Source organism: Canis aureus, chromosome 26 (genome assembly GCF_053574225.1).
Source record: "Canis aureus isolate CA01 chromosome 26, VMU_Caureus_v.1.0, whole genome shotgun sequence".
NCBI classification, from domain to species: Eukaryota; Metazoa; Chordata; class Mammalia; order Carnivora; family Canidae; genus Canis; species Canis aureus.
The window spans coordinates 36,552,913-36,625,001 of NC_135636.1; positions in this window are offsets into that span (position 1 = coordinate 36,552,913).

Genomic DNA, 72,089 nt, shown 5'->3' on the forward strand with positions numbered 1-72,089 from the left:
TGCAACTGTGATAAGTGACTAAGGTGGTTTTAAAAATAATGTCTACAAGAGCCCCTGGGTAGCTCAGTCAGTTAAGTGTCCAACTCTTAATTTCAGCTCAGATCATGATCTGAGGGTGGTGAGATCAAGCCCCACATCGGGCTCCATACTGGGCATGCAGCCTGCTTAAGATTCTCTCTCCCTCTCCCTCTTGCCCCTCCTCACTGCCCCCCACCACCATGCTAGCATCTGTGCACTCTCACTCACTCTCTCTCTCTCTTTCTCTTATCACTTGCTCTGGGGAAGCCAGCTGATGGAGGGAGTACCCATTTGGGGAGGTATTAAAGCCTTCCAAGCAATCATGTGACTGATCTTGGAAGTAGATTCCCCATCTCCATTTGAGCCTTCAGATGATTATTTAGTCCTGGCTAAAAACTTGACTATAAACTCAGGAGACCCCTGAGCCCAAACCACCAACTAAGTTACTCCCAAATGACTAACTCATAGAAACTGTGAGATATAAATGTTTGGGTTTTTTTTTTTTTGAACTGCTAAATTTGGAGCAATTTATTACATAGTAATAGGTAACTAACATGAAAGAAGTATAAGATGTATATAGTATGAAGTAGAGGGTATCGATCTATCTGGGAAGTCAGGAAGAGCTGCTTTTAAAAAATGATTAGGTAATAGAGGAGCAAGACATGTGCAAAGGCCCGGAAAGGACAAAGTCAGAAGGACTGGGAGAGACCAGAGTAACTACAGCATGGAGATCAATTGGGAGAGTGATTAGTGATAAAACTGACATGGTGAAGGGACCCATCCATGGAGAGCCTTGAGACACTTGTCAAGGACTTTGGTCTTTATCAGGACAGCAGTGGGAAGCCTTTGAATGGTTTTAAACAGGGAGATGACTTGATCAGACTTGTGTTTCTTTGATGTCCTCTCAACTATTATTTCTTATCATGACATTCAGCTGACAACTTCCTCTCCCTGGATATGTTTTGATTTCCACATAGACTTTCTGCAAATAAATGGAAATTATATAGGCTTTAAAAAAACCTGCTTATAGTTTTCAGTGCTAACTTCATGCTAACCCTCATCCTATGCCAGTGGCTGCCAGTCACACTGGCAGTCAGCTTCGAGAGGGTGAGATAGAGGTCTGGGACTCACAGGAACTGGGGAGCTCCCTTCAAGGTCATTTCCAAAAATCATGTGGCACTGTTAGTATGTAGGTGCATCTGTGCTTTTTTTGAGAAGATCTAGAGTTTTTGTCATGTTTTCCAGGGGATCAGGTTTCCCTAGAAAAAAGCCTGAAACAAGGATTTAGAATGGGTGAGTTACTGAGCAGTGGTTCTTGGGCGACTTCTAAGGAGAGAAAGGGACAAGAGCCCAGCAAGAATGTGACCTCAGGCCATGCTGAACCCTGGCCTGATCTACAGGGGGCTCTGGACCATAAACTGGACCACAGAGCTGTCATCATCCAATGGCAAAGAGCAAGATGTTTGGACCCCCATATCAGTCATTGGCTATAGGTTGCTCCCATCAATCAAGGACAATTGTCTGGAGAAGAGGTACAGTTGCCAGATAAAATGAAATATTCTTATTTGCTAAATATGGCAACCTTGAATAGGGGGCAGCTGTGAGCGATTAGCAGCCAACACTCCCCACATCTGGGAGATGGGTAAGTAAAGGGCTCTTGGCAAGGTGCCAAAACAGTGTCTAACATAATCTGTGACCCTGAAAAGATTCAAAACTCTCTATCTGTAGGATGTCAATGGCTGGGTGGTCAGTAACGCCTTGAGAAGCCATGATAAATCCTCACACTTAGAAGCCAGGATGGGGCCCCCAGAAACCAGGATAGAGCTGCCTCCAGGTGGGCTTGCACATCTAACTGATTCAGCCCAAACCCAGAACTTGCAACTTACCAAAGCTCAGGAAAGAGTCACGGGGCCAAAATTAACCAAAGCATCATTAACTAAAGTTGCACAAAACCCCCAGAGGAACCTCTGGAAGTTCAGATGACCAGCTCCTCCATGTTCCTGTGATTATGTGACTCTGGGCAAACTCTGTGACCTCTCTGGAACTCAGTTCCTTCTTTACAAAACAAGGTCACAATAATAGTCCATACTTACAGGAACCATACCAGGATATGATCAACTGCATTAATGCATATAAAGTGCTCAAGACGGTGCCGGCCTCATCAACAAATGTTCATGATTACTATGACTATTTAGCTATCAAAGAAGAAGGCAGAGAGCTAAAGACTTCCAAATCAGCTTCTTCCTCAGGTCCAAAAACATCCTTCACGTAGCACACATTCTATACGCACCAGCACCATCATTTGGTTCACAGCCCGATGCTTGGCTGTGAGCTTCCTGGGGCCAGATGTGTGTCATTTTCATCTTGGCACAGTGCTATGGGCACACTGTCGGGTCTGATAAATATTTGATCAGTGAATGCTGTCACTGCCAGAAACTCGACAAGGAGCCTGGCTGTCATTTGGGTCCTACTCAGACCCTTCCACTCCACCCACCCTACAGCCCATGACAGGTGGGACTGCATGTTTAAAAGTCCTGATAAGTCATTCTCTGAGCCTCAGTTTTCCAGACCTTGTGGTGAGAGCTGGGTCTAGAGAAAAATCTCTGGCCACCATTTTTGGGTCCTCCCTCCATGCCAGGCATTGTAAAGAGCACTTCATAGGCACTTCCTCCTTTAATCACCTCAACAACTGCTAATGAACTGAGTGTTTGCATCTCCCCAGAATTCATAGGTTGAAATCCTAACCTGCCATGTGACAGGGTTAGGAAGTGGGGCCTTTAAGAGGTGCCTGGATCACAGGGGTAGAGCCTTCCTGAATGAGATCAGTGCCCTTATAAAAGAGGTCCCAGAGAGCTCTCTTGCCCCTTCCACCATGTGAGGACAAGTGAGAAGTCTGAAGTCTGCACCTGAAGTGGGTCCTCACTAGAACCTGACCATGCCCTCCTCATGCTGATCTTGGGTGTCCAACCTCCAGAACTGTGAGAAATAAGTGTCTGTTGTTTATAAGCCATCCAGCCCAAGCCAATTAAGACAACAACCCTAGGCTCCTAAGTAGCCCCACTGTACAGAGGAAGAAACAAGTTTAGCCTTAAGCCACTGGTAGATTCTCTTAGCCCTGGGACTGAGCTATGTCCAGCAGAAATCCACACACTCTTGCCAATGCCGACTGAGCTCCCTGAGATGTGATGGGTGGGGGCTGAAGCTGAACTCAGGAAGGGAGTGATGCTCTTGGCCAGCGACCCTCTAACTCACAGCCAGAGCTCATGCTCTCCGAAGCTGGGCCCAGACTGCAGAGGGGACAGGGCATCCCCTAGAGGTCACAGGGATGCCGTCCCGGGTGGTAGTAGGAATAATAACAGTCCAATAGTAAGTACTGCTTGCAGAGTACTTACAAAGTGCCAGGCTTGGCACCAAGCCTGTCTTTGTTGGGTTTGCCCCGCAGCAGGCCCTGAGTCAAGAATTTGGGTGCAGGTAGTTTATTTGGGAGGTGATTCCAGGAAACACAGTGAGAGAGTAAGGAAAGAGGCAGGGAAGGGAGGAAAGCCAATAAAACATACAGTAATAAATAGGTCACTATCTCTGAAGGCCACTGGGATTTGGTCCACACTGGGGGACACTCTGGGAAACTATGTTACACACCTGGGAATCATCCACTGGATAGTGAGGTTTATCCACCAACTTGAATCCCTCACTGGCTATGAGTCCCTCCTAAGGCATTAACTCCTTGGCACTTCCAAATGCCCGATGTTAGGGGTTAAGCACCTTTGTGTAGCTAGAGAAGCCGTTGCGCAGAGAATCACAGGGTGCTTGAGGAAGGAGGCTGTGGGCATGCTCAAACTGCCAGGAAAACCTAAGCGAATAATAGGGTCAAGAGAATCGCAGAAGGGCCTCAGTGCAACTGCTACAGCACCATCCACAGATCATATCACAGCAGTGAGGTAGGCACCATTATTGTGCCCATTTTACAGTTGAGACTCAACAAAATTAAAGAATTTACTCAAGGTCACAGAGCTGATAAGCTGGGGCTGAATCCGGGCTGCCAGTTCTAGAGACCATGGTCTAGGGCATGATGCAACCCTGTCTCCTTGCCTGTGAACTCCTCAGCCGCTCTTCTGACTCTACCTAGGAGGAAGTAGCCATCTCTGAATCCATGGCATTTCAGCCTCCTTTAGCTCCAAGTCCTGTATATTTTTCCACATAGCACTCAGGCCACCAGCCTATTGTTTGGAGTGATGAATGGGGCTGGGCCTTTGGTCAGCCTGGAGAGGAAAGATAATCAGAGGTGGGGAGCGACATTTGCACTAACCAATGCCAACTCCATTCTGCTTTCTAGAAGGCCTCTTGAAGTTGTTAGGGGAGGAAAAGTCTCCTCCAGGTCACAAGATGCCCTCCTGTGTCGTATTTCAGACAACCAAATGGGGTTACTCCAGTTGCTCTCCAGTGGGGTAGGGAAAACAGCTCCCCAGAAGAGCAGAGCCACCTTAAATCCAACAATCTCCTGTATATGCTCAACCATGCCTTCTCCCAATGTCACCTTGCTTTGGAAAGTGTCAGCCACAATATGTGGACTTTTTTTTTTTTTTTTTTGAGGAGATAGTCAGGGAGGGGGTCATATCCACATTTTTCAGGTAGAGAAACTGAGGCTTCACTAGCTTTCTTCCTTTCTCAAGATCACCAAGCTAGTGAGCAAAGAACTGGCTTGAGTATAATTCTTCTGGTTCTAAGTCCAGTGCCATTTGCACAGCACTCACTGTATATGCCCAGATCAGGACTGGCCGTTAATAGCAGATACACACAACCAAGCATGGCATGAGGTGCCCTAAAACCAGATTGGAATCTCCATTTTTTCATCTGTTCCCAGAACCCACAATCTAACCAAATATACCTTCACATATCGTAGAATCTTCAAGATGACCAGCAGAGTTAGCGTCCCTACCTCCAGAAACTCCTTCCTCGATTTGATCACATTTCCCTGTTTCCTTCTCAGCACTCAACACAACTGTATTTATCCTCCCTCTCAGAGTGCCTTCCCCAGTACACACTTCACACAGTAATGGGGACGTACTGGACAGGGGTGCCCTGAGATGATGTTTATGGTGACCGATCCAACTAGGCAATAATAGAGGGTGACCTGTGATGTGTGTGCTTGGGTGTGTGGTTACATGCTACACTCAAACCCATCCCCACCCCTGCCCCATAGGCTCCTAACAAGGATTAAAAGGGATGCTGAAGAATCCAAAGAAACATGTTATAAGCCTTGATTACAAAGAAAAAGTGATTTTCTTAAAGTGTATCTTCCATCCACTGGAAGAAGTCAGACCCCAAGGACAAGGGAGATAAGCAGTGCTGCAGAGAAGCGCCCAGAACCCTGCAAACTGGAGTCTTCAGGACAAAGCACACTCCTTCCCCCAGCAAGCCTGACTGACAGGCCCAACGAAACCTGCCAGCAAAATCCATCCATGGAATCAAACCACACCCAGACCTAGCTCCAGTCGCAGCAGCCTGCAGCCCGTCCTTGGAAATGGACGGTAAATGGCACCTTTTTGTTTACGAGCACTTTCCATTATGGGCATAACACTCTCATTCTTTCCCTGGTTCATATATAAACATCTCAAAATAGGATTATTTTTAAAAGACCTTGGGACACAATACTTCTGTTTGAGAGAGCGGCAGGCGCGGGCTCGCGCTGGGGCGGGCTGTGCTCCTGCTTGCTCATCTCCCCTCCGAGCACTCAGCAGTCATTCCAGGCAGAGAAGAGGACTTGCTCACAAGTCCATGGGCCCAGACGCCCAGTGACTCAGCTTCAAAGTCACGTGCCATTCAAGGGTCACACAGGCAGTCACGTGATCAGTGATTGGGGAACCCATGGCCACTTTGCCCATAATGATGACTCACATTTGCAGGAAGACACATGTTTCCGAAGTCACCGGCTTTAAGCTCATTTAACCCCCATCCACTTGAGTTGGTTGTTGGAGCTCTTCAGCTGAGAAAAGTTAGCCCCTGAGCATTAAATACCTTAACTGCCATTCCAGAACTGAGAGAGTGAAAGCTCAAAGACGGGTTCTCTGTCCTTGAACCCAGCACTCACTCTGGTGCTTCCCCCAAAACTCCCCCAGTGGGAAGTGGTGCTTTCAGCACTAGACTCAGAATCCAGTGTTGCCAGCCCAGAGCAGGACTTCCAGACATTCCTTCCTCTCACCCTCTCTCCAAGCCTCCTCCATTTCTTTGTGTGTTGTCTTAGTTTGGTCAGCCCCCAGAAACAGACCTGAGCAAGCAGTGTATTTGGGGAAAGGAGAAAATACTCCTTTAGGAAAGTAGGGAAGAGAAACAGTATGTTAGTCATCTACTTTGGTGTGCCAAATTGCCCCCAAACTTAGCAGCTTAAAAATAATACACATTTATTGTCTTACAGTTTCTGGGGATCAGAAATCCAGGCACAGTGTCGTTGGGTGCCTCTGGCTTGAGGTGTCTCGTGAGGCTACAGTCAAGCTGTCAGCCAGGGCTGTGGTCTCCTTGAAAGACTCAGCTGGGGAAGCATCCACCCTTGAGGTCTCTTGCATGGTTGTTGGTAGGATTCAGCTCCTCCCTGGGTTTGGCCAGAGGTTTCCCTCAGTTCCTTGCCATGTGGACCCCTCCACAGGACAGCTCACAACATGACATCTGGCTTCCCTCACAATGAGGGCGAAAGCAAGCCGGAAACCACAGCCTTGGTATAGCCTCATCGTAGACATGATGTCCATCGCTTCTTCATTACTTCATTACTTCATTACTTCATATGTAAGTTGAGACCCACTTGAGAACTCAAGGAAGGGATTACACAAGGCTGTGAGCGTCAAGAGGTGAAGATCAGCAGGAGCCTCCCAGTCAATGAGTAATGTTCACTCTCCACGGCTTTGTCCTACCTGTGAGCACAGGCTTCTCTGACTTCAGAGGACACACTCAGGAGAAGAGATGCCAACACTCGAGTGTGAGGTTGGGGTTCTCCTATCATCGTGCCCCCAGCTCCCTCCCTCTTCAGGCACTGTGAATTGGATGCATTTTTTTAAGATTTATTTTTATTTTATTTCAGAGAGAGAGAGCAAGTGGGGGCAGGGAGCAGAGGGAGAGGGACAAGCAGACTCTGAGCTGAGCACAGAGCCAGACGTGAGGCCTGATTCCAGGACCCTGAGATCATGTCCTGACCCGAAATCAAGTCAGATGCTTAATTGAGCTACCCAGGTGCCCCTTGGCTGCATCTTTTTGTGTGTGTAAAATGTTACTTATTTATTTATGAGAGACACAGAAAGAGAGGCAGAGACATAGGCAGGGGGAGAAGCAGGCTCTCTGCGGGGAGCCCAATGTGGGACTTGATCCCAGGACCCCGGGATCACACCCTGAGCCAAAGGCAGATGCTCAACCATTGAGCCACCCAGGGTTCTGTGGGCTGCATCTTTTAACTGAAGGCCACAACTCCTGCCTGGTGGCCTTGTCCACAGTGCTCCCCGCTCCAGGGATTTAACCCTTGCTTTCCCTTTTTGTGACAGACAACCAATAAAGGGATTGTTATCAAATCACCTGCCATATGGGTTTAAGTTCCACTGAAAACCAGTATAGAATATGTTTCAGCCATCCCATGTGAGGGGAAGGGGAGCTGGGGTACTTACCAATTACCATGATTTCCCAGTTATCATTGATCATTGATTCTGGGGGTGGGTTGTAAGCCTAAACCAGCCAAAATCACTCTTCAGGTTCTAACAATCACTTCCTCCCCTTGCTCCTTCAGGCCTGGGGCGAGAAGGGGGTCCCCACAGTTGCTGGCTCATGAATGCTATACTATCTCCTACTGTTTTCCCTAAACTCTGCCTCCCACCTTTTAAACAGCTCCTTTATTAAACTTTCCTTAAACATATTTTGTGGAAGATTGAGAAGAGACCAACTCCTGAGACCTCTGACACATCTGCCAGACTTACTCTATTCATAAAGCAAAGGTTCTTCAAAGATTTAATTTTTGCTATTCCTGCCCCTTCGCTTCACTTCATACCCTCCAAACTTTGAGATCTGGCTCATCCCTCACATTGTCTTCACAATTACAAAGAGAGCTACTGTCTTCTCTATACTCCCCAAAACCCGAATCTTGACGATCCCTTTTTGTATGGCTTAGTAATTTTTTCACTCGTAATTTTTATTTTATTTTTATTTTTTTAATATTTTATTTATTTATGCATGAGAGACACACAGAGAGAGAGAGAGAGAGAGAGGCAGAGACACAGGCAGAGGGAGAAGCAGGCTCCATGCAGGGAGCCCGATGTGGGACTCGATCCTGGGTCTCCAGGATCACACCCTGGGCTGAAGGCGGCGCTATACCGCTGAGCCACCAGGGCTGCCCTCACTCGTAATTCTTTTTTTTAGAAAGGCACAGTCACTATAACATCTTTATTGCTTAAGGAGATAGCCAGGCACCAATTTACCCTAACTTCTTACAGAAGTAAGAACATGCATTCGTGCATTCTGAACCAACCGTGCAAAAAAAAAAAAAAAAAGAAAGAAAGAGAAGTTAAGATATGGTCACCATCTTGGGTCAAAGAAGCCAAGTGGTCACTTAGTGCTCTAGGAAGGGAATCTGACAAAGCAAACAACTTTTATTTCTTGAATAAAAGAAATATTGCCTCTTGAATTTCAACTAATTATCTACTGGGGCATGGAGACAGCCTCACAATCAAGTAATTGTCCCAAACAGAAGGAATATTAAAAATATTAAATAGCAAATATGACATGGGCAGGAGCAATCAGAACAGACCCCAGGAGGCTTGTTATATCAGGGAAACCAGCTGACTATAAACCTTGGGTCTGAATCACGTGTGTCCTACAGTCCCCCAGAGCTCCCCAGGAGCTCCTCTTGCTGCCGGGCAATCTCTCTTCTCCACGGGAAAGCAATCTGTTACCATCTTTGTGAAAGACTTCATGATCTATGGGGAATTGTTTTTCTACAACTGAGGAGTAGTCACTTGTTTCCTTCTTAGTTATAAGTAAATTCGAGTTATTTAGCCCAACATGATTTACTCAGCAGATATACTGTCACAGCGCTAAGGTTAATAATTCATTAGCAAATCTGTCTGAAATCACTTGCTTGTATTTGCTACAATTCTAATGTGATTGCAGAGCCCTCTGCTCCTTCTCCTCCCTCTCCCTTCTCTGGCCCATTGCATCACTTGGAAAATTTCTGTGTGAATGAGGCTTTGGATCTCCAGGCCCAGGGCAAAAGGCATGGGCTGATTCCCAGAAGCCGGGCAGGCCTTAACAGAGCTAAAAATGATACCACACATCTCAATCTTAATGCAGAGAGTAAAGTGATGCTTGCTTGTTCTCATGGTCTATTTTGAAAGGCCAGGTATAATTTGTATTCAACTCAGCAAATTTTTATGTGGCACTTATTAGGTGCCAAATCTTAGCTAACTGACTCTTCATGACTCTCTCATGAGATCTATCCTCTTATTATCCCCATTTTGTAGATGGACCACTGCAGCACAGACAACTTGAGTAACTGGCTCAGGGTCACACAGCTCGGATGTAGAAGAGCTGGAATTTGAACCTAGCCTGATTCTAGAGCCTATGCTTTTATAACCACCATTATCTTCTTGCAATGTGATGTTTTTATGATTCGGGTGATTGTGCATGGTCTCTTACTTACAAGTGAAGTCATGTCTAATTTATGGGTACAGGAAGAGCGACATCAAGTGAATACCTCCAACACACCAGGCTTTCTTCTGAGAGCTTCCATATGTCATCTTATTACCTCTCATTAGCCTTAGGAGGCAGACACTGTAATCTCTAGTTTAGAAGTGATTTAATTGAGACTAAAAGCATAACACAGAATAGGAAACCTAATGCTATGACTGGCACATGGTAATAACTCAACAAATATTAATCTAATTCATTAACTAATGTCTAAACATAGATGCAGGGTCACAGCCAGTTTATGGTAGAGTTTCTCTGCAGGACTCTCTGACTTTCCTCTGAAAACTGACCAGGATTTCCCACAGTGGGATAATTAGAAAGGTATGGGCAATAACTTAATTTTTTTATAAAAGTCTAAGTCTTAAAAAATATATAAATATATTAAACTATAAATGTAAATTAATTAAAACAGTAGCATAGATTTAACTGATTTCTGACTATTGAGCATAAATGAGACATTCATTTTCTAACATTACTTCATCTAAACTTAATTTCTCTTATTTTGCTTTAAAGAGAAGATGTAACTTTCTTTTTTAAAAAATGTATATTCGGGATCCCTGGGTGGCGCAGCGGTTTGGCGCCTGCCTTTGGCCCAGGGCGCGATCCTGGAGACCCGGGATCGAATCCCACGTCGGGCTCCCGGTGCATGGAGCCTGCTTCTCCCTCTGCCTGTGTCTCTGCCTCTCTCTCTCTCTGTGTGTGACTATCATAAATAAATAAAAAAATAAAAAATGTATATTTATTTTAAGTAATCTCTACACCTAACATGGGGCTCAAGCTCAAAACCCCGAGATCAAGAGTTGCATGCTCCTCCAACTGAGCCAGCCAGGTGCCCCATGAATATGTAACTTCTATCTTTATTTCTTGCTTAGTTTAATCCACATGGGATTTATTTTGGTATATGGTATAAATTACATTTTTATAAATAAAACATATAATATACATACAGTAAAAATGGTCTCTCCAAATGGTTAGCTAATTGTCTCACCATCATTGGCTGAATAATCCATTACTTCCCCTACTTTGTTCTTAAACTTTTTTTTTTAAGATTTATTTACTTATTTGAGGGAGGATGAGGGACAGAGGGAGACAATCTTCAAGCAGACTCCCCACCAACAGCAGAGCACCACACAGGGCTTGATGCGGGGCTCAGTCTCAGGACTCTGGGATCGTGACCTGAGCCAAAATCAAGAATCAGACACTTAACCAATTGAGTCGCCCAGGTGCCCCTAAACTATTTTTTAGTTTTGAATTTGAAATAATTTTAAACTTTCAGAAAATTTACAAAAATAGAATCAAGAATTCCCATATATCCTTCATTGAGTCTCCCCTAATGTTAGAAATTTATGTAACCATAATGTAATTATTGAAACCAAAAAAATTAACATTCATACAATACTATTAAGTACTCTTTGGGCCTCATTTGATTTTCACCAGTTTTCCACAGATATCATTTTTCTAGCCCAGGACCCAAGCCAAGATTCTATGTTGCATTTAGTGATCTTCAATCTGAGGGTTCTTTGGAGTTTTTTTTCTTTTATGATCTTGATATTTTTGAAGGATACTGTCCGACTGTTTTGTAGAGTATCTGTTAGTTTGGGTTTGCTTGATATTTTCTCATGATTAGATTGAGGCCATGCGTTTTGGGCACAGAAGTGATGTACCCTTCTCATGCATCATATCAGGTGGTACATGATGTTGATGTGTCTCACCACATGTGATTAGTTTGATCATTTGGGTAAGGTGGTGCTGCCAATTCTTCACTGTCATGTTACTATTTTTTCTCTTAGTAATAAATGAGTACTTTATGGGGAAATGCTTTGGGATCATGCAAATATCCTGTTTCTCATCATACTCTGGCTCACTAATTTGAGCATCCTGATCAATGGTACTTACCTACAATAATTATTACTGCCAAGTTTGCCTACTGGCAATTTTCTACTTCCATCATTCCTTCTACATTTATTAATTGAAAGTCCTCTCCAAGGAAGAGCTATTCCTTCTCCCTCAGTAAGTATAATTATTTGTGTTTGTATAGACTCATTAGTATTTATTACATGGATCATAATTCAAATTTTACAGTACATTCTAACCTACCATTTTTTTCTCTTTCTGGACTTGCTATTCTATTTCACTGATAGTTTGGTGTATTCCTGCTCCAGTAATATATTATCATTCCAATTTTATGATACATATTAGAATCTGGACATTGAATTGAAATCTCCTTATCATTTTTATTATTTTTCCAAAACTTCCTTGACTATTTCCCCCTATTTATCTTTCCAGATGAGTTTTTAAATAATTTTGTCAAGTTACACAATGAATTCCTAAGGGTATTGGATTGAAACTGCATTCAATTTATTAACTAATTTGGGGAAAATTATTTTATTTACAATATTAAGTCTTCCAAAAACATAATGTGCCTCTCCATTTATTTAAGTAGGCCTTCATATGCATCTGTGACATGCCGGCATTTATTTCATGTAAATACTGCACCTTTTGGTTATGGAAATTCCTAGGGTTTGGGATTTTTTTTTTCCCAAGATTTCTTTTTTTGTAACCAGACACCTTACTGAACTCTTTTATTAGTTCTAAATTTCTAGACTGTTTATTTTTCAACAATTATTCACTGAGATCCCACCATGTGCCAGGCACTGTTGTAAGCAAGGGAGAGCTAATTTAATTCTGGCTTCACAAAGCCTAAATTCTAGCAGGTCAGATAGACAAATAATAGAGAAACAAGCAAATGTTTATAAATAATATTGATATTTATACTAAAGCAGTGTTAAGTGTTTTTACAAACTAAAGCAGCATAAGGAAATACAAGAGGAAAGGATGGAAGCATTATTATGCACGTGGCAGTTGGGAAAGCCTCTCTAAAGGAGTGATATTTGGGCACAGGTCTGAATAAAATTGAAGAATGAGCCAAGAAGCCATCTGAGTGAAAAGCATTCCAGATAGAGAAAATAGCTTGTGCAAAGGTCCTGTGGCAGGAATTTATTTGGCAGATATGAGGCTTAACAAGCCCAGTGTGACAGGAACAGAGTGAGTGTAGAGTGGTAGAGGATAAGGTCAGAGAGGTTGGCAGGGGTTAAGTCCTGCCAGGTCTTAAGGCCCTGGTAAGGAGTTGTACTGCACTCTAAGTGTGATGAGACACATGGAAGTAGAGATTCTAATAGAGGCTATGGAAGTCATCCTGGTGAGAGAAGACAGTGGCTGGCCAGGGCTTTAGCTGTGGAATGGTCAGAAGAAGTCAGATTTCAAATACGTTCCAAAGGTAGTGTTGGCAGGACTGCTAACAGACTGAATGGAGGTAGTAAAAGAAGGAAAGAGTAGTAGAAATGTACACCATATCACACAGATGGGCAGAAATTTCACACATTGCACATTTATCCTCAAGGATCTAGACTCGGCCAACACATAAGGTTGTAGTTAATGTTCTTTGTCATAAAAAAAAAATGACAGGATCTGTCTTCTGGATCCTGTCTTTGGCCATAAAACCAACCCACACATTCCCACAGATGATCAATACAGTTATTGAATTATATGTCAAATGCACCATGATGTAACGGAGAGAACACAGGTGGTCTAGGAGCCAGGGCTCTGGGCAAAGTAGAGCATCTCCAGCAACCTCCCTGGGCTCAGTCTCCTCACTCAACATGTAAGAATTTAGTGGGATCCTCTTTGGAGGTCTCCTCCAGTTCAGGCATTCCAGACTCCCCATGAACTGCATTCACACAGGGATCCTGAGTCAAGGACGACAACTTAGAATGGACAAGCAGGAGAGAGCAGCCACTTCTTACTCTTTGCCCCAGGACACCCTGGGACTCCTACAGCCCAACTCTCCATGGCAGGAGGTTGGTATACAAAAGCCCCTCACTTTCCTAGTTAGCTGAGAGTTAATAGGTATATACAGGTGCCCAATTTTCAACTGTATTATGCTTGTCAACCGACACTCTACTGAACATATTATATTTTATCGATGACTTAAGTACCCTTCAGGCTCTGGAAGGAGCCTGAAGGTCATGATTATAATCTCTAATTAGCTTTGTTCTGGAGCTGTGTGGGAGGGCTGGTTAACCAGAAGTTTCGGGTACATGAGTCCCGGATAAAGAATTGCTGCCTCAATGGATTAAGAACAGATTTTGTTCATTTACTGAAGTGCTTGTTAATTGTGAATAATTACTGGAGGGTGTACTGTAGCCATCACCTACACATATAAATAACCATTTGTACCATGACTCCAGGCTATTAATACACTCCCAGGGCCGTTCTGATATAATGCTGGGAGAAGTGTGGGGCACACATCCTCTTTCTGAATTTCTGTTTGGCCTGACTTCAGAGGATGCCAGGAGGAAAAAAAAAAACCAAAAAACTCCATTGGGATCTAAGTTAACCTGAATTAGTCAAGGTTTGAGCAACTAATATCCATAATGAAAACTGCTTAAGGATAAGGTATTTTTGGAAGCCCCCCACCAAGGACTATAAATGAATTAAACTCTGTGATGCCTCAGGTTCAAAGCAAAGCCCCCTGCTGACTTCAAAGCCTTCTGCCTCACCAGCAAGGAGACAAGTGAGAGGGTGGTCCTGGTGTTTACCAACCACCATCCACCCTGCCTTCTCCCTGTCAGACTTTGGGTCTTAGGGGTTTGGGAGTGAGTGAACAGTTCAGAGCAATAAGCAAAGACAGAGAGAGGGCAGCTCAGACCCAACTATCTCATCAAGTGGCAGCTTCTACACATTCCGCCCCAAAAGTAAAGTCATCCCACTTTATCCCTTGGACCCCGTTGCATCATCCTTGACCCTTTGACCACTCTCAGATTCCATCCATCATCTTTGGGCTCTGCCTGAAAGTCCCCCATCTGTCCTAGGAGCTTCCACTCTAATACAGGCTCTTACTTACCTGTGTCATGTGTAACTGTTTGAATTGTGTCCCCAAAAAAGATAAAGTGAAGTACTAACCCCAGGTACCAGGGAATGTGACCTTATATGGAAACAAGATCTTTGCAGACATAATTAGTCCAGATAAGTTCACTTTGGATTAAGGGGTCCCTAAATTCAATAAGAATGGTGGCCTTATCAGAGAGAAGGAGATGCCCACACAGAGGGAGAAGGCTCTGAAGCCTGAACACTGGACAGAGACAGAGATTGGAGGGATGCGTTGACAACCCAAAGCACACTGACAAGCACCAAAAGCTGGGAAGAAGCAAGGAAAGATCCTTCCCTAGGGCCTTTAGAGAGCGCAGGCTCCAGCCAACACCTTGATTTCTGACTTCCAGCCTCCAGAGCTACGAGCAAATAAATTTCTGTGTTAAGCCACCTAGTTTGTGGTAATTTATATGTCAGCCCTGGGAAACCAATACACTATGTGATGCAGGCATGTTCCAACTTTTCTGTTCAGCCACTTTTTCTTCAAATCAAAATTTACAAGGAGGTCAATAGGCTATTGGAAGAACTCTGAGTGGGCAGCCGGGTGGCCCAGTGGTTTAGCGCCGCCTTCAGCTCAGGGTGTGATCCTGGAGACCCGGGATCGAGTCCCACATTGGGCTCCCTGCATGGAGCCTGCTTCTCCTGCCTGTGTCTCTGCCTCTCTCTGTGTGTCTCTCATAAATAAACAAATAAAATCTTAATTAAAAAAAAAAAAAAGAACTCTGAGTAATGCAGTGGGAGAGGGGAGCAATTGGAAAATCAGGCCCCCTCCTCTTCCCCAGCCCCCCACCCCCAAATTTGCCAGGCTTGACACCCTCTCCAGCTCCATAATGTGCAGTCCCACTTGAGAAACTCACAGGAAGGCACAGCATGGACCTCTCCTGGATTTAAAAGTCAGCTCTCCTTACTACTAACTGTGCAGCCTTAATCTCTTAGAGCCGCAGTTTCCTAATCAGCAAAATGCAAACAAACTGCCTACCCAATCTGATCACTACTCCGCTGAAAGGAGACCCTGTTTTTGCAACACACTCACCCTAGGCCTGTGTTAGGGACTGAGTTGGTATATGCACACCTGCACGCGCGCACACACACACACACACACACACTCATAACTCCTATGTTGAAGTCCTGAGAGCCCCAGGACCTCAAAATGTGACTATTATTTGGAGGTCAGTTTTTTAAAGAGGTAATTAAGTTAAAATGAGGTCATAAGGGTGGACCCTAACCCAACATGACTGGTATGTTTATAAGAAGAGGTTAGGACACAGGGTGTCCTAGAAGACCCTGGAAGCCTGCTTTACAAGACTCACGACACCACCTCAATATAGAAGGAAGTACATGGGAAGACATGGGGAGGGGCCGCAGATGAACCAGTGCTCCCCACACCCTGACCACTAGTCCCCAGAACTGAACTGTGAGAAGAGAAGCTGTTCAAGCCTCCACAGGCTGTGGCATTCTCTTATGTCAGGCCAAGAGGACTAATACAGCCCGGCAGGTCAGTTTCCTCTCCCTTCCTCTGGGCCAGACTCCCTGCCAGGTGAGCTACATCTTTCACATTTGATTCATTCTCCACGTGCCTTCTTTTCCCAGCCTGACGTCTCTGAAAGGGGGCTGTGTCCGGCAGCCTCTGGCAGCCAGGCCAGGCAGGCACCAGCACACCTCCCCAGTGCAGGTGCAATGCACCCATTCCACGGGTGGCTTGACTAGAACGAAAGATGGAAGACGGAGGACTTTGCTTTCTGCTTGGGCCAAGACATCCATTTTCTCCTGCCCTTGGACATGGGTGTTCCTGGTTCTCCACCCATTAGACTCACACTGGGATTTAGACCTTGGCCCTCCAAGTTTCAGGTCTTGGGAACTGGACTGAATTCCTGCTTCTCCATCTTACAAAAGACAGATCTTGGGACTTCTCTGCCTCTATAACCACACGAGCCAATTCCTATAGTAAATTCATCCATTTAGATGGATAGAGATATCCTATTTGTTTTGTTTCTCTAGAGAACCAGGACTAATACACAGCCATTTGAGGAACAAACGAGTCCTGGCTCTTTTTGGCAAACCTTCTCATAACACCTCCCAGTAAATGCTAGAAATCCTAGCATCAAAACTTGCAGAATGGGCAGTTTGGGGGAAAAAAAAATCCTGGGGGCAGAGTTGAAAGCACTCTTCCAAGAATCACTGCATCATGAACCCTCTTAGGTAGCACAGAGGACAAGATTATATGGAAAAATACAGACATCAAAGACTGAGTCAAAAGGTGATTCAGAGAAATTGAACTCTGCAGGTAGAAATGTTTTAGGAATAGCTTCACCAATTTATTTTGCTTATATTTTATTTTTAATGTATACAAACATATGATATACGATGGAATCTACATCTACCTGAGTTTCAAAGAGATCTTTCAATAAGTATATTTTTATTTTTTATTTATTTATTTATTTATTTTTATTTATGATAGTCACACACAGAGAGAGAGAGGGAGGCAGAGACACAGGCAGAGGGAGAAGCAGGCTCCATGCACCGGGAGCCTGAGGTGGGATTCGATCCCGGGTCTTCAGGATCGCGCCCTGGGCCAAAGGCAGGCGCCAAACCGCTGCGCCACCCAGGGATCTCTTCAATAAGTATAAAACAAAAATTCTAATGGAATCTAGTTGGCAGCGTTTTTTCCTCCTTAGTAATGCACAAAATAAAAGTGCATCTTGCAGTTAATGGTCAGTGCCTTGGTTTGATGGAAAATGGTCTTATTCTAATCACTGTAATAATTTTAGGGAGTAGGCATGATCAGACCCATTTTACAGGTGAGAAATGGGCTGAGAGGCTAGACTTGTCTAGAGCCACCAGACTAGCCATATCAAGCCAGACTTGCAACCCACCCTGGGACCTCCGGATACTTTGCATTGGCTGTAGCTTCTACGTCTCAAGCTCACCTCAGCGCCCACCGCCTAAACCTGAATTCCAATCCTGAATCCAGTCTCAGGCAGGAAGTTACTGCCAGGAAGTTAAATTAGTTGGTTTTTCATGCATATATAATGAACTCTTAGCAATAAATACGCTTTTATGGGTGGCAGATTTATCCATTTTTATGGTGCAAAAGTAAAACCTGCCTGGTGTATATCTCTAACAGGTGCTGCCCCTCACACCTGCATATGTAAATCACAGTGGCGTGAGATGGCAGGCCAGGAAGACCCTGGAAGCCTGCTTTACAAGACTCACGACACCACCTCAAGAAGCTTGCAGTACACGTGGGCAGAGTCTACACAGAGCACCGGGGTGCGGACAATTTACTGGACGCAGGGCAGTATTGTATGGTCATAAAGATGGTGTTTCAGAGGCTTAGTGTCATATGCAGGACACCAGACATGGAGTGTCTAAATAACCATGGAGCATGCAGCTAGAAGAGGGAAGTAGGGAGAGAGAGGCCATTCCCAGGCTGGCTTGCAAAGCAGAAGAGCACTCTGGAAGGAAGCAAAATCCTGGAAACAAATGCTTTGCAGCAGAATCATAGGGAGGGCTTGTGGAAATACAGACTGTGTGCGGGACTCCACCCCCAGAGACTCTGACTCAGGAGGTCTGGGCTGGGCCTGCGATTCTGTATTTGTCCCAGGCAATGCTGCGACTGCTAGCCTGAGGATCATACTTTGAGTATCAGCATCTAGATTCTATTTTGAGCAAATGCACAGATATGTCACATATTACTAAGGGTCCTGAAGTGATCAGCAGCCCACCCCGGAGTGTAAAAGCCACAATATGTCCAGAACGCTAGCCTCGGGTAGCCTGGAAGCTAAGAGCATGAACACTAGAGTTCAGCTGCCTGGATAACGCTAGGAAGGTGCCTTCATCTCTCAGGTCTCAGCTTCCTCATCTGCCAAATGGGGGTAAGAATAGTACCCACAGGATAAAACTGTTATGATGGTTGAGTTATTATAGGCAGAGTTTTTTCTGCTCAGTAATTGTAAAACTGAGTGATGGGCTGATGAGGGTTTATTGTACTATTATTTTCACAGGTTTTTTTTTTTTTCATGTTCTGTATAAATTGTTCTATAATAAATAGTTTTAAAAAGGCAATGATGATACTCATACCCGGCACAGGGAACACGTGATTCTATTCTCTGTATCCCCACCCTGGCACCCCCCAAAAAAGAAGCGTGGTAACAGAATCTCTGGGAACAAACGTATATTTGAGAAGTGGGAATGAACCAACTTAACAGACCTGCTGAAGGAACTGCTTGTTTTACTTGCTTTTCATTTTATCTGCTTCAAAAAATGAAGATTAGTAGAGGTGGGAGAGGTTTATAAATGGACAAGACCTCTTGCTGCCTCTCTGTGTTTTTCCTGATTTCTTGCTCTCTGTGACTCTCCCTCCCTCCTCCCCCTTCCTTCTCCTCCCTTCCCCTTGCCCCCTCCTCCCGCCTCTCCCTTTCTCCCTCCCTCCTTCCCTCCCCCATCTCTTCTCCTCTTCCCATCTCCCTCATGTTTGCAGCACATGTGTATCTGTGTGCCTATGAAAGGAAGCAGAAACATTTCCAGAACAGCAGTTTCAGTTTTTACCTCTTGTGTTAGCACATTACTCCCAACGTTTTCACACACAATTATTTCTGTGATTAATCTTGTGGGGGAGAAAAAGCGCCCAGATTTGGATCAGACACACCTGGATTTCCATCCTAGCTTAGCCTCTCACCAGCTGTGTGGCCCTGGGCAAATAACCTCCCAGAGCCCCAATCTGCTCATCTGGAGAGTGCAGGAGACCTGTTTGGGCCCCTGAAAGCAGGGCCTGACACAAGAACGTACGTACAAGTGTTCACTGGGGAGGCAATCCCAGGGAGCAGGACAGCAAGTCACAGAGGAGGGAGAACTAATAAAGGGCATGTTTCCAGGTCGGTGCTGGAGGCCATAGGGCTCAGTTCTGCCAGAGACTCTAGGAAGGGTCCAGGGTGCCTCCCAGAACTGTCCGTGGGAAGGATGTCAGGCATCTATCCACCAGTTTCCCATCAGCACTGGCTGAGTCCTCCACATTCAGGACTGCACCTGTATGTGGACTGGGGTTCTACAGCTGAAGCAGGAAAAGGGAAAGATGAGCAGGGGGCCCTGGGGTCAGGGGCTGGTGGTGTGCATGGGACCGTCCATGCCTGTGGCAGAAATCCAAAGTGAGCCAAGGGGATGTGACGCTGGGCACCAAAGTGACTGCTATAGCCTCTAAAGATTGCAGAATGAATAAGAATGACAGAAGCTAAGGCCTGTGACCCAGCTGACCCATGGCAGACCTCTTTCCTCTTCCCGACCACCTTGCTAGACTGGGAGCCTGGACCCTCTTGGCCTCCATCCTCATTCCCACCCTCCCCTGACTCTGAGCTCATGGGAGTTGCTCAGCAAATATCTTTCCCATGGCTGTTATAAAGTTCGAAAAAGGTCTTCTCTCCTAAGGACACCTTTGTGGCCATTTCTTTGTTCATTCTTTTCATTCCTTCAAAACATATTTTGGCACTCCTATGAGATGCCCTGTGCTGGTCTGGGACAATAAAATTGGGATGTGTTCAACTGCGAAAATATTGGGACTTATTTGTTATAGCAGCAAGCATATCTCCCACTAACCCACCGTGCCCTTGAAGATCTCCCTGTCTAGTAAGAGAGAGCAGACTTGTACCCAAGCATCCTAGAAGATAAATGATTTGCAGGAATTTCAGACACCGAAGGACAGTGTCTCATGGTGACAGCAGGCAGTTTCGCCTTGTTGCAGGACTGCTGGAAGCACCAGCACTCCCTGGATCGGTGCCTCCTGTCACTCTGGGATCAGGGCAGGATTCCCAGAGGAGTAGGCATTGTTGCTGAGCCTCAAAAGGGTGGGTAGGAACCATACCCACAGAGATGGGGTTGGGGGAGGCATTGCACTCAGATGAAACAAAAGGAGAAAGACGGTGAGCAGAAAATCAGAGGCATGTGTGCAGCAGCAAGAGGCACCAGTGTTTACTGAGCAGGAGCTATAGGCCAGGCAAGGTGCTGAGATCTTTACATCTGTTAGCTCACTTGACCCCACAACACCCTCATGAGACAGAAACTATTATTAACTCATTGTATAAATGAGAAACTGGGGTACAGAGATGTGCAGTCACTTGCCCAAGTCACAGGAAGTGGCGGAAATGGGACGTGAATTCATACAGCCTGGATCCAGAGCCTGTGTTTGGTACTCCCCAGGGACCCTGTCCTCAAACCCTAATGTTACTGCAGCACTTTACAGTTCGCAAAACTCCTTTGGACTTCTTACCTGTTTTCGTCCCGGAAACAGCAGCTGTTCCCATTTTACAGATGGAGGAACAGTACTAAAAGACCTGTGACTCAGCAGGATCACACAAAGTACGGGTCTCAAATCTGAGGATGCGGCAGCAAGTCTGCAAAGCTGTCTCTCTCCTCCTCGCTCTGCACCGGAGGTGAGGTGTCTATATTTAGATCATTACAAGGAGCTGCTGAGAGAATGTCCTCAGGCTATGAATTCAGCTTTACACACACTCTCATTGCAGATCCAGGAGAAGGCCAGGGATAAATGGGTGGAGAAGGTCCTTGATTCCAAACAAATCGAGATGATCAAACACAGCCTAAGCACAAACAGAGGCTACAGGAGAGAAACCAGCTTTATCTCCAGCCCTGTGTGCTCAGAAGCTTTCCCCGGAACCCAGGTCCCACTCAGGAAATTGCCATTTCATGCATTCGTTTATTTTTCCTGTGTACTTTGCAAGGCTCCATGTTTCACTGAGTCCGTATCTCCTTGGTCCAATTCCACAGACTGTTGGGTTGGCAAAAGTTCAAATCCATTCGGACCATTTTAGGGGCTGACTTGCAACAGGGACAGGTGCTTCTGGGGAGAGCAAAGACACGATGTCACTGCCAGCCGTACTCATGGAGGCCTCCCGAGGATGGAGTGTCTGCTGGGTCCCTACGGCAGGGACCGCCAGCTGTTCATCAGAATGCACCTCCCCTTCCATGGTTTGGAGTCTCTCTCAGGAGCACAGCCCAGCCAGGAACTACATTTCCCAGTTACCCTTGCAGTTAAGTGAGGTCATGTGACCAGTTCTCCCCAATCGAGGATGAGCAAAAGTGATTTGTGCCTCTCACTGGGGCAGGCAGTTAAGAAACAGATGTGGTTTTTCCCCTGGTCGCTGACCCTGGGGAATGGTGGAGCCGCAAGGTGGAAGGAACCAGGGTATCCAGAAGGAGAAAACACTTGTATTAGGTTACTAGAATGATTAGGGTCATTTGTTATAGCAGCACAAATAAGCTCAACTAATGTATCTCCCTTCTTGACACCTGGCAACTTCGGCTTCCCATGGAAGGGGGATTGGAATCCGAACTTGTTCCCTGAGGAGAGCTGTAATCTTCAACTGCTCCCTGCTATTGACACTCACAACTGAGTTCCTGCCTCAGTTTCCCTGAAGAGATCAGTAGATTCCCCTTACGACAAAGCTGCCTTTGATCCCAGTCCATTTGGGACCAGCTGCTCAGGCTTGGTCAACATCCTCCCACCCCATCTCAGGACTGGGATCATGTTCAAAATGGACGATGGCCTCAAATGTCATAGGTGATGCCCACAAACCCCCCAATTCACGTGATCACTGCCCAGCAGCCCTGCTCTTGAATTGTGCCCCTGGAATGAATCCCCGATATCAATACTGGCTGGGTTTGAGCCCACAATCTCTAGCCTTACTCGTGGCTTGATACCAGACCCTGGGGGAAGAATAGCCTAAGAGGAAGACTCCAGTAGAGACTCTGAAAGACCTCAAACCAAACCCATAATTTTTAGGATAAAGTTTACACTCCTCCATTAGTCCATGGAGCCCACCTACTCACCTCAGTCCTCCCCATCTGCTGGCTCCCAACCTGCCTCCTTCCTTCAACCTAGTCTACCTCTACTCCTCCAAATGTGTGGCACCATGTAACACCCTACAGCTGTGCACATGCTGTCCGCTCCATCTCAAATGTCCTTCTGACTTAAAGTGGGATTTCAGAGCCCAGCTCTGGACCACTGCTATTTTTTCCCTACTCAGCATCCCTCTCTTCTAGAAATATAAACCCACTGTGGGGAGCCTTACCGTGAGGTTAATTACGGCCAACTCCCACCAGAGAGTGAGCAAGAAATTATGCAGGGCTAGTCCAGGAAACTTAATGTTTGACATCAACAGAGATCAGGCCTCTTTCCTTTATAAGCTCCCTGAAAGACATAGCTTAAGGTCTTCCGTGATCATCTTGTCCCCACCCTACTGGAGAATGGAGCCAAGAAGCAGACCTTAGAAATGGGGTGAGAGGGATGCCTGGGTGGCTCAGTGGTTGAGCTTCTGCCTTCGGTTCAGGGTGTGATCCAGGGGTTCCGGGATCAAGTCCCACATCAGGCTCCTTGCATGGAGCCTGCTTCTCCTCCCTCTGCCTATGTCTCTCTCATGAATAAATAAATAAAATCTTTTTTAAAAAAAAAGAAAGAAATGGGGTGAGAGGTAAGACCTGTGTCATTGTCTATTGGTCAGAACCCCTCTACCAGAGCAGTGCATCCATCGTAGATGTTGACAAAAATTGCTAATAGCTCATACTTGAATCTTTATCTATAGCATTGCCCTTAATCAAAGAGGCTCACTTTGCCTAGAAATTCTCAGGAGGTTATTATGCTCCCCATTCCAGAGGTCGCCCAGAGCCAATGCCTGGCTAATATAAAAGGGGAGTATAAAAGGCCAAGCATCTTGCCTGAGAATGGGACCATTCTGAGATGGTATTCATACTCCAGAACTCTTCATAGGATCAAGCTGCAGCTAGACTCCACATTCTTCATTGGCTCAGGTCTTGCCTATAGATTCACTCCCTTGCCATTCTTCCTGAGAGTACTCCCTCAATAAATCCCATGCGTAGGAATCTCCATTGCAAGCTCTGCTTCTAGGAAATCTAACCTGAGACTCCTCTAGATCAAGTCATGTCTGAAGCCAGACCATGGACTTCTACCTCCAAGAGCCCACCAATTCACTTAAAAAAAAAAAAAAAAAAAAAAAAAGCTGTTTGGAATTGAGTTTCTGACAGTTGTATTTATTTGACCTTGGAGACCTTTTAATTTGGTGAAAAATAAACATTCATGCAGCAATCCTTATTCTCAATCTCACCTTCAATATCAACTGAGAGTGAGGTATGCTTGCAGCCTGCTGGCTCCCTGGAGACCCATGTGCCTAGCCCATGCAGGCAGACACCCCCACACCCCACAAACCCATGCTACAAACAGAAACTGTCACACTTCCCCACACATCTTGGGAACTTTATTCAGTGTGTGATTCTAAAAAGGGTTGCCAGATCAGGCCAGATTTCAAATGCAATAAAAAGGACCAACTGCTTAGCCTCTCTTTGGTCTGTGCTGAATACAAATAATGCTTGTATTTGTAATAAATGTTTAGAGAAAAACTGCTTCAGTTCTCAGCTTTAGAGAGCTGCATGCCTTTCAAGGATTCTTGCATCTGACTGTTACAATGCAGAGATTGCTGGCTATTAGGATCTGTCCTGAAATCCTCCAAGATGTTGGCACCGTATAGTATTAGAAAATTATGGTGTTTTGCTGTGTCGCCACAAAAAGAAAGATTAAACACAAAGCCAGGCTTAATAAATAAAGTTGAAGGTTGCTGAGCAGAACGAGGGAGCCCACTCTTCATTCCTCTGACCAATGCCTTGAAAAGTCCAGAATGAATTACACGCACTGCAAACTCCCCACCTACCCATCCCCAGCACTTAGGTTCTGGTGTCTTCAAGACAGGCTGTTACAAGTGTTACCGATTTTAATGTGTATCAGGTACAAACCTGACTTCCCACTCAGTGATATGTGCCTTAAAATACCAGTTTTCTGACACTATCCCACCAAATTCCTATAAAGTGGTGAAATCATTTATTATCGTCTCTGTTTCACAGAGGAGAAAGCTCAAGCACAGAGAGGCTGGACAATCTCTTCAAGGCCACACTGCCCATCAGAGGCAGAGCTGAGATTTTCACAGAGGCCTCTCTAAATCCAAAAGCCTCTGTTCCTAAAGCTCTACTGCCTTGTGTGTCAAAGAGTACAAGGTAGATTTATTCTTTCTTTTCCTTAAAAGTTTGATAACTTTGCACCAGGCACTGTGAATAAAGGTGACCAGTAGTAAAGATTTCCTTCTGAGATGACCCTTTTGAAGTCATGGTGCCCACGGGTCTTCATGGCCCAGATCTGCTTCATTCCGTGGTTCCTATGGGCAGGATACATACCTGGAGGGGGGGGGGGGCTACATGGTGTATGCTTGGAGACCTGGGGGTCAGAGCCGAGCTGCCTCAGGACCGCAGATGGCCATGTGAGGCCCACAGCTCCTACCATTCCTTAACATCTCTCTCTCAGTCCTCACTACCTCATTTGTAAAATAGGGACCCTAATGCCTCCCTGGGGGTCTGTTTTAAAAGTTCAACAACATCGTGAAAGTGTGAGTACTTAGCACAGGGTCTGGCATACAAAAGCTGCTCAGTCACGTTTGTCTCTGAAGCTGAATGGGTCCAACACACTCATTTTACAGATGAGAACACTGAGGCCCAGGGAGGAGCAGAGACTTGCCAAGATCACACAGTGAGTCTGGCTAGAAGCTCTGCTATTTCTAAACCCAATCCTTCCTCCTCTTCATCCTGTGCCCTCCATCCTGAATCTGGGGCAGAGTGGCTCTGTCCCCCCGGGCCTCACTATAAGGTGTGCTGATACCTCCCTGGGGATGTGCTGCACCCACCGACCTTCTGCAGCTGACGGAGATGAGCCAGTACAGTGGGGGCATGGAGCCTCTATTAGCAAGCATCTCCCTGACTTCTTTCTTCTAGGGCAGAGGCTCCATCTGCCTCCTGCCATGTGACCAACCCTATCTGCCCCCTTCAACCTGAGCTGAGGGCAGCCACCTGGGCAGGGCAGGGGAGACCAAAACAGGGTGTTCCCCATTGGGCAGCAGCTGGAGAAGGTGGCAGGCTGGCATCTGCTGGTGGCCGGGGCCAGTCAGCAGGAATGAAACAGGCCACTTCACCCTGAAGCTCTGGATGTCTCATGACACACACAGCCGTGGGTTCCTCTTATACATCATTTTTTCAAACTAGCTTGTCCATGGATCTAAGCCCCAGGAAAGTCCCGACCCTTAGCCCTGGCTGCCCAAGTGATGTTCACTAAATCCACGCCTTCCCGCTTTAGCTACCCCCCCCCCGCCCCCGCCACCCTCCCTGCTCAGACCTAATCTTATTCCTGATTAAACTTTCTCTCTCTTCCATTTGCAATGGTGTGCAGGGATGTGAATTCTGAAGCCCCGTATAAATATGTGCTTTAGAATTAAACTGGTTCAGCAATTCTTGACAATGATTTCTCAGAAATTAAGCCCAGACAATTTGTTTGGCTGGAGCAGAACATCTGAAACATGCATGATGGAAATGCGGTGAGTGTGCGGGGAGCCAGGCAGCTTCCTGAGCAGCAGCTCCTGGGAGCGCGGGCTGCATGGGAACGTGCTGCCCCCTGGCAGCGCTGGCGGCTAGTGCCAGCCCAGAGCCCCGGAATTTCACACGGGCCTCCATGTACAGCACAACTTCATAACTCCTGGGCACCTACTAGGTGCCAGCTCTGGCCCAGGGGCACTTCCCTTCACTTTGAGAGGAACCTGGAGCTCCACAGGGGCATGTAAATTTGGAAAAGCGGAAAAGGAGTAGAATTGATTTTTATCTGGGTGTCTGGTGTACAGGGCTCTGTGCTGCAGGAGATCAAAGAGGAACGGAGTCCCGATTCATGCTACAGCATGGATGAGCCTCAAAAACATGATGTCAAATGGAAGAAGCCAGCCGACAAAGGCCATATATGCATGATTCCATTGATATGAAATGTCCAGAAAAAGCAAAGCCATCAAGACAGAAAGCAGATTAGTGGTTGCCAGGGGCTAGGGGTGGGAGGGGGAAGTGATTGCTAATGGGGTTTCCATTTGAGCTGATGAAAATGTTTTGGAACTAGATAGTGGTATGGTTGTACAACATTGTGTATGTACTTAACGCCACCGATTTGCACTTTAAAATGATCATGTTTATATGTATTTTATTACAATTAAAAAAAAATCCACAGATCTCAAAAAGATCCACAGAACATCAAGTCTCACATCTTGCTCTGACTCCCTGGCCACGCCCCTGCAGAGCCCCACACATCTTGACTTCCTCCAGAACCTTTCCCAGAATCCCTGGAGAAAAAAAAAAAAAAAAAAAAGAATCCCTGGAGGATGCTCTTGGCTGTCCCACCATTTCTGCCAATCCCCTTTTCTGGTTACAGGCTGGCTACAGTCATGCCAAGAGCTTCTGTGGCTCCACCTGGCTCTGTGGGGCATCTGATATGGGGAGGGGGCTTCATCTGTGGAAAGGATCATCTCCTTTCTTCGTAGGAGCTGTTGGCATGAAACTTACAGACTCATAAATTTCCTGGTGGTCTTAGTAGAGCAACTTTTCCAGAAAGCTTCGGAGACTCATGGGCCTACCCAAGCAGGACCAGGGACCTGCTTAGTGGTAGATACTGTATTGGGCTCAGAAGTTCCCCTCTGGTTTTGTCCACTACCTCCAAGCCAGACTTGTGGATCTGGAACGCATCTCCCCAGGGGCTGCTAGAACCCTTGTGTTGATAGGACTCTGGCAGGCCTGTCTCCCGCCGCCCACCCCCATCCTCTGCACACATGCATCTGGGTGCTCCCTTGCTCATCTCCAGTATCTGGTTTAATCCCCTTGCATATATGAAGTACAGATTATTTCCATTTCATTGCTGGTGAAACTGAGGCTCAAAATACAAGAGGTCCACAGGAAGTCAGTGCCTGGTCTGCCCAGCTTCTCCCTGGACCCCACTTCTCTGGGGGCTGGGCTCCCATAATATAGCAGGGGGGTGGCAGAGTCAGAGCTCTGACTCAGCAGGTGCCTCTCCCACCTGCCTGGGAGCTCTGAAATGGCAGGCACTGGCTGGATTCACCTGGGAGCCCCAGGCCCGGCACAGAGCCCCTAAGGTGGAAACAGCAGTGAGTGTTGGCTTGAATGAAGGGAGAGCAGGCCCCACGGAGGCTGAGGCAACAAGAACTGGTCTGGAAAATGACCACTGACCTGAATCTTTGCTCAGAACTTGAGATAAATGATGAGCGAACACTGATTGGGGGCTGGGCGTCTTACCTGACCTGCTTCATCTCTCTTCCTCTCTGTCTCTGTCTCTTCCCTCCCCCTCTCTCTCTCTCTTCCCCTCTCTCTCTTCCTCTTCTCTTCCCCCTGCCCCCTGTCTTCTGTTAGGCTTTGATTCTATATCACACACACATAAAAATCCAACTTTTCACAGAATTGTTACAGAACAAGACATTTACCTCGGTGGTCCCCTGTGTGCTCCCCACCCACCCCAACCTTGAGCAGTCAAGCTGTTCTAAAAGGGGATGAAGAGTTGCTCAAGATCCTCGGATTCAGCCTTGAACTGCTAGGATTAATTTTCTCCCACACTCGTTGAATGACAGAATCAGGCTTTAGGAAGATCTTGCCAGGTTGGGTGGTGGGCCAAATCTAACAATGGAATTCACGAAGGAAAAATACCAGTCCCACACTGGGTTCAAACAAGATGCGACATTAAAGTGGATGCACAGCATGATCAGAACATCCAAAATGTCTAATTTTATGTAGGGCCACATAAACACAAGCACGGTGCTAAGACAAGGTAGGTGAGAGGGCCCATCTCCCATAAAGTGTTCAGAGCGTGCTGAGGTCCATTGTGCACTCCCCTCCAAGAGGAACAAACAACAGTATTTCCAGAAGGGTTAGACCCTCACTGTCTCCTGTTTCTCATGTAATCATGTCCTTGGACTCCCAAGAAAGAAACCAAAAGAACCCCAGCCTTGACCCTCTCCCTCACCTGCACGAGTGGCATAACCAAGCTCTCTGTCAGGTTCTGTCCCCTGAACACATCCCTTGTCTTTCCTCTCTTTCCTGCCCATCTATACCTTACCTCACCAGCCCCAGTAGCCTGGTCCTCAACTTCTCATTGTCCATTCTTTATATTGTGTTGAACTCCCTTGCCCCATCCTCCAAAAGTCAGCTCTGGCCCCGACTTTGCACAGGATAAAATTCTAACAGCTCAGCCTTATACTCTCCTGCTCACCCTTCCAGCAACCTGTCTGCCTTACCATGTCCTAATGTCCTGCCAGGAAATCCATCTTTCTTCTTTGGCTTTGAAGGTGCCATTTCTGGCAGAAGCACCACTGGCCTTCCATTTCCCAACCTATAAAACTCCTATTCACCCTTCAGAGATAGGTTCAGCCATCCCTTCCTCTGGGAAGACACAGAGAGTGTGATTCCTCTGTCTTCCAGGCTCCCAGAATAACCCTTATCATGTCACCTTGGCACTGTGACTGTGCCTGTCTCCTCCCCTGACAATGAGATCTTTGAGGACAGGCTCTGAGTCCTACTCATCTCCTAATTCCCAGTGCTGAGCACTGAGCCTTCTGCACAGCACTCACCAGTAAGTGTGCTTAGAATGAAGAGACACAGATGGATGCAGGGATTCATAGGTGGGTGCATGGACGTACGGATAGAGGATTATTAGGTCTGTGATCAGCATCAGCATGACTTCAGACCACCTCTGGCAACCTTCCACTCAATGAGCATAGGCTCCAGAATGGACATGAATCTGGCATTCCCTTGGTTGATTTGGGTCCCCTTGAGACTTCCAAGGTGTGGACATCTCTCCAGGGTTTAAGGATACGTCTTTCTTCATGCAAGGCTCTCGCACCAGAGATCTGTTTCAGCACTAGAGGAAGGGCAGAGATGTTGGATATACCAGAAACATTAGGTTAGCCTACACCAAGAGACTTTCCCAAGAAGCTGTAGCAGTTTGAGTCCCCAGGAAGCAGACTCAGACAGAGGCCAGCAAATGCTCCTGGGATCGCTCCCTGTGGAAGGCAGCAGGATTGGGCAGAAAAGAAGCTGCCCAGTGACCAAAGCATCAGCTGACTCGACGGGGCGCTCCACCCAAAGTTGGCCCTTCAGAGTTGTCCCAAGCAAGGGAAGAGGGCCAGGCTTCCATGTACGCATGTCAGGAGCCATGGCCTAGAGAGAAGTGGCCCCTTCCAGCCCATGCAGTTCTGCAGAGGACCAACAGCTGACAGCTAAGAGCCAGCAGCACCCGTAGGGGAGGAAAGCTTTCAGTCTTGCATGGGAATCTGGACAGCAAGCAGAGCACTTCCCACAGCCCACATGGCTTTTCTCATACTTCTAGAAGCCCTACTGGCAGCATGCTTTCACAGTTCTCAGGGCCCGCACCACGGCACTAACTCCCATGTCCCAGGGGAGTGCTCCCAACTGGATAGCCGCTTGTCCCCAGTTCTCTCCCTGGACCCAGCCTGCTAGCACTCGGTCCCACGTTGCACTAGCAGGTCTCCTACTAGTGGAGCCTACTAGGGGTGGAGGCAACCAGGTCCTTCAATGGCCTTGGAGTATTTCCCCCTTTCCCCCCCTCACCAGGCCTGTTGAGATCTAACCTTGGTGTGGCCTCTGGCCAAGAGGATGGAGGGGCAGATCCCTGGATAAGCAGGAGGCCTTGCAGGAGAGAGGCCTCTGCATCACCTTCAGACACAGGGGAAGGGCTAGTGGCCACTTACGCACACTCAGATGATTCAGGGAATCTGGGACTCAAGATTAGGGATGCATCGAATTGAATGTCTCTGTCACATGTGCCACGGTCCTATTCTTCCCCAACCAGGGCCCTCACCACAGCCTAGTAGATGGAACTAGGTTGGAAATATATCTTCTTTTACTCTCAAGATGAAGTCCAGGGCCTGGCCTCGGCTTTCTCTGCCCTCAGCCTTCAGAAGATGAGAGCTCCTTCCCTTATTACCGACGAGGGCCTCTGGCTTTCATACTTCATTTTCAATTGCCTGTTAATCACTCATAGTCTTCCCTTATCTTTTTCCACTGTGTCAACTGAGCTTAGCAATAGCTGTCTGATTCCTCTGAGTTTATAGAGACCTTGTGCCCCCACTTCTCAAATTACCAATACCTTGTATCACTCAGTGTTTCCCTGTCCTCAAAGCATCCCAAGTCACCACTGGTGAAATTTTTTACATTTCCCCTGCTACTGATGTCAGGAGCACTCTGCACCTGACCTCCCATGAGGGATGCAATCCTCATTGCCAGCTGGGAAGCAGGTGATCTGGTTCCAAAGTCCCACCTTAACACAGGCTTTGTCAGATCATTCCTCATACCAACTATCCCAGCTTGGATGTCTCAAGAAGCAGACTCAGACTGAGAGGAGAGCAAAGACTCTAATCCTAGTGCTCTCTGGCCTGCCTCCAGACCCTGGGTGTATTAGTCAAGATAATATTAACTGCTGTAAAATACTTATACATAGTAGCTCAGACCCAATATAAATTTATTTCTCTTCACATAAAGATTAAAGAGGTGTTTTGGATCGGCTGATGGCTCTCCTCCAAGTGATGATTCAGGGACCCAGGCTCCTTTTCTCTGGTGGAGAGGGGCCAGCTTCATCATGTAGCTTCCAAGACCTCCACGCTTCCCATATGGCAGTAATGGAATGAGTATGGAGGACACAGCTGGGAGGCTTCTATGGGCATGTCCTGGAAGTGACACCCATCACTCCATCCACATTCCATCAACCAGAATAAGCTTCAGGGCCACACTCACCTTCCAGAGAAGTTGGGAAACGTGACCTAGCTATGTGCCCAGAAAGAAGTGGAAATGGGTTTGGCCAACTGCCAGCCACTTTTGAAAACATTCAAAAAGTGGCAACTTTCCACTCTGGTATAAAACTAGGCGAACACTCTTTCTGACCACAACTTCACCGACGATGCTAAAGTCATGTGAAATCATATGAAGTCATTCCACACTCTTGATTTTAAATCCCAGCTTCCCTCTTTGCACTCCAGACCTTCTAGAACCCACAATCTTCTCTCAAGCTTCCCACGAAAGCCGCCCTACTCTGCCCATCGCATGCCTGAGCAACCTCAACTACAAATAGCTTATGTGAGATTTAGCACCAACGACAGAGAAGGAAGACAGGATGAAATTTTGGCTCCAGACCCGAGAAGCATCCTTCTCTCCAAGAGAAAACCACAATAGCTTATTTCTTTACTTCTTCAGTCTCTTACAGGAGCTGTGACAGTTTCTTACAATTTTTTTTTTAAGATTCAAACACTCCGAGGATCAGCAGTGGACAAGTTAATGAGAAATGCAATTGTTGCTGTTAGAAGTAAAGAGCTGATCGTGGTGAAATGTGAAGAAATTATTGCATTTATCTGGGGTTTGTCAGTTTAAGTACAGGAAGTTAATGTTGGGGAAACACAAATGGTCTTTGAACCAAGTGAATAATGCAGCTGCTTCTTTCTGCCATTTTTTATAACTGTTATTAAATTAAATACACATAAGTTCAAATGCCCCCAAGATAATGTGTTCAGAAGACCTTTTGGGAATAAGTCATACTTGCATTTTGAGATGCCAATTTGAACCTACAAATTTAAATCCCTAGAAATGAATAAAGAAATCTAAAAATCTGACCAAAGGGAAGAATCTATCTCCATGTTAGAAAGCGAGGATGGGTGTTCTCAACAAGCCAAAATCATATGGAATGTCCATGGGATGTAGTGTAGGTGGCACCAGATTGAGGAGAATACTGGCCCACTCACAATTCAAAATAGGCAAGGAAAGAGCCCATCCAGAAAACAGGCAGTATAGATCTCTGCTAGACCAGGGTACTGGCTTTATCCTCCCACCATAAAAAGAAGAAAGAAAAAAAAAAAAAAAAAGGAAAGCTCAGAGAGTGAGGGGCCAGAGAAAAAGGTGAGATGTGAGACATTTGGCAAGGGGCAAATCATAAGTTTTTGAGAGGCTTGGGGACAGCAAGAAGTGTAGAGGAAGCACAGAGCCCAGGTAATCTCAGGCCCAGATTCACATCAGCACTTATTTCCCTGGATGCCAGCCTGACTTCCAACTGCCAGCACCTGTCATGTTTTGTCTGAGGACTCTCTCTGACCACAGAGCCAACTCTATGTGAAGTGAACCAGAAGTAGCAAGCCCCTGGAAGTAGGCTTTGCAAAAATACCCCAGCTCCCTCACTTCTCAGACAGGATAAATCTGAGGCACATGCTCTCCACTGGCTCCCAGAGTTCCCTACTGGGAATGAGCCACAGGTGGCCCTGGAGGTAGCCTGCCTAATTATGCACCTTGTACTGGATGCCTTTCCTTCCCTGGCTCACCTCCTCACTCCCTGTGTCAGATGTGTCCTGCTATCACCCCTCCAATAAACTAATTGCATTTAAATTTTTATCTTGGGATCTGGGGAGACCCGAACTAAGCAGAGTTAACCCAAACATTCTGAACGTGTGGGTGGTGGGTCAAATCGAGTGGGACCATTGCCACAGGGGGGCATTAGAGCAGCAGAGCCCATTAGGAATGAGGGCTGTTGTCTTAGCTAATGTCAAACTAATATGAACATAGGGAAGGATCCACCCAGCTGAGAGGGCACCCCTTTACATGCCTCCACCCTACCACACACACACACACACGCACACACACACAACTAGACTGCCTCTCTTTGGGAAATATTTGAGCAGAGAGAGACCCTTGCAATAGCTCAGAGAATCCATCTCAGTCTTGGGCAAACATAAATCTCTCAAAGAATAAGAAAATAAAGAAATATCACCTACTGTAAGAAAATATTTTGTGGTTAAAAAAAAAACAACATCCCAATTCTGCAGAATCTCTCCAAATGTTTTCTTGCATCTGCACTTGAGAAACCTTTAGGAAATCTCTCTTAAATATATGCAATAAGATCCAGAAACACATCACAAGATGTTAACACTGGGGAAATCTGGGCGAAGGGTCTATGGGAACTCACTGTAATATCTTTGCACCTTTATTGTAAATCTAAGACTGTTCCAACATAAAACAAAAACAAGACTAAACAAAACAAAGATTGTATCTATGAAATAAAAGTTCCAAAATCAGAAAATGCTTTCAGTAGGAAAAGCAAATATGATAATCCAAATATCTCAATGTAGTAGAGGCCAAACAATGGATTGGAAACTGCCAAAATCCAGATTAGTCATTTGGAAGATTAGTGTGAGCAGTTTCCCCCAAACTCAGAAGAAAGGGACGAAAAGATAAATATGATGAGACAAGAGCAGAGAAATACAGAATGAGTCCTGGAGGCTCCATAAGCTCCCATTTGGAATTCTAGAAAGAGTGAACAGGACAGATGGAAGAGAAGCAATAATGAAGGAAATAACAGAAGGAAAATCCCCTCAACTGTAAGCAATGGACCCGCTCCCAGGGATGGTAAGGCAGTGCTGGCAGGGAAACCTGCAGTGAGTGGCGCTGTGGACAGGAGCCAAAACTCAGCCCCCAAGCCACACCTGAGCCTCTTGGCATCTGCCCAGGTGGACATGGCAGAGAAGAAATTCGAAGAGGACTGGCTTGTCTGGGTTGCAACACAACAATTGAAGCTGTGGAAAGGTCTAAGATTCCTGGCATCACTCTTGGTGACCTAAGCATTTGCAAAGGTCCAGGACACCTGAGGAGAACATAAAGGAATCCTGCTGAGCCTAACTGTACAGCTCTCAGAAATGAACACAGCTAGCGTAGCCTTGGAAGGGGTTTTCTTTGGGGTAGGGATGGAGAATTAGGATTAGGTCCCAATGCCATGTTCCCTCACACTCTTCCAGTTTCCCTGCCTTCCAATGCCTTATCCCCGCAAACCCTTATCACTCTCCCTATCCAGGCTCCAAAGCTTAAATGACTTTGGGCTCATCCTGTGACCACTCTGGTCTATTGGTTTCCAGATAATGACTTATCACAATTGGAATCTCCTTCATGTCTACCTTTTCCTCTCCACCCCCACAGCCTCAACCCAAGTCCAAGCCTTGAACTATTCAACAATACCTCAAGTGGTCTTCATGCTTCCAGCCTCTGAAACTCAGCAGTCTACTATTGCCAATACTTGGGTCAAACCAGGTGTTGCAAACTCAGATGCCCACAGGTGATATAAACATGGGAAGCAAGCAGGGTTCACAATAGGGAGTAGTGAGGACTATGGTAAACCACAGAGCAAGTGTTCTGGCTAAAGGCAATAATCACTACTGGCCTCCAGCCCCTTGTCTCCCATGGGAACATTGACCCACTAAGCCCAGGTCTTCTAGTTTTTTAAGAAACACAAGAAATTCAGACTTTGTTGGTAAAAAGTTCCTGGTTCTTAAAAGTTGCCCCTAGGAACCACCATTTTACTTTCTAGCTCTATGAATTTGACCATTCTAGGTATTTGACCTTGTATGATTGCAATCATACAATATTTGTCCTTTTGTATCTGGTTTATCCCACTTAACATGATGTCTTCAAGGTTCACCCATGTTGTAGCAAGTGTCAGAATTTCCTCCCTTTTTAAGGCTGAACAATATTCCATTGTGTGGCTATACCACATTTTGTTTATCCTGTCATCCATCAATGGACATTTGGGTTGTTTCCACATCTTGACTATTATGAATAATGCTGTTATGAACAACTTTATACAGATATCTGTTTAAGTCCCTACTTTCAGTAGTCTGAGATATATACTCAGAGGCAGGAATTCTGGATCATATGGTAATTCCACATTTAATTTTTTTGAGAAACTTCCATTTGTTTTCCTGAACCACACATTTTTTTAAACAGTGAACTCTATGATGTGTGGATTATATCTCAACTTCTTTTTTTACAATTTGAGCAATACAGGGATGCCTGGATGGCTCAGCAGTTGAATGTTTGCTTTTGGCTCAGGGCGTGATCCTGGAGTACCAGGATCAAGTCCCGCATCAGGCTCCCCACAGGAAGTCTGCTTCTCCCTCTGCCTGTATCTCTGCCTCTCTCTGTGTGTCTCTCATGAATAATAAAATCTCTTTAAAAAAAAAGTTTGAGCAATACAGAGGAAACAATGCAAAATGTTTTATAAGACAATGAGTCTGGGCTCTTCAAAACAACGTCATGAAAAATAAAAAGAATGTAAGGAAAAATTGTAGATTAAAAGATAATAAGGAGACCCAATGATAACAAAAATCAGTGAGGGAATGTGGTGGACACCAGAGTTTAGGTCATCCAATACCCAACCCCAACCCTTTATTTCTTGCCTTACTCTGGTAAGGTAAGTAGGTGAGGGCAACTCAATTTCCTGGCCTTTCTTCTAGCTCAAGGTGGACCTGTGACAGAGTTCTGTCCAATGAAATATAATGGAAATTTACTGAGAATTTCTGGGAAAGCTTTTGCTTTCATATCTCCCCCTTCTTTCTGGCTGAGAACTCAAAGATAAGAATAGAAATAGAACAGCCACCTTACAACCATAGGTAACATGTTTAACAACAAAAGCACCAACACGTTAAGAATAGAGGAATGAAAATCCAAACCTGAGTCCTTAATGGCATCTTAGGTTTTCCATATTAGCCTTGGACTCTCTATCTCTAGACTCCTTGTTTTGTGAAATTAATAATAATAATAATAATAATAATAATAATAATCCTTTAAGCCAGTGATAATTTTTTCCATTATTTGCAGCCAAGTGCATTCCCAAGTGTCACAGGAAGACTTAACAGAAAAATGGCAAATTGCTTAGACTTCTTATGCCTCAGTTTCCTCATCTATAAAATAAAAGCAATCATGGGGAGTTAATGAAGAAACATCATAGGGTTGATGTGAGGATGAAAGCAGTTGCTACTCATAAAGCACTTAGACAAGAGCTTACCTATAAAAAGGCAATAACCCAATACATTATTATGGTTACTATAATTATTACTATTAGCAATGTTTTTGTCACAGAATGAGAAAATGTTCATGAAATCCCACTCTGAAGCCCATTGAATTTATCAAAAGGAGCCTAAAGGGGATGCCTGGGTGGCTCAGCAATTGAGTGTCTGTCTTTGGCTCAGGGCGTGATCCCGGGGTTCCAGGACTGAGTCCCACATTGGGCTCCCTGAGAGGAGCCTGCTTCTCCCTCTGCCTGTGTCTCTGCCTCTCTCTCTGTCTCTCATGAATAAATAAAATCTTAAAAAAAAAAAGGAGCCTAAAGCAGATATGGAGTTTCCAGTGACAAACTAAGGCAATAACTATTAACTCGTACCATAGGTGCTGACTTGTGAGGTGTAGTCCAGACCAAAGGGAGACACTGGGAGCTGGTGGGGTTTTGTGGGTAAGAGCATGGACTCTGGAATCAATTTGACCGGATTTTACTCCTGGATTTACCATGTATTAGATTGATAAGTCACATAGCCATAATAAGTGTCTCTTTCCTCATCTGTAAAACGATGATAATAGTGGTTCCTAGCTCAAAAAGTTGTTGAGAAGATCAAATAAAGTGCATAGCCCAGAGCCTGGCCTCTAGTTAGCACACCATATTATCTGCCCCTGAATGCATCAGCTGTTGTTGTTCATGTTCTTATTACTATTAACTCCAGAATCTTGAGAAAGGTATTTGATAAATACTTGTTGGAATCATGGTGGATGAATGGATGGGTAGATGGATCAATGAATGGACAGATCCATGGTTCAATAGATGGGTGGATGGACAGACTCTCTTGGAGGTCAGAGAGCTGGTATTTAGAATCCATTGTTGGTCTGAGAAGTGTTAACAACCTTAGTACACACACAGCTCCATTAGTTATTGAGACTGTCTGGACTCCCTTCTCTGCCCCCCACCCTGAGTAAAAAAGATATCTTTGATTCACAGCCTTGGTGTACATAGCACCCCCTTGAAAATCACTTCTTAACAAAACTCTGAAAGAAAAATACATCTTGCCACTGCCGTGAGAATTATAGGTTGTCAGCAGCCCAGCATTAGTGCAGATCCCTAGACTTTATTTATTTTTAATAATAAAGTTGCTGGGCCATTCGATAATGGGTGCCATGCCATCTCTGAATCTCCTGACTGCTGTCTGACAGGGGAGAGGGCCACCTATACCGCCCAACCCCAAACAGGCAGGCCAGTCTCAAGCAGACAGCGCCATAAATCATAATTAGCTGCCACCTTCAAATGTGGGTGTGGAGGGTGAGGGGTAGCAAAGCCCACACCAACCTCAGGCACAAAGATAAACCTCAGCTTGATTCACTGGAAGGTAATTACAGGGACTGTCAGAAGCTGGTGTCGGCTTTCCTTTCTAGTCAAAGAAGCTGCAGGAACCTAAAAACTCCACATACTCAAAAATAATCACTGAATTCCCACGGCGAATTTGTGGGTACATCACTCACCAAATAAAGGCATCTGCAAAGTACTTTGTTTCTTTCAAATGGAACCAAAAAAAATAAGTTATTGCCTCTTCAATGATCTGCAAAAGGGTAGGGGAGGGAAACCAGTGTTTATTAAGCATCTACTATGCACTGCACTAGACATTTTACGTGTATTTCTGCACTTCAATGGTCTATCACATGGGGTTGGCATGATAGTTCCTCTCCTGTAGGTGAGGAGATTGAGATTTAGGAGTGAGAATGGGCACAAAGGTGAGAATGGGATCTGTACCCATATTTGTATGACTTCAAAACTGGCATTAATTTCCAGAAACCCTCACTGGTCATCTTGGTAGTTGGTGCTTCCTGTAGCAGATACTGTTTCCAGTCTGCCACGGACCTGCCCACAATTCATGAAGCTACTCAGCCCCAGCCGAACAGATGCTTATACTGAGCTGGCCTGGGCCTATTGCCCACACATCCAACTCAGAGTGCCAGTCATGAGAAAGCTTCCAGATCACCTGTCTACACACCATGTCTCTGCCTGGCCCCTTGCACCCTGTTCCAAGGTTTCACTCCAGCATAGCCATGGCCAGATACATTTACCTAGTTTGTATCACTCCAAGCCCACTGGGCTGCCCCAGCCCTCCCTGGCTCCCTGGCTCATGACCATATCATCTTTTTTCTCTTCTCCCTGAAACAGATAGTTATTGAGTGCCTTCTCTGAACCAAGCCCAATGCCAAATTCTAAGACTCCCACAGTAAACAAGACAGCCACAGTTATAACCCTCGTGGAGCTGTTAGTCTAGGGAAGGAGACAGACACTTTAATAAGCAGAGACCAAACATCTCCAGAATCATCTATCTACTCAACACATCAACATTCCCACTGAGTCTAACAGAGCAATCAGCATTGAGCAAACATCATCCCATGGAAGATCCCAATTAACCCTCTACAAGGGTCTATGAGTTAAGTATTAATATTATTCCCAGTTTACAGATGCAGAAATTGAGTCCCAGAGAGACTAAGCAAGCCCAAGAGCTCACAGTTGACAAGCGGAGGAGCCAGGATATGAACCCAGGCAGTGTGATTCCAGAACCTACCCATAAGGTTGCTCAATGATGTGTCATAGTACGATGGACTCAGGTAGCCAATAACCTCATTTATTTAAAAACAACTTTAAAACATAATTCAGATGGAGGCTAGCATACTAATGCTAGCCAGATAGCATCTTTTTAAAACAGCTTGTTTTTACCACTCGACAGGTGTCTGGGTGGCCCTAGGCACAAATCAGAACTCATTCTTCGCCAGGAGCGGGGAGCAGAGGCTGAGGGTAGATGACAAGCTCTCCCAACAGCCCTTGGCAGGCCCAGTTCGTCTGGCTGGCTGGTGTCCCTTGCAAGAGGCCACAGCTGATCCCCATCTCCTCCCAAGCAGCGGGTGGGGCTGACCACTTTGTGCAGACAGCAAGCAATTGATTTCAGATCTCTCTCCCTCTCTTGCTCTCCCTCTCTCTCTCTGGATCCCAGAAACCCATCAATTACCCACGCACATGCGGCCCATTCGAAGGATGGATATTACCTTCTGCGCTCACAGCAGAACTGCGCATCTCCATCCAAGCACAGATGGAAGACAAGGGCATGAGGTTAATTGATCAAGCAGCACCGGCTCCTATGCAAGGGTTGGCATAAAATGGCTTGTTTCACAGATGCACAGGCTCCTTGCTCTCCAGTCTCCTGTGACTAAACCAGGTCACTAACACACCTTTGAACAAACACACCCGAACTTACGCATTCAGGTTCATCTTGTGTCCTCCAAAGTGGTCACCTTGGAATACCCCATTCATCTTCCTCCATTCTACAAACTATGTGTTGAAGACAAACCAGACACAAAGCAGGAAGTAGGGCTGGGAGACTGGGGGTGGGTTACATACAATTCAGTGCAACTTAGTTCTTTTTGATAAACATTTCTTGAACACCTACTGGGTACAAGGCCCATGATGGACAATTTAGAATATGAAGGCGGGTCCTACCATCAGGAGCAGGACAGACAAACAAAAGGGTATCCTGAAGGTGGCAGATTGCGAGGGGGCAAGAAGTTGCGGGGGGGAGGGGAGCGGGTAAAGCACAGGTAGGGGGATAATACAAGACAGATGGTGCTAAATACTGGAAGAAGTAGTTGTGGGTGTTAAGCTCAGAAAGGCAACAAATGTTACAATGATTTCATTTTCTCTAAACCTATCTCAAGTCTCAGCTTACAGAGCCAGCAGGAAATTAATACTTGGGATTCCCTTCTTGTCCTCCAGGATCCTATGATGGTCCCAAGGATCTTACATAGAGCCCACGTTGGGGATGTTCAGGGGCGTAGGTCCACACTGGCTGCCTTAGTTAGGGATATCATCCAAGTCCTTGGGGTTCCTTGTTGACAGGTAGCAAGGCTGCCTCCATGTCAAGCTGGGCTCAAGCAAGTGCCCAGACTGAAGTCTCCAATGCCAGGGACCCAGCCTCCTTAAAACTCCCTCATAGTCATCCCCTCTTGATCCTGCTACCTCCAGGAATTCCCTCCTTACAGAACCCCAAACACCATGTCTTTCTGGGGCTTTGGGAATTCTCTCTCTCTCTCTTCCTCTCTCTCTTCCTACACACCCACCCCCTAGTTCTGTCCACTTGGCTCTACTTTATCTCCAGTAAAGGCCTCTCTCCCTCCTCACTTTGATAACTTCCATGTATTCAGTGAGCCTAGGTTTTCAAAATAACAAAATCAGTAAAGAGACCCTTCTTCAGGCAACTTCTTTCATCCTACAACACAAACCTTCCTTAGCAGGAAAAGACAAAAGCCTCTTCACCTTCGAATAGGGAATGGAAGAACACAACACGAATTAATGTATTAAGCTATCCCATCTGTCAAAGAAAGACTCAGAAACAGAAGTATTTAGAAAAGAAAAGGAACAAAAAAATTCTTCTTGCAAAGAGTGCAAGAGAGTGAGGCTTCAGAAGGACTGGCTCACCAAATACAAAACACAGCAATTATTTCAAGGAAAACAATTGCCAAATCACCTAGCTCACTGGGTTTGCATTCGTTTGTTCATGACGTGAAAACAGCAACTTTTTCACATGATTATCATATTCACAAAAGTATCTTTTCACAGACTGCTGTAATAGGAGCCAAGGACAAAGTTGTCTTTGTTAGAGAGTACAGATGTAAGGGAAATATTCAAGGTTGTACCGCTTGGGAGACCCTAATATTTTGGGTCTGTCTCAGAGCTTAGGAGTCCATAACTGTGTCAGTTCAGGGTCTTTTCCCCTCAGTCTGTACAGAGTGCTTGATCATACTGGAAGCCAGGCAAAGTGGCTATTTGGCTTCTGCAGACCATACAACCTAGAGAAAAAAAAATGTACTGGGAATCCAAACAAGCTGATCAGAGGAGATCATGAGAGATTCAGTATGGGACCTTGAACTGTGGGTGGTATGGGCAACTGGACAGGGTCGGGGGAGGGTGTAGACAGAGAGACACATTCACCCAGCCAGGTGGCTACCGCTGAATGATGGGGGCTGTGAGAGGAGCTGGAAGAACTGGTTGAAGGTCAGACTGAGGACGGTGGCTGGGCTTCTCTGATACCTTGGCTGTCCAGAATGTGCCAAGGATGGCAGCTCTGTATCAGTACCTCAGAACCCTAAAACATTAGCCAGAGACCAAGGCCATTTAATCCAATGTTTTCCAACATAGATGGGAAAACTGAGGCCAGAGAGCTTGGATGTGTCCCTACAATATCTTCAGCAATAGGATTGAAAGGTGGGAGAAGCACAGGTTTTTGAAGAGTAAGTAACAGAAGACATTTAGAGTCAGGTGTGGTTCATCAGGCCAGGACTAAGGTGAGCCATGCCACTTCCTGCTAACAGTTTTATAAAAGTAATTTTAAAGGAGGGGGAGCCTGGGTGGCTCAGTCGGTTAAGTGTCTGCCTTCAACTCAGGTCACGGACTCAGGGTTCTGGGACCAAGTCCCTCATTGGGCTCCCTGCTCAGTGAGAATCTGCTTCTCTCTCTCCCTCTGCTGCTCTCCCTGCTTGTGCTTGCTCTCTAATAGATAAATAAAACTTTTTGAAAAATAAATAATAAGTAATAAAAATAATAAATTTTAAAAAGAAAAAAGTAATTTTAAAGGATAAAGACAGGAATAAGAGCAAGATTCTTAAACTGTTAACAGCCACTAAAAGGCCATTCCCAGGAGAGTCCAAGCCCTGTGAACAGACTGATTGGAACATGGACACAGCCTCCCAAAGGGGTCAATCCTCATTTTCGCAGTTACACTCTGGGGTCTCCTTTCCTTCTTATGCATTATTCATCTTAATTACAAAATAATAATCCATGCTCACTCTGAAACATGTAAACAATAAAGAAGGAAATAGAGCAAAAAGTAAGGGCCCCTTTAATAGTTAAACCCAATCCCACCCTCCTCCCCAAAGACAAATGATCTTAGCAATTCAGTGTCTACTTCTCCAGATGTTTGCACCAATTCACCAATTTGTATGCACACAAACTCATTTAATGAAGGGGTTTTCTATTCAAAGGGCATTACACAATACATTCTTCGGTTCTGCTTTCTTTTTCTCTACTAAACTTGGCATCACAAACATATTTTCTTTCCATGTCATATACTTGACCACTTTCTTTCAAACAGCTGGAAATTATATTGTGTGGGTGCTGCATAACTGATGTAAATGTTCCTAATTAATACACATTTAGGTTATTTTCCAGTTTCTGACTCATGTAAATAATGCCACCGTGTGTGTACATTTTTGTACACATATGCAATATCCTAGAGAGGCAATTCCTAGAAGTGAAATGCTGAATCAGTTAATATGTATACTTTATACTCTGGCACCAGCACAGTATGAAAAAGAGGTTCATTTTGTTCCGCCCTCACTAAATAAGGAATTAATAACCTCTTAAGAATATTTGTCAGGGGCACCTGGCTGACTCAGGCAATAGTGTATGCAACTCTTGAGATCAGGTCCTGAGTTTGAGCCCTACACTGGGCACAAAAATTTCTTTAGAAACATAAAAAATAAGGGTATCTGGGCGGCTCAGTCGGCTGGGTGTCTGGCTCTCGGTTTTGACTCAAGGCATCATCTCAGGGTCCTGGGATCAAGCCCTGAATCAGGCTCCATGCTCAGCAAGGAGCGTACTTGAGGATTTCTCTCCCTCTTCCTCTGCCCGCCCCACCCCTCGTGTCATCTCTCTCTCTAAAATAAATAAATAAATAAATAAATAAATAAATAAATAAATAAATAAATAAATCTTTTTTAAAAATAAAAATATTCATCAGTTTGATATGTGGCAAATAGTATCACATCACAATTTGTGCTACTTTCATTATAAGTAAGGCTGAATAGCATTTTTTAAAATTCTAGTATAATTAGCCTACAGTGTTCGAGTAGTTTCAGGTATACAATATAATAATTCAATTAATTATTTATATTTGGGTCTATCATTGTATAAGTTGGGGTCCTCTGAGAAGCAGATGCCAAGACAGGATTGAACAAACAAGAGCCTTAGTGGGGGAAATGTCATGGGAGGACATAGGGAAATGGGGAGCAGGGGGAGACAAGAGAGCCTTCAGACCACAGATAAGGCTGCCACATCTGAAAGGAAACGGGGAAGGAGGATGGTGCAGGATGACTCTCAAATCACAGTGCTGCTCTGAGAAAGCCTCAAGCAGACTAGTGGTGAGTTTCCAAGGTGGCCTTGTTCCAGGATCCCACCATGCTCTGTCACTGGCTGGGAATAGCCTACAGGAAGCATGGCCCAGCATGTCCACCACGGTGGATCCAAAGATCCTCTAGCTTAAGGCTGTCAATCAGCTTTTTCTCTCCTAATCAAAAGTTCTCTTGAAGGGAGATCTAACCAACTCACCTCCAAGGCCATCACTATAGTCATTTTCTTCTAGAAATTACCTGGCCATCCCGTTGACCTGGGATCTATGGCATCTTTGTGTTTTTGTTACATATCTGTAGAAATTCTTCATATGTTTGGTGCAGTACTTCTTGGTTGAATATGCTGCAACCATTCCCTCCTACTCTTTGCTTTCTTTTAACTCTGACTCTGTGTTTCACCATATAGAAGGCTTTTCCATTAAAAAAAATTGTATAGTAAAATCTGTTAATTTTTTTCATCAAGGTGTCTGTGTCTTACTTACAAATGCTGTCTTCTTTAGTAGAGAGAGAAAATGAGAGGAGGGTGCCATTACTTTATCTCATACAATTCTCTGGCTCCATAGTACATTATGGATGTAAATTTAGTATAAATGATTATATTATGCACTGACCAGGGCTTGATTGAGTTTGCTTGTCATAGCTTCTAGTTTTTTACCATCTAATTATAATAAAATATGTTTCCATGTTACAAAATGTTTTGAAATCAATGGCTGGGCTCTGTTCAAGTCAAATCCCATTTCTGAAAGAAAATCTCTGCAACCAAAGACATGGGCAAAATTCAGCATTTGAAAGAAGAAACGTGATGCTGCTTCTGTGGTGGGCCGGGCCTGATGATGTGTGAGGTCCCAGCTAGCAGCAAGGTGTAGGAAGGAAGAAGAGGAGCCTGTGCTCACAGTGCCCTGCTTCTACCCTCAGAGAGTTGGAGAGCCAGTTCCGAGGGTGATGACCCACTCCACACATGCCTGGTTCATTCCATCACAGCCTCGTTTTGGTTTTCTCCCTAGCAGCTCTCATAACCTCTATTTCATTTATGGCTTGGAAGCAGGGGTTACCTGACCCCTTCATGACTCCCTGGTGGTCAGGTGGTTTTGGGATATCTGCTGACCACTAGCTCACGTGGAGAGGGATTTACGGAGAAAGGGTCACTTTGCAGGACACAGGAAACAGGACCTTCCACAGGCCCACACTTACCTATTCTATCTTATCTTCCACTGTCACTGTCCTCCTTCCAGGGGCCTTGCAGGGGACAGCCTCACACGTCCCTGGATGCCCTCCACCATACCCACTCTCTCCCTTGGCTTCTCCCAAGCCCCTCCCTCCCCCAAGATCACAGCAATTAGCCCCAGACAATTATCAGTGATCCGGGACTGTCTTGATCTCACATTTTTATGTCAGGATGAATTTGGATTCTGATGTTGATCTTATTGGGAGGGTTTTATGAGGGAAAGATTAAATTGTCCTCTGATGTGTGCTTCATTAGGCCCCAAATCCTTGAAGAGTCATTAAAGCACCTTCTCATTGAAATGCTCTCAATCTCAGCCTGATAGATATCCGCAGGAATAATCTCCCCATTATTTGGGAGCTAAACTGGCTGGAAGCTCTGCCAGATGTGATTTTGCAGCAGTCATTTGAGTCTGGCTCCTTTGTGGCTTGTGACCCTTCAAATCCCTTCAAAAACAGCACCAAAGCCTGAGCCTGTTCTGTTCTTCCCAAGAAAAAACATTCTTGCCCCTTCCTCTAAAGGGACAGATTTCCCCCTGAGTTGGCTACACCCTTACCATGAGCCCTCAACTAGGTCTAGTCTGTGAACCAGCTAGGACTTAGGCCATGGTTAGGGCACAGCCTGGGACCAAGATCAGGGCTCAGTCTAGAAGTAAGGTCAGGCTTAGTCTGGGACCAGTAGCAAGGTTCAGTCTATGACCAGAGTCAGAGCTCAGTCTTAGATGAAGATCAGTGCTCAATCCATCACCAGAATCAAGGCTAAGCCTGCAAGCAGGATCAGAGCTGTATCTGGGTCCAGGGTCAAGATCCAGTCTACAGCCAAGATCAGGGTTCAGTCTGTTACCAGGGTCAGGGTTTAGTCTATGACCTGATTAACAGCCCAGTCTGTGGCCTGGCCTGGTACCAACCCCATCTCCGCTCAGCCAGCATTCAAGGATTTGACACTTTATATGAATACTCCCGGTTTCAAATATTAGCCAGGCCTACTCCCAGCCAGGTTGTGCCAACAGCCACTGAGAAACTCAAGCTACTTCAAGTGAGAGAAAGCAGACAGGAGTGCCTGCAGGTGAGGATCTGTATTAGAGGTGTCAAGGGGTAAAGCTGAAGCAGAACTGTAAAGGGTCTGGAGTGGCAGTGTGAAAAAACCAATGTGACACCAGGGCCTCAGCCTCAGAAGTTCAAGGCAAAGGCAAAGAGATCCTGCATTATTTCCAACCCTTTCCCAAAAAAACTTCCCACTTGTTCATCTTTCTGATTTCAGCAGCAGAAAGAGCCAGAATCTTCAGGGAAGGGTCCATGCAGATGTGAAATTGTCTTCTAATCAGGGCTAAAAGGGGAGTCGTTCTGCTTAGTATGAAGCACACTGGACTTGCTGAATGCCCTTCTGCAAACCACTCTTCCCTCTGGCCTTCAGGATACTCATCTATAAGAGGAGGAGTTGGAGAGGCTTGTCTGCCATGGCCCTTCAGTTCAGCCAAATGGGAAGAGGCTGCAAAAGAAGAGTACTGAAATGGTCCCAGGCAAGAGAATGAGCCTGGTAGGTCTAAGAATTCGAGCTGAGCTTAGTGTGACTGGACATGATGTGAGAGGACAGACCAGGGATGAGGGTAGCAAGAGAGGTAGCAACTAAGTCCACAAGGCCTAGGTACAATGGAAAAGGGTCTGGTTTGGGAGGGGGGGGGGCTTTTTAAAAAAGATTTTATTTATTTATTCATGAGAGACACAGAGAGAGAGAGAGAGAGAGAGAGAGAGGCAGAGACATAGGCAGAGGGAGAAGCAGGTTCCATGCAGGGAGCCCGACGTGGGACTCAATCCCGGGTCTCCAGTATCAAGCCCTGGACTAAAGGTGGCGCTAAACCAATGAGCCACCTGGGCTGCCCAAGGGGTCTGTTTTTTTATCCTGCAGGCAACAGAAGAGTTTTAAACAGGAGAGTGAGCACCATCGGGTTGCATGTTAGAGTGATAGCTCTGGTCACTTGCTGTGTGTAGGATGGATCAGAGGGGACAAAGGTGGGGACAGGGAGGAGACTCTGCAGTCGTCCAGACAAGAGATGCTGGAGGCCTGAGCTAGGGAGGGGGCAGAGGGACACCTCTAAGAGTATACAGTGGGCAGAATCCAAAAGACCTGATGGCCAGCAGATATGGGGGTGAAGGAGGACTCAAGGGGAACAGGTGAATTCCAAGGCTCTGGCTAGTGTAACAGATGGAGAGTAGTGAATTCCACTGACATGGGAAGATTGGAAGAGCAGGGTTAGTGAAGGAAAATGATGGTGAATTCCAATCTAGAACTGCTGAGTTCAAGACACCCACGGGACTTCCAAGTCCAAGCATCCAAGAATGAATTAAGAACAACTTGGACTGAAGATAGGAATCTGGAAGACTTGAGCCCATACCCAAGGATAATGTATAGGGAGAGAAGAGAAGCGACCCAGGATGGAGTCTTGGGACACCTCAATGTTTAAGGAACCAACAGAGGGAGAGAAGTCAGCAAAGAGGCCTGAGAAAGAGAAGAAGAGGTGGGCAAAACAAACTCGATGAGGTGATGTGCGAGCTGGGAGCTAGAGAGAGAATGATATTGAATATGGCCAAGAGACACGATGTGAGAACTTGAAGGATACAGTGACCATAGAGGCCCTGGTGACTTCAGAGAAAGCGGTCTCTGAAACCCTTCCAGGGAGAGAAGCCCTACTGATGTAGTAGAAGGATGGACTGAGAAAGTGGTTGTGGATATTGGAAGTGTAGACAAATCTTTAGAAAGGTTTTCTCTGGAAGGGATGAGGTAGGATCATAGCTGGAAGGATGGTGTGGAGTTTGAGGCAGAGAGGTGTGTTCTAAGCACAAAGGGACCTGATGTGTGTAAATGCTGTTGGGAAGAGCTCACTGGAGGAGGAAATTAAAGGTATAGGAAAGAGAACTGCTGGGGAAAAGAATGGGTCATTGAGTGTCTGGCACTTGTCATATGAGTCACTTCCCATCTACTTCCAGTACTTAATTTGGTCAACCTGCCTGTGGCTTCACATAACCATGCTCACTTCCTTCGTGGCACTTATTACCATCAATAAATTATTTTAATTCTTCTTTGGCTTGTTTATTGACTCCCACAGATCACAGCTCCAGGGACTTTCCAGTCCCCATCACTTCTATCCTACCTCGCTTGATTTTTCATCATGCCCTTGACACTGCCGGATGTTATATTACTTGTTACCAGTTTGGGTCTGTCTCCCCCACCAAAAATATAAATTCTAGGGAAGATGGGACTAAGCCTGCCTTGTTTCCACTACACCCTATCATCTAGCACTGTCCCAGATCATATAGTAGGTACGTAATCAATGTATGAACAAATGAATGAATGAATGAATGAATGATCTAAGAAAGGCTTCTGAGAACTACAAAGTGCTCCTCAAAGTGAAGGATCAGGAGAAGAGCCTGACATTGATCAAACCTGTACCATCTACCACATGTACAGTTTCATCTAAACTTCATAGCAACTTTTTGAAGTAGAAATGATTGGCCCCTTTTCAAAAATGAAGCGATTGGGCTCCAAAGAGATTTTAAATACTGTCAGAAATCACACAGCTAATATGTGCTGGCACCAGAATTGAAGGCCAGAATGTTTCGTTTGGTTTCTTTGTTTTTCTGAAAAACTTAAGCTCATTTCCTGCCCCCTACTCACCACCTCTGGGGATGATCACACATGCCTCTCTCCACCTGTCCTCAGGACTGCAGGCCTGGGAGCAGGGGCTGACACAGTCCAGTGTGTGCTCTAGAACCAGATCCCTGACTGTAGCCATGAGGAAGGAGGGGAGCCCTCCACAGGATGATGGCTGGAGCTGAGTGGAAGGGCAGTTAGGAAAGAGACTTCAGAGAGAATCTGGGCAGGATCCCATGGGAGTAGGGATGTGGTAGCAAGAAAGAATTGATGCCCACATGGACTCCCAGGCTTCAGGCTTGAGAGTGAGTGGCTAATGCTACAAAAGGCTGAGACCCAGAGAGGAGAGAAACAAGTATGGGAAGGGAGGTGGTAGGAAGGGAATGGTCAGGGCTGTCGGAGTATGGATGTATGGGTGGGAGGTGGTGGGAAGGGAATGGTCAGGGCCGTGGGAGTATGGGTGTATGGGTGGGAGGTGGTGGGAAGCGAATGGTCAGGGCTGTGGGAGTATGGGTGGGAGGTGGGAAGGGAATAGGCAGGCCTGTGGACATCCAGGTGGTGGTATCCAGTATAAAGCTCAGGGGAGCAGTCTAAGTTGGGAATGGTCAATAGAGCCATTATGGTGGATACTCTTGTGGAGGCAGCACGGTGAGAGGGAGGGGTCCGGGATGGGCAGAAGGTCTATGAGCATGCTCAGAGGAGCAAGCAGTCAGTAAGGCAGGAAGAGAGAGTCCCTTCTGAACTATGTAGCTGTAGAGACAAAAGACAAGACAAATGAGCTTTTCTGTGTGTTCGCTCGACAGAATATTTTACAGCCTCCCTGGATAAACAAGCTGTCATCTACCACCAAACCCTCTATCAACTGAAGCGGCTTGGGGAAAAGATAACACTGCAGGTTTGGATACTCTTAGCTGCTGTGCCTAATTACTACACAAGCAAACAAACCCAGAGAGTTGTAGGCAAAGAGGGTCTTGCCCGCTGCCTAGGGAGGATAGACATTTCCCTACTCCCAGAGGGAGGGAAGACAAGCACAAACATTTACTGAGCACCTACTGTGTGCTAGACACCTGGCACATGTCATCTTACTTAATACAGTATAAAAGGTACCATTCCCATTTTGCAGATGGGGAAACAGAGGCTCAGAGCGACCTGAAAATGCACCCAAGTTAAAAGAGGCACCCCTGGTTCTTCCCATTGCACTTCACAGCCTCCCTGGAGAAGGTCAGGTGTTTTCCCTTGCGTCTTTCCCCAGTCTTGCAGAGTCAAGTCCAAATGCCACCATGCTCCTGATTTTGCAGCTCTGTTTACTATTCTTTTCATAACATGTCTGTTTGCAAGAAATAAAACTGTTGGGTTCAGCAGCAGAGCAATAACTATAAAGGAAACTGCCACTAAAAGCACGGACTTCAGCTCCCAGCATTACTGTATATTCAAAGCAGATTTCCAAAACATCATTTGAACATAGGTAGTAATTCCAAGGGAACCCATTTGCGACTTTCTTCCTGCCCTGCCCTAGGCACATGCGTCCAAGGTCAAATCAGGAAGAGGAAAAGGAGGCTAGGGAGCTGCAGAAGAACTAGACTGCCCCTCTAGATGTCAGCAGTCTTCTGACTCAGGAGACAGACCAGCTCTCCTCTCTGACCCTAGAGATGGGGAACAAGACCCAGAAAGGAGCAGTGAACAGAGTGTGACAGAATTAGATCCCAAGCCCCTTGCCTCCTAGCCCACAGTGATCTTCCCAAGACAACCTGCAGCTTCCAAAGAAGCTAAGAAACCCATTTATAAGGAAATTTTATGTATGTATTACTAGTAAGATTTAAATTAATTTTTTGACTTCAAAAAAGAATCCCAACATGTATCTCCCAATGCAAATGTGCAAAGACCACATTTCTATAAAAAAGGGAATATCCAAAGAGCAACCAGAATGTTCCTAGCACTGTCTGTCATCATTAATTTGCATGATTGTACACCACTCTCCAACCATACTGGCCCCCCCTTTTTTTCAGTCCCCTGAGGCCCCCAGCCTTGTTCTTATTTCAGGGCCTTTTCAGTTGTTATTCTCTCTGCCTGGAACACACATCTCTAAGCTTCTATAGCTAAAATCTTGTTGCTAAGATCTCAATTCAAATGTTACCTCCTCTGAGAAGACTTCCATGACTACCCTACCTCAGGTAACCACACTGTCAATCTCTATACCAGTGGATCTCAAACTTGAGCATGCATCAGATTCACCGGGAGGGCTTGAAATACAGATTGCTAAGCCCCATTCCCCAGACTTTCTAATTTGATGGGTCTGAGTGGGTCTTGAGAATGTATATTTCTCACAAGTTTTCAGGGTGTGCTAATGTTATTAGTCTAGGAGCAATACTTTGAGAGCTACTGTTATATAACATCACCCTGTTTTATGGTCTTCATAGTGTTTATCACAGTCTGAAACTACCTTGGTAATCTATTCAGTTACTTTACACTATGGTCTGTCTTTCATACTGATTGGATGCTTCTGGGAATAGGGTATCTGTCTGTGTGGTTCATTACAGTATCCCCAGTACCCAGAGCATAGCCAAGTACATGGTAGATTCTCAATGAGTATTTGTTGAATAAATGAGTTAGTGAATGGGTAGGGTGGATGGATGGATAGATAGATGGGTGGGTGATCGATGACATATGGATGATGGATGGATGATGAATGGCTAGATGGACATGTGAACAGCATTGGATGTTGGGTAATATGGGATGGGTGGATGGGTAATATGGGTGAATGAATGAATGGATGCTCACCTCAGCCTCTAGATTCCTGCTTCTGTACATGCCATCTTTGTTCTATACCAAGTCCATCCATAGGTAAAACCAATCCCATCCTCAATTTCCAAAATTCCACTGATAAAAGCAAGAATGTCGAACATTTTGCCAAAAATGTTGTAAGGCCATGGCCAGGAGACACATATTACAAAACAGCCAAACAACTGAAACTCCACTTAGGTATAGCTCCTTTTAAAGACCAGCAGCTCTCCTATCATCCCAGACAGTGCCCAGCCAAAAGCCATCTTGGAGGCTTCTCTCTCTTACACCTCCCTGTCCTTGTCCTCTTCCTGCTGCCTGCCCTTTTCCTCCAGAGATCTAAAAAAAAAAAGTTTCCATTTTTCCATGTAGAGCAACTTAACCATAATTTTCTCATTGCTTGAGGATCCCAAGCTGACCAGTATATCTCCTCTGTCTTTGAAAATCCCTGCATCACTGAGACTCCTTCCTCTCCTCTAATATACAATCTTTCATATCACTTGACTATGCATGTCCTTCTCCTTGGCTCAATAGGCAAGAGGTTTAGACTGAGGATCCAAGTTCAAATTTAGTCCCCTCTCCGACAAGCTGTGTGAACTATGAACTTGGTCAAGTTGCTAATGTCTCTGAGCTTTAATTTCCTGATGCACTCAGGAAAAATACCAAATGTTGAATACCACCTGTAATCAATACCATCACAATATTCACCATAAAATGCCTTGCAAACCGTACAGCACCCTATGAATATAGCTTATTATCACTATCCCTAGTTTATAACTCCTTTGAAAGAAAGGCTCATGCCTTATTTGTGTTTTAAGCCATCCCTCCAATGTCTTACACACTGAAAATACTTTATAAATGCCTCAAGAGATAAATGGCCCTTGGATATCACACTAATGAATATTTAAAGAGGGAGTAAAACATCACCTTTTAAAACCTTCTCCCTCCCATGGTGATCGTTGCTCTGATTTGATTTTTTCTATTCTGAAAACTCCACCTTGACCCATGTGCAGAAATTAGTCTGTTTACAGAGAGATCGCTGCCTCCTGATGGCATAGCCCAGATAACCAAACAGTGAAGTGTTAGAAGGCCCTGGTGAAAAGTTAAAATCTTGAGACTTTTTTTTTTTTTATGCTTTCAGCAAGCTAATCCAGTGCCTCTTTGTTCAGAGTTTGGTTTTTGCTGCTCTTCCAAAATTATTATCCCTAATTATTTAGAGTTTCCACATATGAGGCTTCCTCTCAGAATCACCTGGTAACCCACACCCCTGCAAATCCCTCCTTTCCCACCATGAGCAGGAACTGTCACTGCCCAGACCACTCTTATACCTAGGCTCATGTACTGCCATGGGATTACTTCATTTTTATTTTTTATTATTATTTTTAGGGATTACTTAATTTTAAGAGACACTGAGGTATCTGGCCAAGGAACTGTCACAATCTGTAACCAAAAGGCCCTAAAGGATGTTTGCCTATTGGGGGAAGAAGCAAACAGGACCAAGCCAATCCTCATCCAGAAATAGACCTCAGGCAGCATTAAAGCCTGGACCTGCCGAATGATGCTATGTCTAGAAAATTCACCTCTGAGTCTGCCCGGTTAACAGCCATTGCTCAGAAGTGCACTACAGCTGTACTTTACTAATATGTTGCCAGAGTGTCCGGAACAATCAGGGGTTTAAAAGCATACCTGGAGACTAAAACAACTGTCATGAAAATGGCAAAGACTACCTTCTCTCGTCCAGCAGTAGCATCAGCAGAAACTGAGCATCTCTTAAGAAATTTTAGGGAGTCCTACAAGACTAAATGTCTCTGGGAGGGCTCTGAGCTGTCTCATGCTTTCTATACCTGGATTCCCTCTCTGGAATTTAAATCTTGAACAGAAGTACAATGAAACTAAAAGCTGTAGGGGTCCATCTCCCACCACAGTGACTCTGCTTCCTACCCTCAAGAACTGCCCTGATGCCCATACCTTTTCTCCAGCCCCCATACATGTGTAGGGCTCTGAGAGCCTTTGTTTTATGAGTTAGCCTCACATGGATTTTGAATCTTGTCATATGATCTTTGGGGGAAAGCAAGACCATATTCTCTGAATTCTCCTCTAGGTTTCCCTACTTATATGTGATGTAAACATCCAGCAAAGAGGTTGGACACATTCACCTCAAATGATGGGGGACTGAGCCACTTCCCCTTTCGTTCAGCAGCAGATACCCACCAAGAGGAGAATATACACTCTCTGTCTCAGGCCTCCCAGGGCTGGACAGATGTTGATGGTGGAGCTTCAAACTCAGTGATCTTTGCCTGCTTTTTTTCAGTGCCACTGTCAACTGTTCACACGGTGAGCAAGAAAAGCAGCTCTCAGTAGAACCATTTGCCACAAGTACCTCATGGCCTCTAGCTACCCCAGAAGGAGTAAAATCAACCCTACACCATTGGGATGTATCATTCTGAGAATCCCTGGAGGATGAGAAATGCAACTCTCACCAACAATTTGGGACAAGTATTGCCGCCTGTTCTCTCTGTCCTCCTCAAGGAGCATCACTAAATCCACTTGACTGCATGTAATTTAGCATATGTGGAAGCAGATCTACCCAACTCCCCAGCTCCATACTTGTCTTGCCCTAGTAGGCAGCCTACAGCTTCCTTAATGAGCTCTGAGTAGGAATCTGGCCCTGCACCCAGCAGAGAGCCTTCCTCTGAGAAGGCAAGGAGCTCCCACGGCATTCTGCTCAACACCTCCTCTTAGAACACCACTCAGTCCAGGGAACTGATGTAAGAAAAAACCCCAGTCTTCGTGACATCAGGATACAAGACAGATCAGCTAGGAGTTGTGGAAATTTCTCCTCTGAACAGTCATTCAGGGACCCAGGCTCTTTCCCTCTTGTGGCTCCATTCTTCTCTCAGTGCTGAGAGTTCTCCCCATTTATCCAGTGGATGATGAACGAAAGAGAATATTGAGAATTGCACAGGAAATTTTTATGAACCATGCTAGGAATCAGTCTATATGGCTTCTGTCCACATTCCATTGGTCAGAATTCAGCCACATAATCTTGCCTAATTTCAAGGGAGTCTATGAAATGTAGTCAAACTCCATATCCAGGAAGTAAAGGTATACCACTGATCCTTAGCATTTGTGTTGTCATGGAGTAAGGTCAGCCTCCTCTGGGCTGTGAGCTCCTCAAAAGCAGGATCTTTATTTGCCTCTCTGACTCATGAACTCTAGGCTCATATAGGCTGTTGAGTCTGCAACCTCTGTCCTGTTGCATTTTCAAGTCTTCAATCACTTATTCCCTCAATCACTTCATTAATTAATTCATTCATTCAGCCAGTTAGCAGGTGTTTGCTGACTCATTGTTCCAAGCCAGGACAGTGGGGATGAAAACAAAAGATGTCTCTGTCCTCAGATAGCTCATAGTCTAGAGTGAAAGAAAAATGGACAAATACAGAAACACTTCATTGCAGATGTAGGATGTTCTATGGATCCCAGATTTTTTTTAAAGATTTTATTCATTTATTCATGAGAGACACAGAGAGAGATGGAGAGAAGCAGAGACACAGGCAGAGGACACTCCATGCAAGGAGCCCGATGTGGGACTCGATCCCGGGACTCCAGGATCACACCCTGGGCCGAAGGCATGCGCCAAACTGCTGAGCCACCCAGGGATCCCCCATCCCAGGGACCCCAGATTTTTAAGTCTGTGCAGACATCATCCGTGTTTCCCCACATTCCTCTGGCCTTCATCATTCCTGTGTGAGGTGAAGGATTCCTAATACAAGTACCTGCATCTCTCCCTTGGGTGTCTGTCTGCTGGGTGTAGGCTAGAGATGCTGGAGAAGAAATGTCCCCAGCAACAGCCTTCAACCAACAACCAGTCAAGGTTAGCAGATAAACCCCCAGCCCTGTCACCCCTCAGGTGGGATAACCGCGCTGTGTGTTCTAAACTGCCCACCAGAAATCCCCAGTGGCCAAGGGCAGTAACCCGCCTAGTAAGGCAGCCTGTATGTTCCCTTCCCTGTCCCACTTGCTTCCTTGTTGCCGCTTCAGGTCCCCTCCCAGAAAAACCACCTGCATGCACACCCTTGTCTGCTTCTGGGGGAGCCCGATCTAAGACATGCATCAATCAACAAATGGGGTGGACAGCCCTTACAGGCCTTCAGAGTCTGTTAACCTGAAATGGAAAATTACAGTCGACTTGCCTGGAATGGACCAGGGGATGTGGCCGAACAATTCACTAGCTTTTCTTTAAAAAATCCCAAATATCAGGCTCAAACTAATAAAATACAATAATATTAAAAATATTAATATAAAATAATAGATATTATCATGAACAGGCTGCCTGAGCAAGTGCAGAGGGAGTGTGTTCCAGCAGCGGGGGCTACCAATGTTGTGTCTTTGTAGTCTCCCTGCACATTAAATCGGCTCTTTGGTCCCTTGTGGACAGGCTCCACAGCTGCAGTGACCTTCTCGTCAACTAACTCCTTGGCTGTCTCCTCTTGAAAGAAGGCAGGCCTGTGAAAATCATGCAGCAGATCACGACTCTAGAATCTTCTGCACATTTTTTCATCAGTTCCTCCAGACTGGCCTTTGAGGAAAGCAGTATGATTACCTCTCCTGTGGGGCAATAGGGGCTCATGGGAATCAGGTAACCTGTCCCCAGTCACATGGCCCAAATCCATGTGACTCCAAACCCACACTACTGCCTTCTTCTCAAGCTGTGAGTGTGTTTCCTGCATCTGTAGACTGGGATAAAGGTGTTCAGACCCAACCTCCTTCTTGAAGAAGGAGCCACAGTAGGAATGGTCATTCAGCCTTGAGGTAGCTGCTGTCCTTTGGTCCGGAAGCTTCCCAGAGAAGGATCAAGACAGAGTAGGCAGGGGGATAGCAAGACCAGAATTTGGAGAAGAAACAAAGGGAAATCTTTTTTTTTTTTTTTTTTTTTAATCATGAGGAAAGGCCCAGGGAGCTGGAAATATCCAGGGGTAATTTAAAGGGAGTGTTTTTAAAGAACTCGATAGAAGCTTGTGCTAATAGTTTGCACAGACAGAGAAAACAAAATCGCTTTGTGTAATCTCATTATGTGGTCACAGGTGAAGCCAAAAACATAGGTCTCCTACCTTTTGGGGCAACAAAAGGACTAAGTGGCAACATCCATAACAGGCCAGCACGGGGCCTGGCTGGCTCTCAGGAATGGCTCAATAAATGTTTCTCACTCCTCATGCCTTTCCCAGTCCTAGCTAATTAGAAGGTCCCCAGCCTGATTTTTCATTGCTAATGTTTGCCTTCCAGGATCCCTTACTGCCTGCTTCTATCAAGAAGCTAAACCAATATTTCCAACCCATCAACACTTAAACACGAGGCCAATTTGTCCAATACACTGTCTATTTATTTTCCAGGCTGCAATCTTTATGATGCATATTCCTGAGGCAGTTAATTTGCTCTTGAATACATCTCTTTGTGTATTGGTTACCCATTTCATTAGCTACGATATTGAGACTGGCTGGGACATGTGGGGGATTTTTCACTGAGTGAAAGAAGGTTTTTAATAAGCCCGATCATCGCTGGCTTTATGGTGCCATTTGATGAGCAACAAATGTATTCATTTGGCAGCTGCATTCCTTAATCAGGTATTCACTGGGTAACAGCATATATAAATATGGAGAAACACAGAATTTAGGGAGCTGAGTGCAGTCATTTTCCACAGGGATTGGAGCATTGTCTGTATTCACCATCAGTTTTCAAGCAAGAGCCTCTCCTCGCTGTGCATGGAATTGTCTATAAGCACGCCATGCCCAGCTCCAACTCACAGCCACCTATCAAGGGCGCTCTTCCTCCAAGGGGCCGGATCCTTCAGAAGATGCTTGTCCTCTCTCCCATATCAAATAAGTCCCCAACATTTTGGCTTTTATGACCAATGATATTAAACCTTTCCTGTGGCTCGCATTTTATTTGTGCTCAAAATGCCCCCAAACTGGGGAGCCTGGGTGGCTCAGTTGGTAGTGTCTTCCTTAGGCTCAGGTCTTGATCCCGAGGTCCTGGGATCAAGCCCCACATTGGGCCCCCTGCTCAGCAGGGAGCCTGCTTCTCCTTCTTCCTCTGCTCTTTCCCCACCCTTCTCGTGCTCTCTCACTCTCTCTCTCTCAAATAAATAAATACAATCTTTTTAAAAAAATGCCCCTAGTTTTAAAAATCTCCAAAGTGTGTTAGCTCTTTTTTTAATAGCTTTACTGAGGTATGTTTGACAAAATTGTATATATTTAAGGTATACAACTTGATGTACTGATATACGTGTACATTGTGAAACAGCCACCACAATCAAGCTAATTCACATACCCATCACTTCACAGGCTTACCATTTTCTTCTCTTTGGTGTGTGGTGAAACCACTTAAGACCTAGTTAGCAAATTTCAAGTACACAATATAGTGTAGTCATATTGTCACACATTAGCTCTCCAGAACATAACTGAAATTTTGTACTGTTTGACCAACATCTCCCCATTTCCCTCTTTCCTCACCCTTGGCAACCACCATTATACTTTTCACATCTGAGTTTGGCTATTTTATATTCTACATATGAATGAGATCATACAATATTTGTCTTTCTCTGTCTTGCTCATTTCATTTCGCATAATATCCTCCAGGTTCTTCCATGTTATCAGGAATGGAAGGATTTCTTACCTTTTTAAGGCTAAATAATAATATATATACATACATTATAATGTATGTGTATATATAATTTCACACCTTCTTTATCCATTCATCCTTTGGCAGACATTAGGTTGTTTCGTATCTTGGCTATTGTGAATAATAATGCAATGAACCTGGAAGTGCAGATAAGTCTTCAAGATCCTGATTTCAGTTTCTTTGGATATATACCCAGATGTGGGATTATTACTGGATTATATGGTAGTTCTACTTATAATGAAAACATTTTCTGAGGAACCTCCACATTGTTTTTCCACAGTGGCTATACTGATTTGAATTCCCACCAACAGTATACAAGGGTTCCTTTTTCTCCACATTCTTGTCAACACTTATTACTTCTTATCTTTTTGATGATAGCCATGCTAACAGGTATGAGGTGTGTTTCTAGGAATTTCTTTTGTTTTCCTTGGGCCTGAGACAGAGGCCATTCTCCCGAAGACAGGGAGACTGGGTCACTCAGGAGGTTGAAGCTCAGAATGTGTGTGTGCACACGCATGTATGTATACACATGTGTATGTGTTGGGTGCCCCCATGGATAAGGAAAGTGTAACACTTTCAAGTTAGGAATAGGACCCCTGTCTGATTACTGCTGTGTGCATGGTGGCACATCTGCATTCTCAGCATAGGTTAAGGAAAGGATTAATCAATTAAGGGCCTGTTCTGTGTCCAGTTACTTCTAGACTATAAGTGAAAACTCTCAGGTATGCCAACAGAAGATGGCTTAGCAACTAGCAGACTTCCCTCCCCCTATTCAGGCCAACAGTGGCCTTTCTGAGAAAATGCCTTTGCTCTGTGAACCTTGAGGGAAGAAGAGGGCAAAGAATGGTGAATGGCAAAGGAAAAAAGAGCATTTGGAGGAAACTCACCTAAGCTGCTAGCAGCCACAAATAAGGAAAACCAATCTCAGTTTGGAAAGGGGAATGTTTGTAAGGGCTTGGCCAGGATTATAATGAAAGGAGGAATTGCATTAAATGTTGTGGAAATAACACAGATTTTTTTTCTTGTACCTTGAAGTGCCTGAACCTCTCATTATAGTCACAGTGTCCAAACGGGCTCTGGATCAGGGACAGCAGACATAGGGAGCTAGGAGGCCCAAGGCAATGACCAAAGGAATATGGTGAGCTCAGGTGAAGATAGTCTTGTGCACAAGGCAGGGCACCTAGATCAGAGTAGGCAACAGGAGGTAAGACATCACAGCAGCCCTGGGATTCTAGTGTGTGGTCCTTGCTTAAAGAGCAAGAAGGTAGGAATCAGGAGATATCTATACAGAGTGATGGACTAACAGCTCATTTCTTCCCAGGAGACTTCCCTGACTTCCTCTCCAGAAACTAGTGCCCCTCACCAGCTTCCACATGCCTTTCACTTAGCTCTACTTTATGACTAACAACCTCAACCACTGAGACCTTCTGACTGACAGGAAACACATCTTGCAGGATGTACAAAATAAAATAGAAAGGGAAGAGCCTACCATTCATGTCATCTGTTTGCAGAAGAAAAAAAATCACTCTGGAACCAGAAAAGAGACTAGAGCTTTGCTACTCAAGTTATGCTATTCCAAAGCCCAGTAGCATGGGCATTGTGTGGAGCTGTTATAAGGCAGCATCTTGGCTCCACCCAGACCTCCTGAATCAGAGTCTGTAGCTGAACAAGATCCCCAGGTGACTTAAATGTTCATTATAATTTGAGAAGCAATGGGCTAAAGATTTGAACTTGGACCTTTGGGACTCTAAACTCATACCTCTCTGAACTCTCACATTTGCATGTTGCTTTGAAAGTCATACTGATATATGATATATTTTGTCTGATATCATTTCTCTTTGTGCTTGCCCTGAATTGACTTGAACAAGAGAGGAAGAGAATATTATGAAAGAAAAACGAAGTCATTAACAGAGTGCCTACTCTAAACCAATCACAATGCTGGCATCTGCCACATGCATTTCTTATTAAATCACCAAAGCAAGCATGGAAGACTACTTTGTAAGAATCATGGGTACCATTTTCCTGATTGAGTGAAATCAAGAATGGTTGAGCAACTTTACCAAGTTCATATAATTTGGACTTGTTTTCCTGCAAGAAGCAGAGACCCCATGCTAAGTAGATTACCGAGCATGCTATGATAGGAAACACAACAAAACCAAATTTTATGGACAACGGTTGAGAGCCAAGGTATCTGTCTTTGTTTCTTGGGAATTCATCTTGCCCCTGAGATGGGGATTCTTGTGCAAGTGACTTATTGAGGGGGCTCTCAGGAGAAACAGAGAGAAGAGAGCAGGACAAGAAGTGTAAAAAAGAAAGCTAAGCAAGGATGTCATTTTAGATGGAGACCAGCTTCAGTGTGATCTCCCAGGGAACTCAAGAGCATGAATGGAGACACAAAGTTGGTTCCCTCTTGAGTAAAGGAAGCTGATTTTCTGGAGCCTATATGAGTCAGTCGTTGGCAGTTGGTGGCTGGGGTCAGGAAACTAACCAACATGGCTAGGAAGCTACTAAGTCAAGGGTTTCTCTGGAAGAGGAAAAACTATAAGGCATTAGCAGCCAACTTTCACAGGAACTTAAGGGATGAGGTACCTGCCAATGTAGAGAAGCACCAACTCTGTGTGTGTGTGTGTGTGTGTGTGTGTGTGCACATGCTTCTCTGTCTTGGGGACAACCTCTACTCTAGGACGAAGAATCTTTGTATTTCTCTGTGTCCTGTCCCATTCTCTCCATCTCTGAAAGGAGTCTTCATTTGTCTACATTTGTGCTCCACTGCCTTCTAACCCTGGTGTGCACATGACCTAAAAGGACCATTCCAGCCCAACAATGCCTTTTGACCAAAGGTTTCAGCTCCCCTCCTCATTGCACTGCTCAAGCCTCTTAGCAAAATGTCTAAGAGTGAAATATGATTGGCCATCCAAGTCACGGGCCCCAGCCATCAGATAAGGCACCCTTAAGTCACATGTCCACCCCAGCCCAGTCAGCTGGGGCCCGGAATGATAAAACCAAATGTGATTAAGAAAATTAGGGGATGAGCCTATTCTTCTCCAAAAAGTTATCAATGAAACAGGCTTTGATGGAAATTTCTACCACCCATTAGCTGGAATTCAAGTTCACATTTCTCTGACTCTCTTTATAGTCCTGCCACATTACTTCCTTTTCATAGTGTATAGCTGTTCAGAACAAAACTCCACCCAGGTTCAAATCCAAGCTCTACCACTTGCTAATCATAAAATCTCAGGCACTTCTCTGTGCCTCTGTTTCCTTACCTAGGAGGTAATAATAGGTTGTTAGGAGGATTAAATGAGTTAATATTGGCAAAATGCTTAGAATAATGTCTGGCACATCATAAGCATAATAGCAATGGTTGCTAAATAAGTGAATATAATAAACGAAGTTTCAAACTCAGAAGGACGGAGAAGGAGCTGAACAAGATTGGCCCTGGCACCCCAGAGACCACTGGCGCATTGACGTGTCTGGGATAGAGAGCCCTGGGAGACAGACAGGAATGTCACCATCATGGCTCAGGCAAGAAAAACTTTGCCGTCTCTCTTCTAGGAAATCAGTGCCATGGCAACTGGAGATGGCCTGGGGCAGGATGACATGTCAAAGCTCACAAAGCTCCTGGTGATAATAATGACCGATATTTCTAGTGTTCTGCTCTAGATGCTAGAGATGCTTATTCCAGGTTGAATTTGTCCTGCCCTCCAAAATTCAAATGTCAAAGTCCTAAACCCCTACTACCTCAGAATGTGATCTTATTTGGAGATAGCATCTTTACAGAAGTAATCCAATTAAGATGAAGCCTTTCAGGTGGGTCTTAATCCAATAGGACTGCTGTCCTTATAAAAAAAGGGGACATCTGGACACAGGCACAGAGGAAAGACAATATGAAGAGCCACAGGGAGAAGGCAGCTATCTCCACACCAAGGGAGAGTGTCCTGGAGCAGATTCTCCTTCACAGCCTCAGAAGGAACCAACCTTACCAACACCTTGATCTCAGGCTTCCAGCCCCCAGAGCAGTGAGACCTGCTGTCATTTAAACCACCCAGGCTGTGGTACTTTGTTAAAACAGTCTCAGCAAACTAACCCAGCGTCTTTGTCTGCACTAGACACATGCTAGGCACTTCACAGGCCTCAGCTCAACGAATCCTCTTATCCATCCTGTGAGGTAGAGGTTGTACGGTCCCACTTTACAGGTGAGGAAACTGAAGCATGGAGCAGGATGCTGCCTGCAATCACACAGTTAGTAAAAGCCGGGGCTAGATGTTAAACTCCAGTCAGCCCGAACAATGCCTGACACACGGGAGCCCCTCACTGGTGTTTGTGGAATCTTGAGACCAAAGGCCAAGCTGACAACCAATCCAACAAAGCTTTGAGGAGGAGTCAGGACTGTCCCCACTCTGAGGAAGATCAGGCAATGAAGCCAGACCCCAGGGAGAAGCAGGTCTTGCCTAAACCCCCGACATCTCAGGCTCTAGGAAGCAGGAGGCCCATGAAGCCTCCTAGCACTTCCTACTTTCTGGTTCCTGCCCCATCCTCCAGAGCCATTCTTTGTTGAACAGCCCTTTCTTGCCCATCTCTGTGCAAGAGCTCCTACTTCCTGAGAACCAGAGAACTGCTCTTAATTATGCCCCTAAAGGAGAAGGCCATGTTTGAGGCTGGCTGTATTCCTGGCAGAAAACTGCCTGCCTCGCACTAAAATAAACTCACTGACAACCCACTCTGGGCTTTCCTATGTGAGGCGTAGAATAGACAATGCCATCCCTTTGCCTGAGAAATGAGAAATCCACCAACAAAAGAGGCCCAGCAGAGGCAAGTCAGAAAAGAAAGGAGAGGTGGCTGCAGACACAAAAAAACACACTGCTTTGTCTCCTAAATTACTTCTTTTAATGTATATATGGGGAGTTTTTCTGATTAAGGGGGGGCAGGAGTTAATTCATAGAAAATTGGGAGAACAAAATAAAAGCGCAAAGAAGAAAACTTAAATCATCCACAATTCCAGCTCTCAAAGATAACCACTGTTTAAGGGGGGGGGGGATTGTTTATATGGGTACACTGATCTTGTTTTTTTTCCTGCTTTTCTCATTTAGTATGTTGTAAAAATGTTCTCTGTGCTGAGTCAAAGGGTGATATTTATTCTCCAATATCCACTCTCCCATTCTCCCTTTATGAACAGAATCCTCCAAACTTTTTTTTTTAAGTTTTAGTTTTATTTAAGTAATCTCATACCCAACATGGGGCTCAAACTCATGACCCCAAGATCAAGAGTTGCATGCTCTTCCAATTGAGCCAGCCAGTAGCTCCTTTTTTTTTCTTCCAAACTTTTTAATGATTATCAGTCATTTTTTTAAATATTTTATTTATTTATTTGACACACAGAGCACAAGCAGGGGGAGTGGCAGGCAAAAGGAATGGGAGAAGCAGACTCCCCATTGAGCAGAGAACCTGGATGGGGCTCAATCCCAGGACCCTGGGATCATGACGTGAGCCAAAGGCAGATGCTTAACCAACTGAGCCACCCGGGCACCTCAGATTTTCAGTAATTTTTTTAAACTACATTTCTCAGATTCCCTTGCAGCTAGATGGAGTCATGTGACCGAGTTCTAGCCAGTGGAAATGATGCATATACTATCCCCAAATGTTGCACTGAAGGGGATATGCCCTCCATTGCTCTCTTTTGTCACTTTCAGCTACTTCTCAGAGAATGAGGATGAAGTATGGACTGCCTTGGACCATGCTCTACAGATGGCAGAGCAACAAGATAGAAGGAGACTGGGTCCCTTTGTGACCTTATGAAGCAGAGCCTCTGCAAGCCCGGGACTAACCATCTCTAGACCACTACATGAAGGAGAAACTTCCATCTTATTTAATTCATTGTTAATTTGGGTCTGAATCTGTATGCTAGTACATGTCTCTAGATCTTCCTCTACAGTATGAATGGCTGCATATTTTTATGCCATAGGTATTCGCTCAGCATTGTAATTTATTGAATTCAAAAAAAGTTACTGAATTGAACTAATTATAAATATTTGGCCATTTGTGTTGCTTTCAAACTTTTCTTTGTATTAAAAACCACTGCAATAAATACCCTTGTACAAAATATCCTTTATATATATTGGGACACAATTATAGAGGCAGACCTCCTAGGTCAAATAATACAAACTTAAGAAAATTTTCTTTCAAGATTATTATTTATTTGTTGTAGGAAGGTATGTTGATGGAATCTCCACCTGAACTTCCTCCTATACTAGTCTTTATTTACACAGATTTGCAAGATTCACCCTGTAGCTACTACTTTTAGTTTTATCACCCTCTCCCTCCAGTATAGATAGGAAGGAGTAGAATTAGTCATATAAGCTCTGGAGTCAGATTTCCTGGGTCCATGTGTGTACAACCTTGGGAAAATGACTTAACTTTTTTATATCCAGTTTCCTCATTTTTCAAAAAGAGTCTCTAAAAGTGCCCACCTCATGAAGATATGAGAATTAAATGAATATAAGTAGAGCACTTAGTGTCTGTCACACAGAAGTAGGCAGTAGCCATTAGCTATTATTATTTCGTTCTTTCTGGAGTTCTTTATAATGTTTGCTTTTCATTTAAAGACATATCTGGTGTGCCTGGGTGGCTCAGTCAGTTGAACATCTGACTCTTGATTTTGGCTCAGGTCATGACCTCAGAATCATGGGATTGAACCCTGCTTGTAGTCTCCCCCTACTCTCATCCTCTCCTCAAATAAATAAAAATCTTTTTTTAAGGTATTTATACTAGGCTTAGGTATTTTTTAAGGTATTTATACTAGGCTTATACTATACTATATTTATACTAGGCTTAAACTTTCAATTCCTACTGCCCACGACTGATACCCTCAATTTTCCATTCTTAAAGTATTTGCTTCATACCTTGATATTTTGAAATACATTTTCCAGCTCCTCCCCAAAAAAAGAAATATATACAAGTGGTGGTATAATCCTTGCATACCTAACAATATTTTTAAATTGTCATCCAATACAAATGACCTCTTGCCTGGGTACAGAAATCTTGGGGTAACTTTTCCTTCAAAACTTTGACTCTGATTCTTTTCTCCTGCATGTAATTATTGTGAAGAAATTTGCAGTCAAGTCAGCCTGATTTTTTTTCCCTTTGTTTCTTTTTAAAATGTTTACCTCCAAGTATACTTGTAAGATTGTTTCCTTATCCTTGAAATTTAAAATCTCTCCCAGCAGTGACTATGGGATGGCTTTTTTTTTTCTTATTTAGATAGGAAAGCTTTCTATCTGTAGATTTAAATCTCTCTTTAGCTCTGTGGAATTTTCTATAACTGCACCTTTAGATACTGCAGCTATTGTGTATCTTGCTGAAAAATAACAATGTTCCATGTTTCAAATCTCTCTTGCATACCCTCCATATCCTTCATAGGCCCTCTGATCACTTTCAGCTCCTTGTGTACTGGAGACTTCCCAGCCTCAAGCTTCATTGTTTCCCTCTCCTAAATATTTCTTAAATCTGTCTACCTCTCTCCATTCCAACTACTCCCAAACTATCAGATCTCCCTGCTTTGAGTTCTGCACTCCTATAATTCATTCCCTCCGGAGCAGGGGAAAAGCCAAAGAAAACACAAACAAAAGACAAACACACCAGCATGACTTTTAAAATGTAAGTCAAGTCATTCACTCTGATTGTAACAACTTTCAGTGGGTTGCACTTAGAATAAAATCCAGCCACCTCATGGCCTCCAACACAATGCATGGTTTGGCCCTGTGGATTCTATGAGTTTTCCACCATTCTACCCAACTCTGTCCTATGGGGTTGATAGCATTCTAAGATAGAACTTGGAGTGCTGGCAGATGCTAAGAGCTTCTCTTCTGGAATATGCCCAAGGCACAGCTATCAGGATGAGGGTAAAAAGTGGTGAAGATGCCCCACATGAGAACACAGTATGGAGGAATAAGTGGTCAGTTTTAAAGGGCCAGTAGATCCTGGGTTCTAAGAATGTTTTAAGAAAATAATAAAGTGCATGTTTAGTGAGCACTTACTATGGGCAAATACTGTTCTTTATATAGCTCATTTAATCTTTGCATCATTATTAATTATTCTCTGTTTTGATAAAGAAAACAGAGGCTCTGAGGGGTGCCTGGGTAGCTCAGTTGGTTAAGTGGCCAACTTCTGATCTCAGCTCAGGTCTTGATCTTCAAGGTCCTGCATTGGGCTCCACACTAAGTGTGGAGCCTACTTTTTAAAATTAATCAATTAATTTAAAAAAGAAAGAGAGGTTCTTGCCCAAGATCCCATGGCAAATAAACCATGAGACAAAGAAAAAATTCAGGTCTGCGTGATTCCAGTTTCTGATCTTTCTCTATATCTGGTGGCCTCTCTAAAAGATGAGTTCCAACGCAGCCTCTGGGGGATGGAGCCATGTGGAAGTGGAAGGTTTTAATAGGTCCCCAGGACGGCTAATCATCTCCCTGCTCTGCCCCCAGAGACTATCAATCTTTTATTAGACTAGGCTAAATTTGGCTGAAGTAATAAATAGACCTCAAAAATGTGGCAATCCTAGCAGATATTCCTGGCTGGAGGATAACTTTTTCCCTTGTTCTGTCCTATGGATCCACCATGCTTGTCACCATGTTAACATGGCAGAGGGAGGCTCTTTGTCATCTGTTCTTCATGACTCTTGGAGATGGTAGAGCCAAGAGATGAAAGGAGACTACATTCCTCAGTCATCACATGGAATCTCATCTATCAAATGCCCATTTGTTCTGTATCATAAGCAAAACACAAAACTTTTATTGTTGAAAAGCCACTAAGATTTTGAAGTTATTTATTATAGCAATCAGCATTACACTAATACAAGTGATAGCCCAAGTTTAAAAACAAGGCTCCAAGAACCATGGTTTATAGTCAGGTCTGCCTCATATGAAGTTCTGGACTCCTGCCTTCATGGCACCATGCCCCTAGTGACCCGGACCTTGTCCTGGCTCAGGTTCTAGCTCTCTGTGGAACTCATAGAAAGTCATTTCTCCTCTGTGGGCCTCAGTTTTGCCATCTGCAGAATGAAACCTTTGTCCTGGATAGTAGCATGGGGTACTTTGAAGGAAAGTCTTATTGTTGCCCATGGCCCAAATGCATCATTCCACAGTGACTCTATGTAGAGTCACCACCCACAGTCTTTGGGTTCATTGCAAGAGGGTCAAAACTTTTTTTTTCCCAAAAGAGTTATTCCAGCTGATTATGTAATCATCTACATTTAGAACGCCTTTACAGTAACCATGACAACCATGGCATATGTACGTGTTTCAAACTTTGTTCCAGATCTGCAGATGAGGATGAAGAAACAGCTTTTTGTGTGGACCTTACAGGACCTAGCTGGTTCTGCTCCCTCCTCTGTGCAGCTTAGCTTGGCTGCTGGCCATGAGGAGCTAAGACCAAGAAGGGAAGGGCTTTCCTAATGGATGGTGACAAATATCCAAGCTGAAATTTGCCAGATGAACTGAAATGTTCCAGGCACAGAAGAGAGGGAGAGAACTCTGGTTGGAAGATAGAGCATGTGCAAAGGCCTGGGGGAATGAAGGGTCTTCCTGTGTCCAGGAAACAAGCAGATGGGTATTTCTTGGGTTTATGTATGAAGAGCAGACAGTGGCAGAGGCTGGAAGGTAGACTATCAAGGAGTTTGTATGCCAAGATCAAGATTTTGGCCTTGATACTCAATCTACCCCCATCCTCCCCCCACATTACCTCTAGACCTTTTGAGCCAGCATCTTCCAGGGTGGATCCAGGCATTCATATTTCTTAAGGCCTTTCCAACAGTATGGTGATCCCTCAAAAAATTAAAAACAGAACTACCACATGACCCAGCAATCCCCCTTGTGGGTATATAACCAAAACAACAGAAAGCACGGTCTCAAAAAGGGATTTGTACACCCATACTCATGGCAGCATTATTCACAATAGCCAAAAAGCAGAAGCTATCTAAGTGTCCACATGGATGGAAGGATAAAGACAACATGCTCTATACATACAACAGAGTATTATTCAGCTTTAAAAAAGGAAGGAGGGAATCCCTGGGTGGCGCAGCGGTTTAGCGCCTGCCTTTGGCCCAGGGCGCGATCCTGGAGACCTGGGATCGAATCTCACATCAGGCTCCCGGTGCATGGACCCTGCGTCTCCCTCTGCCTATGTCTCTGCCTCTCTCTCTCTCTCTCTCTCTCTCTCTCTCTGTGACTATCATAAATAGATAAAAATTTTTAAAAAAATACTTAAAAAAAAAAGGAAGGAAATTCTGACATAGGCTCCAACATGGATGAACATGTCCATCTTGAGGCTGGTATGTTGAGTAAAATAAGCCACAGAAACACAAACATGGTATGTATGCTTCCACTTACACAAGGTACCTAAAGTAATCAAATTCACAGACACAGAAAGTAGAAGGTGGCTGCTCAGGGCTTGGGGAGGGGGAGTACAGAGTTGTTTAATGGGCACAGTTTTGATTTCTCAGGCTGAGAAAATTCTGTATTTGTATTGCACAACAATGTAAATATAATTAACATGACCAAATTGTACACTTAAAAATGGTTAGGATGGTAAATTTCATGCTATGTGTTTTTACCACAATTTTAAAGAATAAAAACTTTCCCGGCGTACTGGATGGCCCACCACCAGGAGCTCTGGGGAACCACTGAGGAATTACGATTAGGAGCCTTAGGAGATCGAATCTACATTTCTGAAGGAGCAAGCTGACTGAAACCTGGAGGAAGGGGTCACGTAAGATGAAAACTGAAGTTGGGAGATAGACAAGATGGACAGAGCTTCTGAAGTCCTGAACTGGGCCCAGAGTGGAGACCTGAAAAATGCCTTGTTTAATCAGATTTTACAAGCCCTATTTTACAAGTGAGAAAATGCAGCTCAGATGTATCTACCTTGCAGCAGGTCAGGTAGAGAGGATTCATTTCTAGGTGAGTCTGGCTCGAGGCACACCCAGGTGACTCAGTGGTTAAGCATCTGCCTTCAGCTCAGGTTGTGATTCCCAGGGTCCCAGGATTGAGTCCCTCTGCTAGGTCTCTGCCTCTCTCTGTGTGCCTCCCATGAATAAATAAAATCTTAAAAAAAAAAAGAAGTCTGGTACCAGGGGTCAACTTCACATAGTTCACTGGCCCCCTCAGGGAGGCAAGAAGCTCATCTCTTGTCCAAGAAGCACAGCAAAAGATTCATGTAGACTTCGGGAAAGAGACTCTCTTACTGCAAGAAATGGCTAAAAGGGCTCGAGGCCATGCCACCGGGGCTTAGGCCAGCCACCAGGTAGAGAATATAGCCCTGAAAGTCAAAAAGGCTTGTGTCCAAAAGGCATTGCAAGCCTCAGGACCACAGGTGTTCCTGATCTTGGCCAGAAGAGGCAACAAATGCCAACAGGAATTCAGCATCATGTTGGGCCTCAAGGATATTTCACTCTCCCCTCTCACCTCAGGGCCTTTGCACTTGCTCTTCCTCTATAGGAAAATTTCTTTTATCTCTCACTTTCTCACATCTGCTTAGCCCTTATTCCTCTTACAGATCTCAGTTTTAATTGCAAAGAAGCATTCCTTCATATACATGTGCATGCACACACACACACAACACACACGCACTTGCACACCAGATCAAGTCAGTACTCCCCACGGGCCCGTCTCATGGTCCCTTATACTTCTACCAACCTAGCTGGTCCCCCAGGAGAGACATATGGCACAGTCAGGCTGGGTAACCCAAGGTTTAAAAGAGACCGTTGACAAAGATAGGTCAAGGGGAAGAGAAACAGAGGCTCACACAGTGTTCCAGAGCTAGAAACAGTGGAGCATCATTAATACCCCTTGGCCTCATGGGAACGAAGCTGTACCAGAGCCTGAGAGCTGGGTGGAGAGCTGTGCCATTCAGGAAGAACACAGCCAAGTCCCAGTGATCTGGGGAAATAAATACCCCACTTCCCTCCCTCTTCATTTCCCTTCCTCCCTTCCTCCCTTTATTTCTTCCTCTTTCCCTCCCTCCCTCAAGTCTCTGGCCAGGCCTCCATTGGCCCAGTCTCTAAAGCCAGGGAACAAAGAAGCACTGATGAAGTCCACAGTGATCAGCCTCCAGGGCACAGAGGGAAGAAGGTAGAGTGTGGATCTGGAGAGGAAAAGAGAAAGGATCCAGCATACCCGGTTCCACCTTACAATTAGGGAGATATACAAATCTACAGGTCTGACTATTTAAAGCCCAACTGTCCCATTCAACCTTGAACTCCATGAGGGATTAGGTCATGACTTTATTCCTAGCAGTTAGCATAGCACATGTGCATAGAAGACACCTACTAAATATTTACAGGGCGTATGAATGAAAAAGTAAAGTTGAATAAATGAGTAAATGCCTCAATAGGAAGAGCTGACACTCACAGAGGGAAGGCCGCAGGATCGCTCAGGACCAGCCAAACCCAGAAAGCTGGGGAGGAATGGTCATCATTGAGCAGTAGACATGACCTTCAGCCCCCTGCCACCCAGCCTGGGCTCAGCCACAACCAGGGGTAGGGCCTGGAGCAGATCAGCTTCCCTAACATACTATATTCCCTCCCAGTTGACTCAGACCTGGACCCACTGTCCCAGACTCAGTCAGGGACAGTGGTTCCCTGTCCCAGACCAGGAAACCATAGTCCTACTACTCACCAACTCCTCCGGCAGGTCTTGTCCATCCCTCTGCCACATCTGACCCCTGCATTGTTCACCCTGATTGTCCTAAAGTCAACATGTTTCCTCCAATGGTGTGGTTAGGACAGACTGCCCGTGACTGCTACTGCCTGCCCACCACTCAGCCCTGTGACCAGATTATGCCCCACCCCATTAGACCTTAGCTAGCCCAGTCCTATTGTCTTCCCTCGTGGCTACTGCTGGAGTCCCAGCATGTCAGACGGCCATTTCTGCATAACATCTAATCAATTAAAGTGGTTTGGGAGAGGAAGTCACCTGTAGCCTTTGCTCACAAGGCAAGCCTCAAGCCAATAAGGTCTGGTTCTGCCTCCTTGTCGTTTCCCCCTACATGAAGAAGGATACCAAGTCTGCTATGTATGGATGTAAAAGTTGTTCTCTGTGTAAAGGTGCCCAGCTGGATGGAACAGTGAGCACTGAAATCTAGCCCATGCTCCACTGGCCAACCTCTGCACCCAGAATGGCTGGGATCTATCCAAAGGAGTGCCTTTCTCTAATTTGAATAAAGATGCCTATGGGGGGATCCCTGGGTGGCGCAGCGGTTTGGCGCCTGCCTTTGGCCCAGGGCGTGATCCTGGAGACCCGGGATCGAATCCCACATCGGGCTCCCGGTGCATGGAGCCTGCTTCTCCCTCTGCCTGTGTCTCTGCCTCTCTCTCTCTGTGACTATCATAAATAAATAAAAATTTAAAAAAAAAAAAAAAAGATGCCTATGGGCCTGGGGGCCACCCTGAAACAGACTGTATGCAAAATCTGGGCAAAAGAGCTTGTACCTAACACAGCTGGAGCCAGGAACATTCTCTATATATACCTCTGAATGTCAGGAAGTCAGATGGCTTCAAGGCCAGTCCTTCCTATGGAAATGCGTTACAGAAAAAAGACCTGCTGGAGTAACAAAAGATATCACTGCAATTACATTTATCAAAAAAAAAAAAAAAAAAAAAAAAAAGCATGGCAATCAATGTCTCATGCACAGATCGTGTTTCAAATGCCCTTAATCAATGGCTGTGCTAATTACACATTTATTGCAATTAATTTCATTTCAATTATGCCTTAATTACTAACCTTGAGTGAGATTGGGCAGCTCAGAGAATTCGTGTCACCACCAAGCTAGGATCCAGAGATAAGTTGCCATCGTCCTTCGATTGAAAGATGCTGCTCCGTTAAAAGTTGGTTTATTGGATCGAGGCCTTTTTTGGGGGAGAAGGGGTTGGTTTCTCCGGGGAGGCAATTCATAATGTGAGTCTGAAATTGAATGCAGGAAAGCAAGCAGCTGTGCTTACTAATTAACTGGAGCCCGTGTTTAATTTGTTTCTTATTGAAACCGGTTCCTCACTGGTTCATTGGCTGTGGTCAGAGGATAAATGCCTTCAGAGTTCATGCTTTTGTGGTGTCCTCAGCCTCTGCATCGGTGCCACTTGCTCCTTCTCTTCCCTCCAAAGCAA